The sequence below is a fragment of the Coregonus clupeaformis genome, chromosome 10 (assembly GCF_020615455.1).
Source record: "Coregonus clupeaformis isolate EN_2021a chromosome 10, ASM2061545v1, whole genome shotgun sequence".
Lineage (NCBI taxonomy): Eukaryota > Metazoa > Chordata > Actinopteri > Salmoniformes > Salmonidae > Coregonus > Coregonus clupeaformis.
In genome coordinates, this window is record NC_059201.1 from 41,450,566 (window position 1) to 41,520,654 (window position 70,089).

The window sequence follows — 70,089 nt, forward strand, 5'->3', positions numbered from 1 at the left end:
GGAAGATAGCTAAATTACTGAAATGTAGCTAGCTAGCTCACTGGCCAGGCAGTAGCCACTAATCGTGGATGACCTATTCTTTGATATATTTGGGTTAACTTACTCATATCAAGCAACAGACCGTTTGTGGAAAGGTACAAATAACAATTAGTGGACTCATTTTATGACTGATCGCACGGTGAAACTTTAAATAGATTGATAGCTAGCTGGTGAAGCTTTCATTTATTCCCAATGAATTAAGCTGAAGCTAGGTTTCCCAAATCGTGCTTACTGCTCATGCCAGCGAGTAAGCAGACGGCTCTGCAGGGCATCTGTGTGATGTCACACACCAAGAAGTCTCAACCTATCTACCAGACGCAACTCATGAATATTAATAAAATCTGTAGGGGATTGGTTGAGCCTTCTTAGTTGCATGACATCACTCTCATTGTCCAATATGAAAAACAGATTGGATTTCAGTCTAAAGTAGCAGTGACGATGCTGGGGGTGTAAACTCTGTGGATTTGGAAACTAGAGTTACTCCTGAGTACATTTACATTACATTTAAGTAATTTAGCAGACGCTCTTATCCAGAGGGACTTACAAATTGGTGCATTCAATTTAGGATAGCCAGTGGGACAACCACCACTGGGGGAGGGGGGGGTGTAGAAGGAGTAGAATGGAGCGCTTTTACTGTGACATATTGTACAGAAATGTGTGTATGGTGCAATATGTATGTCCAATATAAAAAAACGTACTGCATTTTAGCTGATTTCCCACTCTTTAAGGGCTGGAAAATTTGCAGAGCTGATGCTGGGGGTGTAAACTCTGTGGATTTGGAAACTAAAGGTGCTCCTGAGTGGAATGGTCCCCCTTTTACTACGACACAATGTACAGGAAATTGTGTACAGTGCAATATGAATGACATAATATTGTCTTCAGTGCAATATGAATGGGCTAAATTACAATGGGATTTAAATGTGTTTTCTAAAGTTGATTATTATAATTATTATAATATAATTATTGTTATTATTACTATTATTATTAATAGTAAGATTATAAATCATGTTATGTCATTTGTATTACTGTTGTTACCATAATAACTATTTAGTAAGCATTACTCTTAAAGGTAGACTCAGTGATATGAAGTATGCAGAAAGTAAACAGCAGGGTGTCAATTTCCGCAACAACTAAGAGCGTTATAGCGTGATGCTCAACTTCTCTGCTGTTTTGGTGCCCTGGTTACCACGCTGTAACACCGTGAAGCGAACCCGTACACATGCGCAGATACTGTGTGTGACTGTGTGAGAGCGAGGTCTTGCATCTCGCTGATCTCGATGGCCACGTGAAAGAGCATCAAAACCGTAATGTATCATGGGTAAATTGTGACCGACTGACTGATCTTCATTGGCGGACTTTTATTTTGAAGGGAAATGGCCGAGGTCACGGCACGGCCTTACTCTTGCTAGGTCTTGCTTATTCTTTCAGGCGTCTCAGTAGTGGTTTATGTGGGGTGTCTGCTGCCCTCGGAAGTGAAAAATAGTAAGACAAACAACAAGGACAGCGTTAGCCAAGAACAAGATAAGAAAAAATGTATAATATCTGCATAAGGAGAAAGAACACACTCTCCTAATACAGGATAAGAATAGTTTGCATACACAATTCAATAACTCAATTTTCTTTGTACGACAAGAATTTCTGTTTGCCATATTTGGTCAATTTGAGGAGCAAAGCTACAGGGCTCGAGTTAGCCACTTCGAAAGGAAGGCTACATTGTATCATCTTGCCTTCCTTTACGGAAGAGAAGTGAGTTTCGCTGGCTGTCATCTTTCCCAATGTTATTTCAGTCAGTGTAAGCATTAAAATAGCTCATAATATTTTCAATAATCTGCGTTAAGATTATTTAAATTACATTAGCTACTGTAGCTAGTTAGCTAAACACGAGCAACTAATGTTGTTAGCTAGCTAGCTATTCGTCTCGAGACAGTTGGTCATTTTTTTCGCGACGTTGGCGACATAGCTCATTTGATAGAACCGAAGATTGCCCACATTATTCTCTGATATTCCGTCCCAGTCATTTATGGCTGAAGAAATTAATAAAATGTCCAGCTAGTGCAACTACTGACAACCAGATAGCTGAAGAGTTTGGTTTATCTTTTGAAAATGTCGGCGCTGTACAGCAGCTTGTTGAGTGGATATTGTGTTCATGCAGCGTGCTATACATGGTGGAGAATATTGATCAAGGCACACTACACTAGAAAACATAATTGATAATAACATGCCATTACTTTGACAATAACAATGATACATGCAGATACTCCATATCCCATTTAATGCCATTTCTTTGTGAGCTTTGCCTTAAGATTAGGCCCCTTGTTCTAGTGCAATGAAAGGGAAAGTGTTACGGCTAATGTTTAAACTTGCTTTATTTTCACAGGCAATAACCAGATACAAGATGAGGCCAGTCGGGCCCAAGGATTGTAACGATTTATCCTTGATCCAATGCCTGCAAAGTATCTGCATTGGATAGGCTACCGTGCACAATGGCGCCTGCCATTCCAGTATTATTCAGCCGTCCTTATCTGACTCTTCAGCCCTGCTGAGGTGTAGTGTCGGAGAAGGTGCGGTCAGTGAGAATGGGTCAAGGTCCCTACCTGCCGTGAGATTGGATACTTTTTTGGCACTTTAATCAAGAGACAGGGTGGAAGATGGAGAAAGAGGTGGCTGAGATGGAGGAAGAGACATGGACTGTAGAGGCAACTGTGGAGTGCCATGAAGAGCTGCTCTCAGGTGTTCCTCCCCTCTCGTCTTCCACCTCCATGCCTGACCAGTGGGAAGTCAGAGCAGATGAGGAGGAAACTCAACAACCAGTTCTCAAAGAGGACATGACAGACTATCTCAAAGCTACCCCTCAGGATATCCTGACTCCAGTCAATCAGGAGGACTCAGGAGAAGAAAAGGATTGTGGGATTGCAGAGGCCAAAGAGGATGAGGGGGCGGAGCATGTGGAGAGAGAAGGAAATGAGGAGACTGAGGGTGGAGATGAAGACAAGAGTGGAGGCAGAGGAGGAGGCCGAAACGAAGTCGGAAGGGAGCCTGGCATGAAGGGGGAGTCGGGCTGGAGGAGCTCGGGGGCTGGAGGGAGGAAAGGCCGGTCCCGGAACAGAGGAGGAGGGGTGGCAGCCTCCGAGCAGAATACCCAGGCTACATCATCATCCTCCTCCTCTTACCTTCCTAAAGGGTCCCTTTCGTCAGGCGGTGGGAGGCACAAGCAGGCCCGGAGGCGCAACCACCACCACCACCAGGGCCGGGGCCGGCGGCAGACAAGCACCCAACTTACCTTGGCCTTCAGGGAGCTGCTGTCGGAGTCGCTCAGCCCTTGGTGCATCTCCTGCATCCACATGGTGGTGGAGCTCATTGTCTCCGTGACCCACCGCTGCGGGGTGGCCGTAGAGGCCGCAGGGGTGGCCCTCTATGACCTCTGCTCACAGCTGCTCAACAAGGTCACAGACGTGCCAGGGATGAAGGCGGATGCCCGGCGCGTGCTGGAGAGGGTGAGTTGCGCTGGGACGGTCCTGGTGGATAAGAGCATCTGGTCGGTGGAGTGTGTCCTGCAGGCCTCCCTGACCTGCTTCGGCCTCCTCTGTGCCGTGGTGCTGCAGGGGTCACAGTGGGCCCGGTTCAAGCTGGTCCGGCTGGGCGGGGAGAGGGGACAGCGTTGGTGGACGGCCGTGCAGGACTCCAAGGTCTGGAGGAGGGTGGCCTCGCTGGTGGAAAGGGTCAGCGGCTGGTTCAGGAGGAGGAGAGGCACCACCACCCAGGTGCCCCCGTTCACCCCAGATTCTCCCGGTGGAGTAGGCAGGTACCAGCCTGGGCAGGAGCTGGAGAGACTGCTGGCTCTGGCTCAGGTCCCTGAAGAGGAGCTGGACCCTTTTACAGTGCTGGGGGTGGAGGCCCACGCAACTGAAGCTGAGCTAAAGAGGGCCTACAGACAGCTGGCTGTCCAGGTGAGTGTAAATGAGATGGGCATGACATCTTATGAGTACAGGTGAATTATAAAAATGAGTGGAACTCATCAACTGGAGAGTGTAGCGATTATAGTCAAATAATTTCAGCTTCGCCTGTCAGAACACAAGCCAAATCATTTTTGCACTTAGTTGTGCATGGCTGCATGCATCTTTTATTGTTTTATATCCACAATATAAAATGTAATCAGAAAATGAGTAGAAGTAGCCAACCTGTTGTCTCTTCCTTAGTTGCTCTCTCTCTTGCATGTTATCTGCTCTGCCCCTTACATCTGGCCATATTTCTATTTTCTTTCCTCACTCAGGTCCATCCAGACAAGAACAAGCATCCACGTGCTGGGGAGGCCTTTAAGGTGCTGAGGGCTGCTTGGGACATCGTCAGTAACCCAGAGACACGGAGGGAATACGAGCTGTGAGTAAAAGAAACACAAACTACTGGACCAGTATTTAAATCAAATGCAAGAAGCTATGATAAAATGACTACACCTTCAACAAAATATATCTGTTAGAACTCAGGCCTCTCACAATAGGAATTTCAGATGAAGAAGCATTACCTAACTGTGGTGCTTAGCATGGTATAGTCAATCTAAAGGCCTGTGGGATGTTTGGTTTAGTTCCTCAGTAACAGGATACATGGAGAGAATACGTGCTGTGAGTAGAAGGCACACAAACTGGACGATTACTTAATTCAAATGCAAGAAACAGTGATCGAATGACTGCACTGAAGGCCGATGGGATGTTTGGTGTAGTTGATATAGCGTTGACATTTGTTTGCCTGCTCCTCTCTCAGGAGGCGCATGGCGCAGACAGAACTCTCCAAGTCGATGAATGAGTTCCTCACCAAACTGCAGGATGACCTGAAGGAAGCTATGAACACCATGATGTGTACCAAGTGTGAGGGCAAACACAGGTACGTCACTCAGACTGAATTAATATCTGTAATATATGAATATCTATCAAAAATATAATACATTTACAACCAACACCCTGCAGACTTTTGTGAAAGTGAGGGATTGGAATAGTAATATAATTTACCTACACTGCAGTCTTGTCACTCCTACAGTATTTAGCTAAATGAATATGGTGACTACTCCAAATCACTCAAATTGTATTAATACATTTTGCTTCCTATAAAATCTTTGTTACAGACAAAAAACACAAGCACAGGCCAGGTTTAGTTTACATTGCTGGCTCCTCCATGATTCATCCCTGTGTGTGCAGGAGGTTTGAGATGGACCGGGAGCCTGCTGAGGCGCGGTTCTGTGCAGAGTGTAACAGACGCCACAGCGCCGAGGAGGGAGAACTGTGGGCCGAGTCCAGCCTGCTGGGCCTACGCATCACCTACTTCGCCTGCATGGACGGCAAGGTCTACGACATCACAGGTACTGGCTTGACTATGGCAGTGTTTGAGAGCATCAAAACTGCAATGCATTGTGGGTCAATTTTGACTGACTGCTCTACAAATAATAATGAGTAGTTATTTATGATGCAAGGTGATTTGTAGATCAGTAAGTCTGCAATCGCCAACTGCAATGCAGTCAATGTCGAACAAGCCAATTTCTTTGACAAGCCGTGTAATGACACCCACATGGATAGTTCGGCCCTCATCTATGCTAATGCCATACCCTTTTATGCATTGACTTAAATATGCACTATGCAGAAATCCCTCCGGCATTTCCTGGTTGCATAAATTCTAATAATATAGTATATAGTATAGTGTAGAGAATCATTGTACCATCTAAACTGTGAATGCATTTATGTGCCAGACCATGCCCACGTGAATGTTCATTGGTCAGTAGTGGCCATATTGTTTGAGATGCTAGACTGGAGAAACATAATTTGTGAGAACTTGGTCCACAGATGCCATGTATCAAGTTTTGTGCAGATTGGTCATTCGGTGCAATAACAGTAGCGTCTTAAGTGTGTCACAAAAAATAAAAATGGCGGGAAATCCATCATTAAGAGTCCTTGAGGCACATTTTTTCCTTGTGAGGAGAGGGACCTAAGTACCAAATTTCAGGAGTCTAGGACATACGGTGAAGGGCGTGACCTTTAAAAGTTTGCATTTTCAATCGCTTGTTATAGCGCCACTGTGTGGCCGTTTGGAATGGCATTGCATGAATGGGTGTGGCGCTTGGCCCTTTACCATCTTGCAATGTTGCACCCTCCTGGGCCTTACATCTCACAAGAATTGAAATTTTTTCACCAAATCGCCGGAAGGAGAATAATAATGAACGCCAACAAATACTATAGGTGTTTCACCCAGCTTCGCTGCTTGAACCCTTAACAAGCCAACTGACAGGCTCAAAAGCTCTACAACTAAATTCAATTCTAAGCTGCCAAATAATGTTAAGTTTCAAGTTTTTATTGTCACGTGCACAAGTACAGAGAAATGCCTTCCTTGCAAGCGTGTTCCCAACAATGCAGTAATAAAGACACCTAAATTCAGACTGACTATTTCTCCTCCTAACTGCTTTCTTCCCTATTGTCACATTTATTAATTTGTCACCTTCTCCGCCCTCACCTTTCAGAGTGGGCCGGCTGCCAGAGGATAGGAATCTCTCCAGACACACACCGCGTGCCCTACCACATCTCCTTCGGCTCCAAGAACAACAGTAGCTCCACGCAACGCCACAGGTTGGTCCCAGGGCAATGAGGGTTGCGTTCCAATAATCTCATCTTCCTCCTGAAGTGTGCACTTGTTAACTACTCCACACAAATGTAAAAGCATTGGATTGGTGTAGGCATGGGCTAGAGCAGTGGTCACCAACCTTTTCTGAGTCAAGATCACTTTCACAGTCAAAAAGCAAGCCGAGATCTACCGCTCAGATTAGTTTAAACATTAAAAAAAAATGTTTTACATTAACCTGTAAGGTTCTGAATAGCAATGTAAAAACCGACGGACAACTATTAAAGCTCAAACCAAGTTTATTCACCCACTGGGTCACACAGCTGCATGAGACAAAGACATGTTTCCACCAACACAGATATATATACAGTGGGGAGAACAAGTATTTGATACACTGCCGATTTGGCAGGTTTTCCTACTTACAAAGCATGTAGAGGTCTAATTTTTATCATAGGTACACTTCAACTGTGAGAGACGGAATCTAAAATCCAGAAACTCACATTGTATGATTTTTAAGTAATTAATTTGCATTTTATTGCATGACATAAGTATTTGATACATCAGAAAAGCAGAACTTAATATTTGGTACAGAAACCTTTGTTTGCAATTACAGAGATCATACGTTTCCTGTAGGTCTTGACCAGGTTTGCACACACTGCAGCATGGATTTTGGCCCACTTCTCCATACAGACCTTCTCCAGATCCTTCAGGTTTCGGGGCTGTTGCTGGGCAATACGGACTTTAAGCTCCCTCCAAAGATTTTCTATTGGGTTCAGGTCTGGAGACTGGCTAGGCCACTCCAGGACCTTGAGATGCTTCTTACGGAGCCACTCCTTAGTTGCCCTGGCTGTGTGTTTCGGGTCGTTATCATGCTGGAAGACCCAGCCACGACATCTTCAATGCTCTTACTGAGGGAAGGAGGTTGTTGGCCAAGATCTCGCGATACATGGCCCCATCCATCCTCCCCTCAATACGGTGCAGTCGTCCTGTCCCCTTTGCAGAAAAGTATCCCCAAAGAATGATGTTTCCACCTCCATGCTTCACGGTTGGGATGGTGTTCTTGGGGTTGTACTCATCCTTCTTCTTCCTCCAAACACGGCGAGTGGAGTTTAGACAAAAGCTCTATTTTTGTCTCATCAGACCACATGACCTTCTCCCATTCCTCCTCTGGATCATCCAGATGGTCATTGGCAAACTTCAGATGGGCCTGGACATGCGCTGGCTTGAGCAGGGGGACCTTGCGTGCGCTGCAGGATTTTAATCCATGACGGCGTAGTGTGTTACTAATGGTTTTCTTTGAGACTGTAGTCCCAGCTCTCTTCAGGTCATTGACCAGGTCCTGCCGTGTAGTTCTGGGCTGATCCCTCACCTTCCTCATGATCATTGATGCCCCACGAGGTGAGATCTTGCATGGAGCCCCAGACCGAGGGTGATTGACCATCATCTTGAACTTCTTCCATTTTCTAATAATTGCGCCAACAGTTGTTGCCTTCTCACCAAGCTGCTTGCCTATTGTCCTGTAGCCCATCCCAGCCTTGTGCAGGTCTACAATTTTATCCCTGATGTCCTTACACAGCTCTCTGGTCTTGGCCATTGTGGAGAGGTTGGAGTCTGTTTGATTGAGTGTGTGGACAGGTGTCTTTTATACAGGTAACGAGTTCAAACAGGTGCAGTTAATACAGGTAATGAGTGGAGAACAGGAGGGCTTCTTATAGAAAAACTAACAGGTCTGTGAGAGCCGGAATTCTTACTGGTTGGTAGGTGATCAAATACTTATGTCATGCAATAAAATGCAAATTAATTACTTTAAAATCATACAATGTGATTTTCTGGATTTTTGTTTTTGTTACCGTCTCTCACAGTTGAAGTGTACCTATGATAAAAATTACAGACGTCTACATGCTTTGTAAGTAGGAAAACCTGCAAAATTGGCAGTGTATCAAATACTTGTTCTCCCCACTGTATGGATATATATATATATACTCCAATTTAGGTGAACTCCTTTTCTCTCTAAACCTTACATATTTTATTGCTAGGCAGGAAGTTAAGTGATGTGAGCAATAAACTGTTCCTTCTCCCTTAACGTGACCTGACCTAACCTCAACCCGTATCAGCGATGGCAATCATGTGATTGCCTCTCCTCTACTCAATACATTCCAAAGCCCCCTGGCTCCTATCCAACCTTCATTGACCCCACCATATACATTCCTCCTACAGATAACCATGAACTTCTGGTGTCTAAATCAGACTATGGCACTCCTCATGTCTTTAGTATAACTGATGATTAACAATATTTAAAGTTTAGAAATCTGAACCCCTCAAACCTAATAAAAACAGTTATGTAGAAATGAGGTTTGTGCAGTAGGCCTAATACATTATCACAGCATATTGGCTGTATGCCTGGCCTGCCAATATTGCTATTCTCAGACCATATTATATTTCAAAACTCAAGCTTTGATAACAAAATAGATCAGTTGGTGTAGCACTAGCAAGGCACAGCTGAGCATAAATTGAAATAATTTGCTAATAATTAGCCATTTTAATTTACTGGACTGATGGTACCTGCATCTGATGGTCGTGCTTTCAAGACAACTGGGAACTCTGAAAAAAGGTCAAAGATACCCGAGTTTCCGAGTTGGATGACCGTTCAAAATGATTTTCCCAGTCGGATCTCGTTTTTCCAGAGTTCGCCGTTGTCTTGAACGCACTGAAGTCAGAAGTCAGAGATTTCCAAGTTCCCCGCTGTTTTGAACACGGCATTAGTCTCAGCAGAGGGAGGGAGAGAGCAGCAGAGGGTCCGCCTCTCACGGTCACTGCTCTCTCCTTCTTTTCCTCTGGTGAGACTTACCAGAGAGAGGGGACACAGTCTTCCTCCTGATGGCGAAACTTGACTCGCACCGCATCTGCCTCAGGCACAAATTAATGTTGTTCCTATGACCAGAGAAAGTGAAATACTCCTCGATATTAAAATAGACACGAGGAGCTGCTAATAATAATAAATACGCAGACACTTGACTACTCATTCATTGCAGCTGCAGCGCCAGTGGAAGTAGAGAGATGTGCGTTTTATGTTTTGTAATAGTGTTGAATAAAAAGTGTTGCCAGTGCTGAATAAAACTTTGACATGAACTCACTCATAAGAACAGCAGCTCTCTGGTCATGGTTTTAAAAGTTATGAAATCTCATGTAGGCTAGAATCAAACTTTGCTGTGGCACGGTGATTTGAGCTATCCGATTGGCCAGCACAGTAGGCTGACTCGATTTAGCCACAGATCTCCCGGTCTGCCGGGTAGGCAGTGTTTGTCTTTTCAGACAAATGAAATGGTTCAAAATAAGAACACTTTACCTACGGACCGGTTGGTGACCACTGGGCTAAAGGGAGTTTCCATATACCAGTCATTTCCTTTCAAATCCATTAAGGGAAGTGAACAAGTGCATGCTTCAGGAGAAAGGAGAGATTATTGGGACACAACCGAGGTGTTATGTGATCGACCGCTCTAAATGAGCACAGAGGCCTAAATTAGTTTGTTCTCTGAAATGTCTACGTTGTGGTCAGTGCAGGTGCTTGTGCAACTATCCCATTGTGACTTGCATCAGGGTTATATATAGTCTAGATGAAAATATAATTAATGTAATAGAATGAAAGGCCACCCAAGGCTCTGATGAAGCATGTTTGTCCCGTGAATAAAACTCAGATCTACGTAGACAGTGAGTGCTCCTTTTTCTTTATTTTCCTGGAGTCACCTGTTGAAGTGTCCTGAGGTAAGGAATGTTTTTAGAATTAATGTAACTCTCTTCCCATGCTCTCCAGGACACCTCCAGGCCCAGAGCACCCTCCTCCAGGCCCGACCAACCCCGCTGACCTGCAGGACTTCTTCAACCGTATCTTCCAAGGGGGACCTCCCCCCGACATGGCTGCCAACGGAGGTTTCTTCCCCTCAGGACCGCCCCCCCACCAACCCTCTGGTGCTGGACCGGGACCTAGTGGACCTTTCTCCCCTCCTCCACCACAGACTGGCTTCTTCATGCCTCCTGGAGGGCCCCGGCCGGAGCCCAGTGAGACGTGGGCCGAGAGCGGAGGCAAGCCTCCTCCCCGCAGGAGGAAGAAGGTCCGCAAGCCCTTCCAGAGGTGAGAGCGGCCATTGTTGTGACACGTCATCGTAGCAACACGGGGACACTCAACACACGGCGATGTCTGTCTCTCTTGCTTGTCTGTCGACGAGCCTGGACCTCCCCCTACTGCACGTAAGTTGAAGGATCAGTCAAACTCAGGAAGATTCACACGGGTCAGGGGCTGCCACATGTATCAAAGACTGACAATACAAAGGCCATGAGCCAGAGGTTAGAGACTGGACCATGTAGAAGAAGAAGGAACTAACTCAGAGTTTAAGTATATTTGGGGTTAGGAGGTGGCAGTCTTTTTGCCTCTCCCCCTCTCATTTCATGTTTTCTTGTTTTCGTTTACTTTCGTGATACAGCTGTAGCCATGCCACTGAAATCACAAGCCTATTGCTAACAATGCAAACACATTTCCTTAGGTCTTACTTTCCTGCACAATCCTGCATCGCACAATTGCATCATTACATGCCATTGGACTCTTATGTTCTTGACACTTTTGTAATAAATAAAAAAAATGGTCATCTAATCTTGCTTCAGGTCTCGGCGCAGACTGTGAAAGTGTGTGTGTTAGTGTAAGAGGAGACAGGGCTGGAAGAAGCCAATCCGAATTTATGAATTGCTGGATCGAACGGCTCAAGCTAAATCCTGGGAGAAGACTGTCTCCAGAGAGAGGGCTGCTCTGCCCGTTACTGCTTTGACACACCCATCCTTCTGCCCGTTGCCTTCTTTGATCAATTGTTATCAGGTTAGATTATCATTTGAGCAACTGCCTTTCTGCCATTTGTATTACTTTTTATTGAAGTTAGAGTGAAAGTTTGCATAGTTGTGACATTTGTCACTAATGGAAAGTAAGTTGGTGAGTGAAAGTTGTCTCCCTGCCAAACGTAGATAGCAACTCTGTCTAGCTACAGTGAATACTTTAATCTTAATCTGTCTCTCAACAAATTGAATCCCACGTAGAAGCACTATGATGAGGCGTCAGACTTAAGCAGGTTCACATAAAAATCAAGATGGTTATATTGTGAGAGTCAAGGACCTAGGCTATTTACTGCTTTCAGCCCCTAATTATTGGTATTATTGTCTGGAAGGCATCCTATGGCTCAAGAAAAAGCAAGTTTCAGCTCCTAATTCCATTTTGGCACACTTTTAAGATTGGAGGTGTCTAAGCTTCCATTGAGAACACAATGACTGTGCAGTGTAAAATATTAGTTATCAGAGGCTACTCTTTGACAGTTACTTTCCAACAGTTTAAAGGTTGATTGAAAGACAGGGGAGCTGAATGTCAAAACTAACAGTCCTATTACCAACACATTTTATTTCAAAGAAAGCTACCACTGCCTTCGCTTTCACCCCTTGCTCAGACAGTATACTCCAGATTGAAGAGGGATAGAACGAACAGGATTCAGATCTCTAACAATCTGTCTCTACTCATTATGGCAAATCATTGTGTTTTTCCTGTGGAGATACAATATTGGAAATAAATGTGTTAAAAGTTGATTATCTAATTCCTCTTAAATGTGAAGAGGTCTAGGGCCACATGGATCAAGCGTCTCAGAGTAGGCGTGCTGATCAAGGATCAGGCCTGTCCATGAAAAGGCTCAACTGATCCTAGATCAGTGCTCCTACTCTGAGATGCTTAATGAATATGTGCCCTGGTATCGGTTCCATTAGCCTCTTGTTGGTTGTACCTTTGATTTGTGTCATTCTGTGGATGTTGGGAGATGGGTTGTAGCCTTGATTAAGTGGTACCCAGGGTCCCTTGTTGCACATGTTTATTTGCTCTCCTTGAAGTGAAAAAAGTTTTCAATGCAATTGTCCACTTAAATGGAGGTATTATAGAGGTTTAATTTAATCTCAGTTTTAGGCTGTATTGTTAGCGCTGTCAATTATGTTTTAGATACCCTAGTTGACTTGAGAATGTATGGCTTAAGTAGCAGCCTATAACAGCAAGTCAACTAACGGCACCCAGTGTGGAAGAAGACCCAACATCCCAGAATAATTTGTTTTTTTCCCCATGGTATTTTTAAACAGTATATGCAAAAACAAATATTGCAAAAAATCTGACAATCGGGGTTAAATGTGCGTGACACTTTCATTTTTTAAATGTTTTTGGGGTAGGAAAGTGTGAGTTTGCTGGCAAGAGTTTATTGAAATTGTGAAACATCACTGTTCAGTTGATTTAGCTTTTCTCTGGATTTCATAGTAAAGTTGATTTCCTACAGACTGATGAATGCACTTTCATTGTTTGTTTTGTGAGTTATGTGGAATGAATTCTGTCTTCAAGTTACAACTCACAAGACAGGAGAATGCTGTGTAATTCCAATGGTGCAGAAACCAGGGGTCCTGCTGATGGCACTTCTGGAGCACGCTCATGAAATGGCTCAACACATTCATTTTGAATTTACAGTAGAGCCCACCCATCACAACTTGCTGGTCCTTTAGGATGCTATCTGTTTTTCTGATGGAAGACCATAGAGACAGCCAGGGCAACATTTAGGGCTGGATTCAATCCATATTGCCGAAGTTCAGCGCTATAGCACGCTTCAAATGTAAAGGTTATTACTGATTGAGCCGACATATGCAGCGTTTACCGTGAATGCAGTCTCCGCTAATGCGGGAACATTCCCTTTAAAATGTCAATCGGCTACAACGTGGAACTTCAGCGCTATGGTTTGAATCCAGCTCTTAATAATGACTACACCTTTGGACAGCATTCCAATAGATTCCGGGGTGTGTCAATGAAGTGGTGCAGGTGATAGTGGAGAATAATCTAAATTAATCTCCTCCACACCCTTGGTACAGGTTGACTTCTATTGAACAAACACCTTGTGAACCTCATGACCTGGTTTACCTGTTTTCTACATTAGCTCCAGAAAGCCACTTGATGACCTGGCATGGCTACGTGACAGTTCTTCCCCATTCCTTCAAAGGGGTTTAATCCTTCATTTACAGTAAACCAAAAATTAAACGGGCGAGTGTTCATTGCCGCACCTCATGTCTTTTTCCTCCTCTGACCTTTACTTATCTTAAGTCATACAGCTAGAGCTATGGAAACAGTGTAGAACGCACCTCTCTTCCATAAAAGGCCTTTTCTGGGCCTCTGCAGATTCCCAGAGACCGGCTTATTTGACTCTTCTCCACTATCGCCTCTCACACCATGTGCTTCTGTCAAAAGGGAGACACTTGGGATATTTACTAAACGTCTCCCTGTCTCACTACTTCACAACTTCAACTGGGTCATCAAGAGATCCTTAACCAATTAAAAGCAGGGTTATTTCCATTAGCCACATTTTTGTATGACAAAAAGCATGTTGTTTCATCTGTGCAGTGTGTGCTACTGTTTCATGAACCATGCCTGTTCCCGTTCTTACCTGTATCTTTCAATTCTCATTATCTTGCTTTGGAATATAAGTGGGATACTTAAAAAACAGCACTCAGGTCTTTCCTGAAGTTAGTTTTGATTTGCCACCAACACACTTCTTGACAATGAGAGAACTAGTAACTGTAAAGAGACGTTCCATTTAGGTGCAGCTTAATCTTTTACAAAACACCTTTAAACATAACAACTATTGTAGTTATAGTTTAATAACATGTTTACATTCCTTCATATTTACATTTGCAAATACATAGCTGTTAAAACATTACTTGGTCAGCATAGTCGATAGAAAAACACCACACCCCTCCAAAAATAGAATATTAAGCAGCACGACCCTATAAGCAACGATACTTCTACTTGTGCCCTTCACTATCATCTCCTCTTCCTTTAAAACTTGCCCTTCAGTTCCCCAATAACCCTATGGAGCATTTGACAGTCGAGATAGGCCACCAGGCCCCCCTGGTTGGCCCAGTGGTCCACCCCAGAGCTCTCTGTGTGGGGTTGGTGGTAGGTCAGTTCCCCCTGGTCCTGGTGCCCCCCCTCACAGTGGCTGGAGCCAGAGGAGCGGAGGCACTCTTTAAGGTCCACCATCCCCCCACCCAGTGCACGGAGCAGGGCATGGGGGCCGCAGGAGTCCCACTTGAAGGTGCTACTCTCTGAGAGGACGTAGACGTCAGCCAGGCCCAGGATCACACACAGGATCTTGTATCCGGCCCCCGAGGCGTACATCAGCCTGTCAGGCCCACACAGAGGGGCCAAAGCCTCTTTCACTGCCTGCTTCTCACTGGAGCTCATCACCACTGAGAGCCCTGGTCCTCCCGCTGCTGTCGTCTCTACAGGTCTATCTTTAGGTCTGAGCACCGAGCAGGCTTTGACGGTCCCACACGACACACCCCAGAAATGCTTCCCCTTCCAGCTGCAACAAATACGCACATCACACAAACGTCATTGACTAAGGCAGCTTTGTTGGTGAGAACTGAGCATTATTGAGTATGTTATTTCTGTGTCAGACAGGTTTAATTCTAATTCAATTGAAAATAAAAACTTTACAATACTTAAATTGGTAACAATTAGTTATTTGAATCGACTGAACTGAAATGGCATTGACCATAACCCAGGGGCCTAATTTATAACCGTTGAGTAAATTTCACACTAAATATCTGCGTGTGCGTAAGTAAAAAAAGATTGAGATTTATAAACTTGCGGCATGCCATACTTGCACATATTTCCCATTATAAATCAAAAGCGTCTGCTAAATGGCATATTATTATTATTATATTATAAATCAGACCTGTCGTAAACTGTGCACATCGTGAACAAGCATAATTCCGCCTGGAAAACACCCATCATTTACCTTTTTATGGTGACAATAACACCCTTATTTGCTGTTTGATTTTGAACTTTTGGAATTAGGCCACAGCATTTTCTAAAAGATAGAGCCATGGCAAATTAGATCAAATGTTCTCAGAGGTGTTGTCACAAAAAAAATTCTGTGACTCTAGACCTCTTCCCCCCAACCTAAATATGATGCATTTCCCGCGAATTCTGAAACATTGTCTATGCCCACTTAAGACATTTGAAATGACATGGTGAACTGTGCCCACTTAAGACATTTGAAATGACATGGTGAACTGTGCCCACTTAAGACATTTGAAATGACATGGTGAACTGTGCCCACTTAAGACATTTGGAATGACATGGTGTACTGTGCCCACTTAAGACATTTGAAATGACATGGTGAACTGTGCCCACTTAAGACATTTGAAATGACATGGTGAACTGTGCCCACTTAAGACATTTGAAATGACATGGTGAACTGTGCCCACTTAAGACATTTGAAATGACATGGTGAACTGTGCCCACTTAAGACATTTGAAATGACATGGTGAACTGTGCCCACTTAAGACATTTGAAATGACATGGTGAACTGTGCCCACTTAAGACATTTGAAATGACATGGTGAACTGTGCCCACTTAAGACATTTGAAATGACATGGTGAACTGTGCCCACTTAAGACATTTGAAATGACATGGTGAACTGTCAATCCTACTGTTACGTTCTAATTTTAACCGCGCTCCGGATCGGATCATATAGAGCAAAACACTTGAAATAGCTTATTTATTTACTACTGTGAAGTAGGTCCAATTAAATGAAAGAACTAATTGTATGCTAATTTGTTGAATACGCTACTTTGGGAGTTTGAAACCATCAGTCAGAAAAGGTGAGGAATTTATGATGATCATGGAAATAAAATAATCAGGAAATAGATTCCTATTACTATATATTTTTTAGATTGCAAAGATAAAATAAATAGATTTTCGCTCCTCACTAACGGCAAATGATTGCATATTGTTGTTATATTTTCCTGTTTTGGTTTTTTTTATGAATAAGCGAGTCATCATATCCCCCATTTCCACAAAATACTACTTGCTTGCAATGCAATACTTCAACCACCAGAAATTGTGCACACTCATGGTCTAAAGTTTGCAGGAAATTAAGCACATTCTCACGTCAAGTAACATTTTTATAAATACCAACTTTTGCGTGAAAACTGGCGACTGCACGTTTTGGGGTATATTTTGTACGTACGCAGCATTTATAAATGAGGCCCCTGGTGTCAACACTGATTTGCTGTTCTGGTTCTATAGCAGGGGTCTCCAACCTTTTCTAGCATGAGACCTACCTTTTTTTTTTTTTTTTTTAGATGTGAGCTACAAAAATGTTTTATGCTTTCAAATAGGCACATAATTTTCTCTACCATGCAACTCATCCCCGGATCGTTGATGTTGATGTACAAGAGTTGTGTTTTCTGTCAATATACTGTACCTGGTAAAATAATGGTTGATAAACAGTATTTGGCATGACAGGCTCCATCAAATTAAATTCTGTTTTCTCTGTTTTATTTTTCCTGGTTTGGGACACTTAATATTACAATTATTCATAGAGCATCAACGAAAATGGATGTCCATGTCAATGCTTAAATCACATCAGAAGACAATTTCAAAAAAACTTTTTTTTTGTGTAATTCCCCATTAATTGCACATCTGGCAAGAGAGGAATGTGTCGATTTAGCAATGTTTCTGCTGTTAGGCCTACTGTCATGGCGGAGTTTATAAAACAATGGCCACCCAATTGATACAAACAAGTATGATTTATAGTTGTCAGATAAGCCTACTTTGCAGTTAACATTTCATTGAGAAGGTTTTTGGGGAAAGTCTTCTGTCTACCCACAAGACGGTCATTATTAGCATAGCTAACTGGCTATATACGGAGTGATTGACAAACATGCACACCAAACAGACAGACAGGGCCATATTGCTGGAAATTAATTGACAGATATTGTGTTACGTTTGGCTTTTTAAGCTAATAGTGGCTAACCAGGGGTGGGATAATGTCAATGTGGCTTTGATTGGATAGTAGCCGGGAGTTTTATGTTTATGACATTTTGCGATGGAAAAATGCATGTACTTTCAGAATTGATTGGCTGTGAGCTACTGGTAGCAAGTGATCTACCTGTTGGAGACCCCTGTTCTAGAGTCTCACCCTGTTGGGTCTTTGTGGTTGAAGGGCTGATTGATGACCCCCATGACGGGTTCCCCAGTTGCGCGGAGGTAAACCCCGATCAGAACCAGGGCACACTGCAGACCTGACGGACAGAGACGCCCCTCCTCCGCCGACTCCTCACGACCCTCAATGTATTGGCTGGTGGCATCTGAAGGACAACCAAACCGATAGGAACAACATACAGTGCCTTCGGAAAGTATTCAGACCCCTTGACTTTTTCCACATTTTGTTACGTTACAGCCTTATTCTAAAATGGTTAAATAAAAACATTTCCTCAGCAATCTACTCCCAATACTCCATAATGACAAAGCGAAAACAGGTTCTTAGAAATGTTTGCTAATAAAATTAAAATTGAAAACAGAAATACCTTATTTACATAAGTATTCAGGGCCTTTGCTATGAGACTCGAAATTGAGCTCTGGTGCATCCTGTTTCCATGGATCATCCTTGAGATGTTTCTACAACTTGATTGGAGTCCACCTGCGGTAAAATCAATTCATTCGACATGATTTGGAAAGGCACACACCTGTCTATATAAGGTCCCACAGTTGACAGTTCATGTCAGAGAAAAAACCAAGCCATGAGGTCGAAGGAATTGTCCGTAGAGCTCAGAGATAGGATTGTGTCGAGGCACAGATCTGGGGAAGGGTACCAAAAAATGTCTGCAGCATTGAAGGTCCCCAAGAACACAGTGGCCTCCATCATTCTTAAATGGAAGAAGTTTGGAACCACCAAGACTCTTCCTAGAGCTGGCCACCTGGCCAAATTGAGCAATCAGGGGAGAAGGCCCTTGGTCAGGGAGGTGACCAAGAACCCGATGGTCACTCTGACAGAGCTCTAGAGTTCCTCTGTGGAGATGGGAGAAACTTCCAGAAGGACAACCATCTTCTCTGCAGCACTCCAACAATCAGGCCTTTATGGTAGAGTGGCCAGACAGAAGCCACTCCTCAGTAAAAGGCACATGACAGCCCGCTTGGAGTTTGCCAAAAGGCACCTAAAGGACTCTCAGACCATGAGAAACAAGATTCTCTGGTCTGATGAAACCAAGATTGAACTCTTTAGCCTGAATGCCAAGTGTCACGTCTGGTGGAAACCTGGCACCATCCCTACGGTGAAGTATGGTGGTGGCAGCATCATGCTGTGGGGATGTTTTTCAGCGGCAGGGACTGGGAGACTAGTCAGGATCGAGGCAAAGATGAACTGAGCAAAGTACAGAGAGATCCTTGATGAAAACCTGCTCCAGAGTGCTCAGAACCTCAGACTGGGGCGAAGGTTCACCTTCCAACAGGACAATGACCCTAAGCACACAGCCAAGGCAATGCAGGAGTGGCTTCAGGACAAGTCTCTGAATGTCCTTGAGTGGCCTAGCCAGAGCCCGGACTTGAACCCGATCGAACATCTCTGGAGAGACCTGAAAATAGCTGTGCAGCAACGCTCCCCATCCAACCTGACAGAGCTTGAGAGGATCTGCAGAGAAGAATGGAAGAAACTCCCCAAATACAGGTGTGCCAAGCTTGTAGTGTCATTCCCAAGAAGACTCTAGGCTATAATCGCTGCCAAAGGTGCTTAAACAAAGTACTGAGTAAAGGGTCTAAATACTTATGTAAATGTGATATTTCAGTTTTTATTTTTAATAAATTAGCAAAAATGTATAAAACCTGTTTTTGCTTTGTCATTATGGGGTATTGTGTGTAGATTGATAAGGGGAAAAAAACAATTTAATCAATTTTAGAATAAGGCTGTAACCTAACAAAATATGGAAAAAGTCAAGGGGTCTGAATACTTTCCGAAGGCACTACGTATAATAATATGTGCCTTGCTTATAATTATAACAGTGTTAAAGGACAAGGAAAAATCTCTCCCTTGGCGTTGGTGTAGTAATTACACAATACACCATACATTACAATTGGATCTGCTCAGTGCTTACACATCCCTTCTAAACATTATCCATAATATCCATTCACGTATATATCTACGGAGATACAACAAATCTTGTTTTTAAATAGTGCCTCTAGGTCAGGTGTTACCGATGGGGTCGATCCAGATGCCCAGGTCAGAGGGGCTGAGGGGTATGTGGAGGTCGTCTGTCCCTGTGTCTGCGAGTGTGAGCTCAGCGTCCTGGTGGATGGCACTCGCCAGGAGTGTCGCCGCCGTCTGGTCCCCGTCCAGCACCGTGGCCAGCAGCGCTGCTGTCTCCTTCTCCATCCCACACACTGTGACTATCACACTCTCCCCTGGGACGCACGCATGAATACACACACAGTCAACAGGTCCAGTGTTATTAAAAAGTAGATGTCATTGTATATGTTGCTCTTATACCCATGTTATGACACTGTTATTAGTCATGTACCAGCATTGTATTAACATGTTGTTACATAGTAATAGTACTAAGTGTTACTGAACTGTGGGTGTTGTTATTACTAACCTAGTCCATTCTCAAACTTGTTAGACTCCTCTCCTTGTATATGGTCAATCATTTCAGGAAACTAAGGTTAAACAGGATAAAACAAGTAGGGGGTTAAGATTGTCAAAAATATTTTATCATACCAGAGAGCGATATGCCACAAATCCTCCAGAGGCTTGCCTAAAAATATTTCAAACATGAAACAATCCTCATCATGATAACATGAGAAGTGTTTTGGTTCTTGTACCTGAGCTCCAACATCATGGCGGATCATCTCTTGGATTACCACATCAGCCAGGGTCTTGAAGTCTTGGACAAACTTCTTGTTCTTGTCCACCCCAGTCTTCTCCTGGACCAGCAACTGGAAAAGAGGGGCTTCTTTCCTGCACACGCGGGCCACGTTGGCCGCCTTCTCTGCCACACGCAGCAGCAGCTTCAGCAGATCAGCCATACTTGACACCTGACCTGAGAGATAGAAAGAGACAGAGAGAGAGATGGTCAACACCTTTAATACCTGTGTAGGCTAGCGGGGCCTTAGATAGTACCTTAGATATGGAGTCAGAGAGTTTCTGGTGGTTTGTTTCTCCCAACAAATTGTGCTGTGCGTGGCTAACCTAAGGGGTTACAAAATGTTATTGTGACCATCCAGATAAAAGAGACATTGTTTAGCCACAGCCTAGTGGGCCATAGCTTCTCTCAATGGGGAAAGGATCTTGAAGACGTCAAAGACTAACTCTGTAGAGGTTGTAAAGAAGCAATTGACTGAATTACCTGGGGAGGTATGCTCTGATATTTATAGTTCATGAATGTGTGTGTGTGTGTGTGTATGTGTGTGTGGCCTGCCTCTGGGTGCATGCCTAATTATAGCCTCTGAAATAATGAAACTAGGACATCTCTACGTAAGTGAGAGCAAAGGAAAAGAATGACCCCCATTTAATAGCCTGCATGCACTCTCTATCCATATGCAAACTGCAAAGAAGTCCAGTAGCCTAAAACTGATCTTTCTGGTTCCTCCTTATTGTCAAAGTGAAATGTATGGCATCTGGGCAGGTTGAGCCAGCTGTGTGGTTGCCCCATTGGACACGTGATATTTTAAAAAAAACTGAATACAGCCAAAGTTTTACTCTGGTTATAGTCCTGCAAACACTTTTTTTTTAAGACAAAATATTAACATTTGAATATGATATTGTCATTCTATAAGAGTTAAATTGATTACAGTCTTCTTCAAATATGAGAGTTCACTGTCAAGAATAGGCTACTGACACAGGGAAAACAATATTTTAATGCCACTTGAATACCGAAGTGACTTTTTCGTAGCAGGTTAGGAGAACTTGCAGCAGGTTAGGAAATTAACATAGCAGGTTAGGAGACTGAGGTTAAGGTTAGGAAAAGAGTTAGGGGAAATGCTTTCCTAACCTGCTACGTAAATCACTTTTTATCGAAGTGGCGTGAAAGGAGTGTGTCTCATTGATACAGAGAACAGTCTCACAGAACAGGAAAGCAAGCACGACCAGGCATATAAATACTAATTCTTTTAAATTCAAATATTGCGGTCAATCCATCCAGAATATGGGCTACTCTACGTACGCATATTTCACGCACTGTAGTTAATTACGGTAGTGAAAAAAACCTTGCCCACTCGCCACTTGAGTAGGCCATTTGAGCAACATGGATCTAGAAATGAAGACAACGTGTTTATATAAACAAGCTATCAACAGTGAATGCTACCTTATATAAAAACATTGTAACTTATTTTACTCTTACCGGGAAAGGTTCCGGCTGATTCGTATTAGGGTGTTTTCTCGTCTAGCGCCCTTCAAAGCTGACCTGTCACGATCCAATCTGCTTAATGTTTCCTGTGTCAATGCAGGCTGAGGATGTTTCGGAATGGGCGTGATGCGTGTATGCTAGTCTACAGTCCGCTACAATAAAACAAATAGCCTACGGGCGACAATTCAATTTCGGCGATCTCAATTCCCTACTTCAGGGACGTAGTTTCCTGTTCTTGTTTGATTACGTCGCTGCAGATGTTTTCGCGTATCGGAAGGGCGGACGGAGGTGATTTTCCACTGAGCTCGCGAAGGCTTTTCCAGCGCAGCGGACGTGGGCGGAGGTTACAATAATGTAGTACTGTAGCCTGCCACCCTACCAGTGTGTAGAGTTGTATGCTGCCTGCTGCAATGTGTCGACACCTACTACATTAGGTTAGCTACAATGTAACAACTTCAACTGCACCAGTTCTAGACCTAGACCATACGCCCTATTAAGTAGGCCTATTAATTTCTAATTAAAAACGATTCTACATCCCTCAATACATGTATCTTTACATAGAAAGGTAAAGGGAGAAGACAGCTATGCAACACAGCATTGAAAGTGTTGAATAAAATCCTATTCTCCCCATCAGCACATCAACTCTATATACTCAATCCAAGGCAGAGGTGACCTAAACAAATATAATCCTATGTGCATTTGTCATTTGATATGAACACAACAGTAAGAGAATCCCAGTAAGTAACACAATTGAAGAGGAAATAGTTTTAGTGGTGCCCTACTGCCTCTCTATTACCACCAGAAGCATCCATTATCATGCTGCAAACATCAACCATTACTGTAGTAGGCCTGTGTGGAGACTGGAGTCCCAAATAGCAAGCTATTCCCTTTACAGTGCAATACTTTTGATCAGGGCCAATATGACCAAAGCCCATAAAAGTAGTGCACTATAAAGAGAATATGGTGCCGTTTGGGACATAGTCGCTGTCTGGCTGACTGATAGGAGCTTTCATGTGATTGATCAATACAGTTTAGCTGTTCAGACCACTGAGAGACAAGGCTGAAAACACACAACCACTGGACAATGGCTATGTTCCAAATTACTTATTCCCTACAGTGCCTTCAGAAAATATTCACACCCCTTGACTTCTTCCACATTTTGTTTTGTTACAAAGTGCGATTAAAAATGATTTAATTGTCATTTTTTGGTCAACGATCTACACAAAATACTGTGTAATGTCAAAGTGGAAGAAAAATTATAACATTTGTAAAACATTTATGAAAAATAAAACACTAATACATGTTAGAATCACCTTTGGCAGCGATTACAGCTTTGAGTCTTTCTGGGTAAGTCTCTAAGAGCTTTGCACACACGGATTGTGCAACATTTGCTCATTATTCTTTTCAAATTCTTCAAGCTCTGTCAAATTGGTTGTTGATCATCGCTAGACAACCATTTTCAGGTCTTGCCATAGATTTTCAAGTAGATTTAAGTCAAAACTGTAACTCGGCCACTCATGAACATTCACTGTCTTCTTGGTAAGCAACTCCAGTGTAGATCTGGCCTTGTGTTTTAGGTTATTGTCCTGCTGAAAGGTGAATTCATCTCCCAGTGTCTGGTGGAAAGCAGACTGAATCAGGTTTTCCTCTAGGATTATGCCTGTGCTTAGCTCCATTCCGTTTATTTGTATCCTGAAAAACTCCCCAGTCCTTAACGATTACAACCATACCCATCACATGATGCAGCCACCACAATGCTTGAAAATATGGAGAGTTGTACTTAGTAATCTGTTGTATTGGATTTGCCCCAAACATAACACTTTGTATTCAGGACAAACATTTTTTTGCATTATTTCTTTAGTGCCTTGTTGCAAACAGGATGCATATTTTGGAATATTTGTTATTCTGCACAGGCTTCCTTCTTTTCAATCTGTCAATTAGGTTAGTATTGTGGAGTAACTACAATGTTGTTGATCCATCTTCAGTTTTCTCTTATCACAGCCATTAAACTCTGTAACTGTTTTAAAGTCACCATTGGCCTCATGGTGAAGTCCCTGAGCGGTTTCCTTCCTCTCCGGCAACTGAGTTAGGAAGGAAGCCTGTATCTTTGTAGTGACTGATACACCATCCAAAGTGTAATTAATAACTTACCATGCTCAAAGGGATATTCAATGTCTTTTTTTTTTAACCATCTACCAATAGGTCCCATTCTTTGCGAGGCATTGGACGACTTCCCTGGTCTTTGTGGTTGAATCTGTGTTTGAAATTCACTGCTCAACTGAGGGACCTTACAGATAATTGTATGTGTGGGTTACAGAGATGAAGTAGTCATTCAAAAAGAAAGTTAAACATTATTATTGCACACAGAGTGAGTCCATACAATTTATTATATGACTTGTTAAGCAAATGTTTACTCCTGAACTTATTTAGGCTTGCCATAACAAACGGGTTGAATACTTATTGACTCAAGACATTTCAGCTTTTCATATTTAAATGAATAATTCCACTTTGACAGTATGGGGTATTGTGTATAGGCCAGTGACCAAAAATCTCAATGTAATCCATTAAAAAATTTAACACAACAAAATGTGGAAAAATTAAAGGGCTGTGAATACTTTCTGAAGGCACTGTATATAGTGCACTACTTTTGACCAGATCCCTATGGGCCTTGGTCAAAAGAAGTGCACTATAAAAGGAATATGATGCCGTTTGGGACAGTGCCAAGGAGTGTCTCAGCCTTAGAGCATCAGTTTGTCATTAGCCTGCCAAGCCTCACAATACAGCGAAAACCGGGTGGCTTCTGTCTTCAAATGCAGGTAATATAATAAAGCAAATAATTGAGCAATAATTATTGCATTTGCGTGGAATTGTTTGTGTAGATAATTGAGGAAAAAATTGTCTTTCTGTAGTTATTTATGTCACTCTATGGTTAGATGTTCTGAATGAGCTTTTTTCCCCATTTATAAGACGATAAGGCGAACACAATGTAGACCTATTTGAGCATTGAGTTTAGCTAAGGAGCGATGAGCAATATGAAAGCACGTACAATGAAATCATAGGCTATAATACTATACAGTTCTAAATATGCCTCATAAGATTGGCAATGTTCCTAATCTTATAGGGAGTGTCTAAGAAACATGTACAAAAAAAATAGAAATAAATAGAAAGGTATTTGAATTATCACTTTCTATTTAATTCCAATTTGCTTGAATAATATTGAAATGGAGATTGTTTTGTTGATATATGGGTAGCCTATAGTAATTGTATCAACCAAAACTCTGAACATACAAAGTCCTTTAAAGGTCCAAAACTCCATCCCACCAAAACAGGCTGAAATTTCAGGCAGTCTTTTCAAACAGCGCTTACACTAAAAGTGCATTATCATAATTTTCACAATTTCACAGTATTACTCCAACCTCATAGTGTGGAAATATACACTGAGTGTTTAAAACATTAGGAACACCTGCTCTTTCCATGACAGACTAATCAGGTGAAAGTTATGATCCCTTATTGATGTCACCTATTCAATTCAATTCAATCACTGTAGATTAATGGGAGGAGACAGGTTAAAGAAGGATTTTTAAGCCTTGAGACAATTGAGACATTGATTGTGTGTGTGCCATTCAGAGGGTGAATGGGCAAGACAAAATATTTAAGTGCCTTTGAACGGGGTATGAGTGTGTCAAAAACTGCAATGCTGCTGGGTTTTTCACGCTCAACAGTTTCCCGTGTGTATCAAGAATGGTCCACCACCGAAAGGACATGCAGGCAACTTGACACAACTGTGGGAAGCACTGTAGTCAACATGGGGAATCCTTTCTACACCTTGTAGAGTCAATTCCCCGATGAATTGAGGCTGTTCTGAGAGCAAAAGGGGGTGCAGCTCAGTATTAGGAAGGTGTTCCTAATGTTTTGTACTGTATAAAACACAGGAAAATCACATTTTTGACTGCACTGGGCCTTTTAAACATAGATTTGAAAGGTGATTTAGGCTTGCTGTGTCTGTGTTCTGTGCCTGGAATGTTCTATATGTAATTCTATGGTTCTGTGTCCCTGACAGAGAACTGATCAGAGCATGTCAGAGCTAGAGAGTTCCATGATCGCCATCATCCATGTGTTCCATAAATACTCGGGCCACAAGTGCAAGTTGAAGAAGGCAGAGCTCAAAGAGCTTATCAATAATGAGATGAGTCACTTCATCACTGTGAGTCACTCTCTGTCTGTATCTCAAATGGCACCCTACACTCTTAGAAAAAAAGGAGCTATCTAGAACCTAAAAGGATTCTTCAGCTGTCCCCATCTAGGAGAACCCTTTGAAGAACCCTTTTTGGTTCCAGGTAGAAAGAACCCTTTTGGGTTCCATGTAGAACCCTTTCCATAGAGGGTTCTACATGGAACCCAAAAGGGTTATTTCTACCTGGAACCAAAAAGGGTTCTCCTACGGGGACAGCCGAATAACCTTTTTTCTACGAGTGTATTCCCTATACAGTGCACTACTTTTGACCAGAGCCCTACAGGCCCTGGACAAGAGTAGTGCACTATAATAGGGAATAGGGTGCCATTTGGGACAGACCCTCTGTTTGTCCTCTGAGTATATTACTACGTACGACAACACTATCTATCATTTAAATTCATCTGAAGTGTGTCATCATGGTGTTATACCACTGGCCTACATCCAATTAGAAAAAGAGGAATCGTTTTTTAGCCTTCTGTATGAATAAAAAATGATACAATAAGGAATTATATTAAACAGCTGATTGCAATGATTTAGATTATTATTCTATGATTATTAGATTATTACGCTTTACTTAAAGCCTGCAGGTGAATGCTTTATTACTTGTTATAAGCATGTATGGGCCTATAGAAAATTTTTAACTCACATAACCTGACACAAATTCTAATCAGACACAGATTACCCTTCACAGTTGACTGTTCTTGTCTCTTTTAAGAATATCCAAGATAAGGAGACTCTGGATGAGCTGTTTGCAGATCTGGACCAGAACAGAGACCTGGAGATCGACTTCCAAGAGTTCATCGTGCTGATCGCCATGGTGACGTCAACGTGCCATGATCTCTTCAGCACGTTTCACCACCATTAGTGACACAATGTAAACATTTTACATTACATTTTAATCATTTAGCAGACGCTCTTATCCAGAGCGACTTACAGTTAGTCAGTACATACATTTTTTTATTTTTCATACTGGCCCCCCGTGGGAATCAAACCCACAACCCTGGCGTTGCAAACGCCATGCTCTACCAACTGAGCTACATCCCTGCCGGCCATTCCCTCCCCTACCCTGGATGACGCTGGGCCAATTGTGTGCCGCCCCATGGGTCTCCCGGTCGCGGCCGGCTACGACAGAGCCTGGATTCAAACCAGGATCTCTAGTAGCACACCTTAGACCACTGCGCCACTCGGGAGGATAAAGGGGAAGACTTGAGCGAGTGACCGTGTGTCTGTGTGTGACCAGCAAAACATGCATACATACTGTGTAACCCTCTCACATAAAGATCATGATGATAAAACTACTTTGTTTACATTATATTGATTTTATTATTGTATAATAGTTGTGTATATAAAATCTAACAAATCAATGACAACAATACATACATACTTACAAAAATCTGTATCCTGAAAATAGTGAAAGAAAACATTGAGTCCACTTGAATTTGGACAGTTGGGTGAGCTTTGAGTCTTGCATTGTGGAGTGACCCATGTGAGATGTACCGTTCTATCCCAAAGTGGTCATAAGGCTATTTGTATTCCTTTCCCCTTAGATGGCGTTCCATAAATTCCAGGGTCCTCTTCCAGGCGTCCTCTTGGGTGGCAGCATGCGGTACCAGGTGCCCTCCCCAGAGAGTGATCACTATATGGAAAAACAACAGGACAGCATGGGAAATAACCTGAAAATACTAATCGCAATGTAGTTCCCTCATTTCTGAGATACTGCATGTTAATTATAATGTCTGTTACCATTTTGTCAAATACCCTTTTTTGGAAACCCTTTAAATTTGAATGCATATGTTAGTGCTTGTAAGTGGATATATAAATGAAGAATAAAGGACTAATACATTTACTTCAAGACAAATCTTTCAAAGTATGATTATCATTTTAGGATACAATCATGACTATTTATAAAAAGGTACCACTGAAAACAAGGTCATAACTGCATGACAAACTAAATATGAAAGAGAGGTGAAGATGTGTATGGGAGGAAAGGAGGACCCACGTTTCTGTGGTTGTTTGGTCCACATGGAGGCATGTGCGTTGGGGGTGTAGGGTGGCTCAATCAGGTGACCAGCACCTGGATATGACAGGCGGGTGAACAGGTGGGATCTACCAACATCTTTAAGCTTCTTCTCAATCTGAAAACCAAGCAAATATCTGTTCATTCAACTGGTCACGACTTTTGACTTCGACATTGGAAAAGTTATTACTCTCATCAGCTATGACTAGGACACATTTGCGGCCAAATATATTGGCACCCTTGTAATTCCCAATTTCTTCTCAAATAAGTTTAAATTGAAAAAAAACGTTTGGTCTTCACACCTTGTTATTGGATTTTCAACATTGCAGAACCACATTTATTTTTGTAAAGAAAATAAAGACAAATGGCATGGAGAAAATTATTAGCACCCTGGAGCTAGTGCTTGGTTGCACAGCCTTTGGCCAAGATAACTGCAAAAGATGAGAGGAGGAGAGTGCATATAGGCTAGAATGAATACAACATGGCTGCTATGATCAGGGGTGTATTCATTCTACCGATTCTGTTGAAAAACGTTTCTTAAACGGAAGCAAATGAAACAGGGATACAAATACCTGAATTTGTCCAACAGAAACTCTCGTTTGCAACTGTTGGACTAAGGATTACACCCTAGATAAGCTAGATGCAGGCAAGAGTGTTCAAGGCGGTATTGAATGTCTCACTGTCTGTCCATGTGTCACTGTCTGTCATTGCATTCCAGGATGCTTTTTATGTGTGTTTGGGGTTGTTGTCCTGCTGGAAGACCCACAGCCTTCAACAGAGACACAGTTTTTGGACACTGGGTCAAACATTGCACTCCAAAACACCTTGATAATCTGCTGATTTTATGTCTTGCACACATTCAAGGCCCTCAGTACCAAAGGCAGCAAAGCAACCCCACAGCATTATCGAACCTCCCCCATAATTGATTGTAGGGAGGGTTATTTTCTTTGAATGCTTTATTTGGTCGTTGGTAAACATAAGAATACCCCAATGCTGAAAGAGACACTTCTCAAAAATCGACCTAAATAAACCTACATTCTGGGGGAAATGTTCTGTGGACCAATGAAACAAAATTAGAGCGCTTTGGCAATACAGATCAGCGCTGTGTTTACTGATGACCAAATGAAGCATTCAATGAGAAGAACACCCTCCCTACAATCAAATATGGGGAAGGTTTTATAATGCTGTGGGTTTGATTTGCTGCCTCTGGTACTGGAGGCCTTGAACGACCCCAAACACACATCAAAAACCACCCAGGAATGGTTAAGAAGAGATGCTGGATTGTTCTGCAGTGGCCAGCGAAGAGTCCAGAAAACAGCAGTTGGAGGAGGGCACCCCACAAATATTGAAGAATTAGAGCAGTTTGCTGCTAAAAAGTGGGCCAAATTGCCAGTAGAAAGGTGCAGCAAGCTCAATGATGGCTACAAGAAGCGTTTGTCTGCAGTTATCTTGGCCAAATGCTGTGCAACCAAGTACCAGCTCCGGGGTGTTTACAAAAATAAAAGTGGTTCTGCAATGTCCAAATCCAATAACAATGTGTGCTGACCAAAACTTTTTTAGAAGTTATTTTAGAAGAAATAGTGTCTTATTTAAGAAAAGTGCAAGGGTGCCAATATATTTGGCCACAACTATATATATTACCATAGTATGCCATATTGTCTGTTTAATGGTAAGGAAATCCCATGAAGTAGGCCTACCTCATCTGCCTTCTCAATAGCGGCACAGCTCAAGTCGTCTTAACCCACAATGTACAGTAGGGGGCAGCACAGGTTTTCAACCTGCACAGACAGAGAATATATTTGTAAATGTACAGCTAGTCTCCCGTAGCAATACCTCCTAATCAAGTTGTTGTCACGCCTCCTTTCCTGTTAGGGAAGCCTGGTTCTTGAGAGGCTAATGTACCAGTAACCCTCAGAATAAAATTATACATTAATTGCCACAACAAAAAAAACACTAAAGCTGCACAGGTACTCCTCACACCGATACTCTAAATAAAATATATTCTGCTCGAAAATTATTATTTTTTAAATTCCGTGCAGCCGGCTGGAGGGGGTTCTTGACCCTATCAATATTTGAGAGGGTCACTCAGGGTCGTACCTTTGCTTTGTTCTCAGGTGGGATGTTGTTGGGCGTGGACACTTCTCTGAAACTGGCGTAGCCCTGTTCATCGTAACTCCAGTGCTTCTGATCCCTATAACATAGTATAACAGTGGGTGGGATAAGAAAAAAAGCAGCATCCCTCTTTAACTAATAACACAATAGATCGAGAATTATCTAATTTAGTTCCTGTCAAGTCATCTTTTCAGGCAAGTCATCTTTTCAGGCATACTCTCATTCTCAAACCTTATTTCTGTTATATGTTTCCATGGTAACTAACCCTTCAAAGCTTTCTGTCATGCCTTCGCTGTCAGAGAGTTTGTTGAAACTTCCCATTGGATCATTGACTCAGATCACACACCTGAGAAAGAGAAAATGAGTGAATGGGAATACCAGGTATTTCAAACCAGATGCAGTCCTACAAGGACACTCATATTACTCATCATACTAATAGGCCTTTCATATTTGATTATAGCCTTTAGTCTCTACTTTCTTATATGCCCAAATTCTGTGGCTGGGAATGGACCTGGACCTATGGAGGCAACAACAGAGGACACCAAATACCCTGACTATTGGAATAAAGTCTCAGTCATAATAATTTGTGTAAAGACACTCTGTAATATATATTCTGCTATAATCTAAGATTCTAAATATGATTTGATATGTACAATTTAACAAAAACACCTGGGGGTAAGAACAAGGTCCCCACTACTCTGTTCTGCTGAATCTCTATTCTCTGGACGCCTGGTGCCATGTACCAATGTTCCACAGTCACTGCAGCCAGCTCCTGTTCCCCTCTCTGTCACTGCTCCTTGTTGGAGCCCTGACTGGATGGAACCGGAATGTGACCCTCTAATAAGGACAACTGTGCAGAGTATGGAGTCTCAACGTTTTTCTTCCACAGCCTGTGGGAAAATACACAGATGAAACTGTCACTATCATGGGCTTTGCATACAAACAAAGAGTGTATCCAACCACTCCTGGACCAATATATATGTAACTTTATTATTTTCTATTAACTATCCCTTTAAAAAATATATTTTATGTTGATTGACTTTGTTGATCAAAAGCATTTGTCTCTGAATCATATTCAATGTGACCATGGCTTTGCACGATTTGTTAGTTATTTTCCCTATTCCCACCTCAGACCCTCTCTCTCTCTCCAGGTGCAGGCTGCAGGGCCCAGAATAGTCCCATGGGCTCACAGCCCACATAGGAACCCCCTACAGACTCATCCCTGGTCACTGTGAGGAGAAGAGGGTTAGGGGAGGGAGGATGAAGAGAGGGTGAGATAGTCTGAGAGGAGAGGATAATACTTCAAATAAAAACACTTTGCTGTCAGATTCCCAGCCCCTGCATACTGTAGCTCAGTCATGTGACTCACAGTTGACGACACCCCTCCCATCTGTGTTGTAGTGAGAGAGCTTTTCCCACAGGTCACCGTCCTCGTTATGCATGCAGGCACACACCTGAGTGGCGCAGTGGTCTAAGGCACTGCATCGCAGTGCTAACTGTGCCACTAGAGATCCTGGTTCGAATCCAGGCTCTGTCGCAGCCGGCTGCGACCGGGAGACTCATGGGCGGCGCACAATTGGCCCAGCGTCGTCCAGGGTAGGGGAGAGAATGGCCGGCAGGGATGTAGCTCAGTTGATAGAGCATGGCGTTTGCAACGCCAGGGTTGTGGGTTCGATTCCCACGGGGGGCCAGTATAAAAAAAATCAAAAATCAAATCAAAAAAAATATGTATTCACTAACTGTAAGTCGCTCTGGATAAGAGCGTCTGCTAAATGACTAAAATGTAAATTAAATGTAATGTAATAGGTGAGTGAGGGGGAGGTGACGTCCCTCTAGGGTAATCGGCTCATCTATGAGGGCGCGGTTGGGCTTGGCTGTCGAAAAGGGAGCTGGTCTACAGGTCTTCCATCTCACTTGGCCTAAGAAGCACACTGAAACAACATGGGATCAAACAAGGGATTTTGCACTTCATGCAATTTAGTAACTCAGGTTTTTCAATGGGATCTATCCATAGGGGAGCCTGGGCAACTGAAATGTCTGACCTTTTTCAACTGTCTGACTGTGAACATCTGTATGAAAACCACATTAAGGGAGACATAGATTTGATTAAAATACAACTGTTGATGCAATATGAAAAAATGGGTGGAGGAGATTAATCATAAACCTAAATTGAGAACCTTTTGTTTGATTAAGGGTGAATTTGTGTGTGAGAGATATATTATGTATAACTTACCTAAAAGCAAGTGATCGCTATGTGCACAGGTAAGATCAGGGATATTGCCTCTGCGTATTGAAACAGGTCGGTATTGTGGTGAAATGGAAGAGGAAAGACTATGTAACTATTGTGACCTCGAAGAAATAGAGAATGAAACTGATGTTATCCTCTATTGCCCTTTCTACCACGATATACGCTTGCTCTTATTCCAGACCGCACACCAGATATACCCTGGCATTATGTGGCTGAGCCATGAGGAGAAACTAAAATGTTTTTTTGTCCATTGTGTATTTCCGTTTGCGGAATATTTATATAAAGCCTGGAATAAAAGAAAAAGGGCTACCTATAATTAAATTGTAAAAATATTTAGCTTCTATGTGGTAAATGGCACGTGTGTATATACATTGTGTATAGTCTCTCATATTATTCTTCTCTTTGTACCAGACTGGGTTCAAATGCCTTCTGTTTCTTTTTTTCTGTATTTATTTATCTATATATGTTATGTATGTATGTATGTATGTATGTATGTATGTATGTATGTATGTATGTGTGTGTGTATGTATGTATGTATGTATGTATGTATGTATGTATGTATGTATGTATGTGTGTATGTATGTATGTGTGTATGTATGTATGTATGTATGTGTGTGTGTATGTATGTATGTATGTATGTATGTATGTATGTATGTATGTATGTGTGTGTGTGTGTGTGTATGTATGTATGTATGTATGTATGTATGTATGTATGTATGTATGTATGTATGTATGTATGTATGTATGTGTGTGTGTATGTATGTATGTATGTGTGTATGTATGTATGTATGTATGTATGTATGTATGTATGTATGTATGTATGTATGTATGTATGTATGTATGTATGTATGTATGTATGTGTGTGTGTATGTATGTATGTATGTATGTATGTATGTATGTATGTATGTATGTATGTATGTATGTATGTGTGTATGTATGTATGTGTGTATGTATGTATGTATGTGTGTGTGTGTGTATGTATGTATGTATGTATGTATGTATGTGTGTGTGTGTGTGTGTGTGTATGTATGTATGTATGTATGTATGTATGTATGTATGTATGTATGTATGTATGTATGTATGTATGTATGTATGTATGTATGTGTGTATGTATGTATGTATGTATGTATGTATGTATGTATGTATGTATGTATGTATGTATGTATGTATGTATGTATGTATGTATAGTGAGGGAAAAAAAGTATTTGATCCCCTGCTGATTTTGTACGTTTGCCCACTGACAAAGAAATGATCAGTCTATAATTTTAATGGTAGGTTTATTTGAACAGTGAGAGACAGAATAACAACAAAAAAATCCAGAAAAACGCATGTCAAAAATGTTATAAATTGATTTGCATTTTAATGAGGGAAATAAGTATTTGACCCCCTCTCAATCAGAAAGATTTCTGGCTCCCAGATGTCTTTTATACAGGTAACGAGCTGAGATTAGGAGCACACTCTAGGCTGGAATGGGCTACAAGACCATCGCCAAGCAGCTTGGTGAGAAGGTGACAACAGTTGGTGCGATTATTCGCAAATGGAAGAAACACAAAAGAACTGTCAATCTCCCTCGGCCTGGGGCTCCATGCAAGATCTCACCTCATGGAGTTGCAATGATCATGAGAACAGTGAGGAATTAGCCCAGAACTACACAGGAGGATCTTGTCAATGATCTCAAGGCAGCTGGGACCATAGTCACCAAGAAAACAATTGGTAACACACCACGCCGTGAAGGACTGAATTCCTGCAGCGCCCGCAACGTCCCCCTGCTCAAGAAAGCATATATACAGGGCCGTCTGAAGTTTGCCAGTGAACATCTGAATGATTCAGAGGAAATCTGGGTGAAAGTGTTGTGGTCAGATGAGACCAAAATGGAGCTCTTTGGCATCAACTCAACACGCTGTGTTTGGAGGAGGAGGAATGCTGCCTATGACCCCAAGAACACCATCCCCACCGTCAAACATGGAGGTGGAAACATTATGCTTTGGGGGTGTTTTTCTGCTAAGGGGAGAGGACAACTTCACCGCATCAAAGGCATGATGGACGGGGCCATGTACCATCAAATCTTGGGTGAGAACCTCCTTCCCTCAGCCAGGGCATTGCAAATGGGTCGTGGATGGGTATTCCAGCATGACAATGACCCAAAACACACGGCCAAGGCAACAAAGGAGTGGCTCAAGAAGAAGCACTTTAAGGACCTGGAGTGGCCTTACCAGTCTCCAGACCTTAATCCCATAGACAATCTGTGGAGGGAGCTGAAGGTTTGAGTTGCCAAACGTCAGCAAAGAGGAGTGGGACAAAATCCCTCCTGAGATGTGTGCAAACCTGGTGGCCAACTACAAGAAACGTCTGACCTCTGTGATTGCCAACAAGGGTTTTGCCACCAAGTACTAAATCATGTTTTGCAGAGGGGTCAAATACTTATTTCCCTCATTAAAATGCAAATCAATTCATAACATTTTTGACATGCGTTTTTCTGGATTTTTTTGTTGTTATTCTGTCTCTCACTGTTCAAATAAACCTACCATTAAAATTATAGACTGATCATTTCTTTGTCAGTAGGCAAACGTACAAAATCAGCAGGGGATCAAATACTTTTTTCCCTCACTGTAGGTGTTCCTTTTGTCCAGATGGGAAAGGGCAGTGTGGAGTACGATTGAGATTGCATCATCTGTGGATCTGTTGGGACGGTATGCGAATTAGAATTGGTCTAGGGTTTCCGGGATGATGGTGTTGATGTGAGCCATGACCAGCCTTTCAAAGCACTTCATGGCTACCGACATGAGTGCTATGGGGCGGTAGTCTTTAGGCAGGTTACCTTCGCTTTCTTGGGCACAGGGACTATGGTGGTCTGCTTGAAACATGTAGGAATTACAGACTCGGTCAAGGAGAGGTTGAAAATGTCAGTGCACGTCCTGGTAATCCGTCTGGCCCCGCGGCCTTGTGAATGTTGACCTGTTTAAAGGTCTTGCTCACATCGGCTACAGAGAGCGTGATCACAGAGTTGTCCGGAACAGCTGGTGCTCTCATGCATGCTTCAGTGTTGCTTGCCTCGAAGCGAGCATAAAGGCATTTAGCCCATCTGGTAGGCTCGCATCACTAGGCAGCTCGCGGCTGGGTTTCCCTTTGTAGTCCATAATAGTTTGCAAGCCCTGCCACATCCGACGAACATCAGAGCCGGTGTAGTAGGATTCAATCTTAGTCCTGTATTGACGCTTTGCCTGTTTGATGGTTCGTCTGAGGGCATAGCGGGATTTCTTATGCGTCCGGATTAGTGTCCCACTCCTTGAAAGCAGCAGCTCTAGCCTTTAGCTTGGTGTGGATGTTGCCTGTAATCCATGGCTTCTGGTTGGGATATGTACATACGGTCACTGTGGTGATGACGTCGTCGATGCACTTATTGATGAAGCCGGTGACTGAGGTATACTCCTCAATACCTCCACCTGAAAAATGCCCATCATTCACCTTTTATGGTGACAATAAAGCCCCTATTTGTTGTATACTTTGGAAGTATTGGAATTAGGCTGAGGCAGTTTCTAAAGGAAATAGCAATGGCGAACTTGATCAAATGTCTTTGGCGGTTTGATGGCAGAATGTTAAACTTTTGCAGCGACATTTGCTGTAGGCCTCGGCTATCTGACAAACAAAAAGATTCAGAAAGACAAAAACAATTTCGAATTGCTGAGGACCTGTAAACAGATCGTTTGATTATTTGTTAGTGCCTAATGTTTTGCATTGATTTTTTCTTGAACCTATATGCTGCACTGCCTGCGAATTCTGAAACATTGTCTACTTACAGTGGTAGCCATACACACTTCAATGCAAAAGATGGAACTGTCAGTTTACCTGTTTAATTATACTGTATGTTATAAAACACGTTCTCTATCTTATTCATAGGCTATTATTTGAAGTATTTTGCTCTATCTAATAGGCCCAATTAAATGAGCGATGCACATGGTATTTGTTGTAGGATACTTCGGGAATATTACATTTTAGTCATTTAGCAGACGCTCTTATCCAGAGCGACTTACAGTTAGTGAGTGCATACATTTTTCATATGAACCCATAATGGCCAGAAAAGGTGAGGAATTTATTCTGCAATGGTTATACAAATATGTATTATGTTTACAGGGCGCATCCAGTAAAGTGGGAGAAAAGGAGGAAAGAAATGTGATATCTAGGAATTTGTGTCAAAAAAAAAGTCACAGAAGAATGAAATACACTACTGCAACTTGTAAAGGCCTTAAAACAAAATCTTAACACCAGAAGTAGTAACCTCGGCAGCCAAAAGCAGTGAAAAAAAACGGTTGTATTCAACATTTTTATTCAATCATTTTTCAAATAGCCGGATTTCCCTTCCCATTCCAGATACAACATACTTTTATTGTGAAATGAATAGTTTATAGAGGGAAATCACTTCCGGGTCGATTTTGTTGCCGTTTTCTCTTTTCTGGTATTCGTGATCAGCTCCACGTTATCTCGTAGCTTTATGGTGGGATTTAATGTCTGTTGTACTTTTGGATATCTCACTACCTAACACTCCGACCAGATATTGAATATCAGTAAAAGTAGGCGACGCTTTGTGAACTCAATAATACCTACTGCTAACAAGCCAGCTAGTTATGTTAGGTATGTTGCTAGCGACGTTAGCTAGCTAGGTTGACAGGCAGAAGATACCGACCCTACGGTTAAGCTTGTTTACACTGAGCTCGGAAAACCGCCATGGTTACATTAAGATACCATGAAGCCAGCGCAAGATATGGGGTCGGTAAAAACGTACCTCAATGCAAGGATATGATATGCCACTGTACTCCAAATTTGACCTTTATCCACACTGCTCCATGGAGAAGATGGAAATACTACTAACTAGTGCTCCTTTGTTCAATGCAACATGCCATTCCATAATGGCTACTGGTAGCTAGCATGAGGACGAAAAGGGCAGTTTTCTGAAAAAAACGAGCAGTATTTCAATCTTCTCGGTGGATAAAGGTAACACTTGGAGTACATGGCATATGCCATCCCTGCATTGAGGTACGTTTTCCGACTCGTATCTCTCGCCAGCTCCAAAGGTGTCTTAATGTAACCACGATTGCGTTCCGACCTCAGTGCAGCTCAGTCAGAGTAAACAAGCGAAATGGTAGGGTCGGTATCTTCCGGAAAGCTAGCTAGGAAGCTATCAACCAGTTGTTCACGTACTGCTAGCAAGCCAGTCAGCCAATGTAGGTCAGCTATCAAAGTTGTCAGGTAGCTATATTTTTTTAAATAAGAGGTCATGTAAAACACGAGTTTGTTATGTCACATAGTTAGTTAGTTCGTTGGCAAGTAGGCCTAGCAAGGTTGTTAGCCTAGCTAGCTAACTAGAATAACGCTTATAACAGCTTATAGCTAGGTCATCATGTACTAGCTAGCTCCACTAAAATGGATCTGTGAAATGTCTGCCATTTCATTTCAGGTCTTGAATCACTGACACCCCCTATACATCAGAGGAGTAGCCTTGCACTCATTTTCAGCTGCTCGGGGTTCCCTGTGTCCCCACCTTAAGCTTTGGAATGGGCAGTCATTTCCGCAGCTACATCTGGGACCCGGTCCTCATCTTGTCCCAGATTGTGTTGATGCAATGCATTTACTACAGCTTTCTGGGTCTGTGGCTGGCTGGAGTGGACAGTCTCGTACAAACCAACAGATCGCTGGACCAGATCTTCAGTTATGAGGTGAGTCCTCCTGGAATGTGTCCTAACTGGTTTCCTATTTATTGTCTGTTGAGTTGACAATGGACTGATTCACAACATGGCTCTATGCTTGCAGGTTCTTGGTTTTGCAACAATGCAGGGCAGACTCTCAATGATGGCATTCATCTTGAACTCGCTTACCAGGTAAGTGAATGGGCCTAAAAGCCGATTTATGCTTGATTTGGAAATGAAGTACGGAGTCTCCGTACGTGTGACGCAATTGGGAGCCTCCGTGGGACTGCGGAGGCCAAATCAAGCTCTGTATGGCGATGCCGTGCACCTCCCAAATGTTGTAACAATGCGAAGGGCTCCGTATAGCTCCACATTGACATGATTGGTTGATGGTAGGTGGGGGCGGTATGTCGTGTATAAACACAAACTTCCTTCCTTGACAACAGCTCTTCTCCTCGAAGTGCAAGAAGTATGAATGCCCTGACTTCTGCAGAGGCCGTGTTGTCCACCCACTCTGGGTGAAAGCGCGATTTGGTGATGACATTTCAATTCCTTAAGTTGTAAAATACATTATGATTATTCATGTTCTGAATTGTTCAGTGGAGTCCTTCTCTAACATATCATTAACATTGTACCCAGAAAGTCAGATTTCGTAACCTAATACATCCGATAATAAGCACCGAGCTCAGTTGACAGAGCGGTGCGCTTTCTCGCAGGGACTTTTGAGGATTTTACATGTTGTTGTGATCGTCTGCAAAGTTGTTTCCGCTGGTCGCAAAAAGCTAAATTAGTATGACCCGAACTGAATTAAATGTAAAAGGCTTTTAACATTTAAAAAAACTTGCGGTGCTTCGATTTTGTGAGAAATCTTCGAAAAAGAACAGGAATTTCGCATTAATATGAAAAGCGTCTACTAAAATATGAAAATACTAAATGTCATGTGTCAAAATAGATATCTCTTACCTCTGTATTGTTTTACCTCCTCCGGATTTGGGAATAAATATGAATTCAACTGTGAGCCTGTCAGTTTAGCCTTAATTCTCGCACAGCGTCCAGCCTAGCTGACGCAATGCTATTTTCCAGATTTTTGACCATTTATTTGTCTAGTCTCAATTGATTTAGTCACCTTAATCCTGGCCATCCTACAAGGGTAAAAATTCCAATAACTTTTTTAACAGATTATGATAGAGACATGAGGTTTGGACCATTTGGAGTATCTACACAATTAACATATTATTTTACCCATTTGTCAAAATATGCGTTTTTGATTGGACTCCCTAGCCTAAATCTGAGTGCTACATGTTCACTCAACACTTTGGTATGAATAAGTCCAGTCATATACCATTGATGAAAGGCTGGCTTGTTATGAGGTCAATAATCCATTATGCTCTATAATAGACTACAATCTTAAAGGGATACTTTATCTACTTCCCCAGAGTCAGATGAACTTGTGGATACCATTTTTATGTCTCTGCATGCAGTTTGAAGGAAGTTTGCTAACTAGCGCTAGAGCAATTGTTAACTAGTGTTAGCACAATGACTGGAAGCATGCTACTACATACCATAGACTTCCAGTCATTGCACTAACACTAGATAGCATTGGCTCGCAAAACTACCTCTAACTTCCTTCACACTGGACACAGAGACATACAAATGGTATCCACAAGTTAATCTGACTGGGGCCTCATTGTCAAAATCCTGAAGTATTGGTAATTTTGCCAAACTGAGCTATGAATTAAATACTTTTTTACATTTACACACATACTTTAATTGAAAGACCAACCTGTTTTGAGGCATGTTGTCCTTCATCGTGCATCTGTCTCCCTGTTTCGTTAGTGCCATGGGCCTGTGGTTCTTCATCCGTCGAGGGAAGCAGTGTCTGGACTTCACCATCACTGTGCACTTCTTCCACATGATAGGCTGTTGGATCTACAACGCCCACCTCCCGGCGGCCTTGTCCTGGTGGCTGGTCAACGTGGCCTGCATGGCTCTGATGGCCGTGATTGGAGAGTACCTGTGCATGCGGACTGAGCTCAGGGCCATCCCAGTCAACAGTGGACCTAAGTCTAACCTCTGACCTGACCCCACTCTGTGACACTGGCTTACTCCCTGTGAACTGTTCACCTACAGTTATCTGTCCAGTATGATGTGGGGTATGACATTTGTGCCCAAAGACTTGGTGGGACTGGGTAACACAGTAGTTGTATCTAGAGACAGAGATGCTTAGCGTTGGAAGATTGCACACCTCTCAATGGCTTCAAGGACTTGGAGATGGACTGAAGTGGTTCTGGTTGCTGTATTTATTTGTAAAGATGTACTACACATCTAACAGTGAATGCTAACTTCTTCCTTGACCCACTGACTAAGATACCACTTTCTTTGAGACAGTTTGAAGCAGAGTTTAGTTTAAAGTGTTACAAAGATATGAATGGTTTCATAATTGTATTAAATTGTGATATTATCACATGATGAATGTAGAGAAGTGGTTGTATGAAAATGTATGCACTCACTCTGGATAAGAGCGTCTGCTAAATGACTAAAATGTAAAAATGTAAAATGTTGTCATGCACATGCTTTTCGGTTATGTCCTATCCAGTTGAGAGAGAAAAAAGTGCAGTTTTAGTTGAGCCAGTTGAATGATAAACATTGAACATGGTACAATAACAAACTAGTCATACATGTAAAGAAGAGAACCAAATATGGTGTTCTATTTTATTCCTCATTAAAGTATGTGAGCTTGAGGGTTGAACGGAATCAGCAAAGCTCAACCATACCATCAACGTTAGGAAGTTAACATGACAAGAAAGCACATGGGAGTAGGCCTACTGAGCCATGCTACGGAGCAGCAAGTACAGTGGGGAAAAAAAGTATTTAGTCAGCCACCAATTGTGCAAGTTCTCCCACTTAAAAAGATGAGAGAGGCCTGTAATTTTCATCATAGGTTCACGTCAACTATGACAGACAAATTAAGAAAAAAAAATCCAGAAAATCACACTGTAGGATTTTTAATGAATTTATTTGCAAATTATGGTGGAAAATAAGTATTTGGTCACCTACAAACAAGCAAGATTTCTGGCTCTCACAGACCTGTAACTTCTTCTTTAAGAGGCTCCTCTGTCCTCCACTCGTTACCTGTATTAATAGCACCTGTTTGAACTTGTTATCAGTATAAAAGACACCTGTCCACAACCTCAAACAGTCACACTCCAAACTCCACTATGGCCAAGACCAAAGAGCTGTCAAAGGACACCAGAAACATAATTGTAGACCTGCACCAGGCTGGGAAGACTGAATCTGCAATAGGTGAGCAGCTTGGTTTGAAGAAATCAACTGTGGGAGCAATTATTAGGAAATGGAAGACATACAAGTCCACTGATAATCTCCCTCGATCTGGGGCTCCACGCAAGATCTCACCCCGTGGGGTCAAAATGATCACAAGAACGGTGAGCAAAAATCCCAGAACCACAAAGGGGGACCTAGTGAATGACCTGCAGAGAGCTGGGACCAAAGTAACAAAGCCTACCATCAGTAACACACTACGCCGCCAGGGACTCAAATCCTGCAGTTCCAGACGTGTCCCCCTGCTTAAGCCAGTACATGTCCAGACCCGTCTGAAGTTTGCTAGAGTGCATTTGGATGATCCAGAAGAGGATTGGGAGAATGTCATATGGTCAGATGAAACCAAAATAGAACTTTTTGGTAAAAACTCAACTCGTCGTGTTTGGAGGACAAAGAATGCTGAGTTGCATCCAAAGAACACCATACCTACTGTGAAGCATGGGGGGTTGAAACATCATGCTTTGGGGCTGTTTTTCTGCAAAGGGACCAGGACGACTGATCCGTGTAAAGGAAAAAAATGAATGGGGCCATGTATCGTGAGATTTTGAGTGAAAACCTCCTTCCATCAGCTAGGGCATTGAAGATGAAACGTGGCTGGGTCTTTCAGCATGACAATGATCCCAAACACACTGCCCAGGCAACGAAGGAGTGGCTTCGTAAGAAGCATTTCAAGGTCCTGGAGTGGCCTAGCCAGTCTCCAGATCTCAACCCCATAGAAAATCTTTGAGGGAGTTGAAAGTCCGTGTTGCCCAGCGACAGCCCCAAATCATCACTGCTCTAGAGGAGATCTGCATGGAGGAATGGGCCAAAATAGTGTGTGAAAACCTTGTGAAGACTTACAGAAAACGTTTGACCTGTGTCATTGCCAACAAAGGGTATATAACAAAGTATTGAGAAACTTTTGTTATTGACCAAATACTTATTTTCCACCATAATTTGCAAATAAATTCATTAAAAATCCTACAATGTGATTTTCTGGATTTTTTTTTCTCATTTTGTCTGTCATAGTTGACGTGTACCTATGATAAAAATTAAAGGCCTCTCTCATCTTTTTAAGTGGGAGAACTTGCACAATTGGTGGCTGACTAAATACTTTTTTTCCCCACTGTATCTGATAATCATTCCTCGCTTAGCATGATCATATTGGTTTTAAAGTGTTGCGTGTATATGATGTGATGCTGTGGAGAGCAGATGGCCCCTCTCAGCCACCAGCTGTGTTATGCCAGGATGCTGTCACTGTGTGTGTGCCTGACTGTGCTCGTTGGTGCCGTGACTGTAGTCTATGGTCAAATTAAACGTAAACCTACTTTAGTAAGCAGCATGCTGAGTGTTAATGGTTGTCTGCTGATTTTCAACACACTTTCTCTTTCCTTTTCATAGTCTGAAAACCAATTTTACAAAACATAACTTATCTCTGGACCTTTCACATTTTTGGATCTTAATTCTGAACTTGTGTGAGATAAGAGGTTTAATTTGAATTGCGTTGGAAATCAGGACAATGCAGTGTAATGTTTCTACACCATCTTTTTCCTCTAGCATTGGTGCTAAGGGGTTTTATATCACCAAGTTGTTGAACTCTTAACAATAAGTTGGCCCGTCTGGAGTCTTAAAGGGCAACTCTGCCACTTTTCAACATCATATTCATTATCTCCGGCACCAAACCATTGTCTACATACAGTACCAGTCAGAAGTTTGGACGCACCTACTCATTCAAGGGTTTTTCTTTATTTTTACTATTTTACACATTGTAGAAAAATAGTGAAGATGTCAAAACTATGAAATAACACATATGGAATCATGTAGTAACCAAAAAAGTGTTAAACAAATCAAAATATATTTTATATTTGAAATTCTTCAAAGTAGCCACCCTTTGCCTTGATGACAGCTTTGCACACTTGGCATTCTCTCAACCAGCTTCACCTGGAATGCTTTTCCAAAAGTCTTGAAGGAGTTCCCACATATGCTGAGCACTTGTTGGCTGCTTTTCTTTCACTATGTGGCCCAACTCATTCCAAACCATCTCAATTGGGTTGAGGTCGGGTGATTGTGGAGGCCAGGTCATCTGATGCAGCACTCCATCACTCTCCTTGGTCAAATAGCCCTTACACAGCCTGGAGGTGTGTTGGGTCATTGTCCTGTTGAAAAAGAAATTATAGTCCCACTAAGCCCAAACCAGATGGGATGGCGTATCGCTGTAGAATGCTGTGGTAGCCATGCTGGTTAAGTGTGCCTTGAATTCTAAATGAATCACAGACAGTGTCACCAGCAAAGCACCCCCACACCATAACACCTCCTCCATGCTTTACGGTGGGAACTACACATGCAGAGATCATCCGTTCACCCACACCGCGTCTCACAAGGACACAGCGGTTGGAACCAAAAATCTCACATTTGGACTCCAGACCAAAGGACAAATTTCCACCAGTCTAATGTCCATTGCGCGTGTTTCTTGGCCCAAGCAGGTCTCTTCTTCTTATTGGTGTCCTTTAGTAGAGGTTTCTTTGCAACAATTCGACCATGAAGGCCTGATTCACACAGACCCCTCTGAACAGTTGATGTTGAGATGTGTCTGTGACTTGAACTCTGTGAAGCATTTATTTGGGCTGCAATTTCTGATGCTGGTAACTCTAATGAACTTATCCTCTGCAGCAGAGGTAACTCTGGGTCTTCCATTCCTGTGGCAGTCCTCATGAGAGCCAGTTTCATCATAGCATTTGATGGTTTTTGCGACTGCACTTGAAGAAACTTTAAAAGTTCTTAACATTTTCCATATTGACTGACCTTCATGTCTTAAAGTAATGATAGACTGTCATTTCTCTTTGCTTATTTGAGCTGTTCTTGCCATAATATGGACTTGGTCTTTTACCAAATAGGGCTATCTTCTATATACTCCCCTACCTTGTCACAACACAACTGATTGGCTCAAACGCATTAAGAAGGAAAGAAGTTCCACAAATTAACGTTTAACAAGGCACACCTGTTAATTGAAATGCATTCTAGGTGACTACCTCATGAAGCTGATTGAGAGAATGCCAAGAGTGTGCAAAGCTGTCATCAAGACAAAGGGTACCTATTTGAAGAATCTCAAATATAAAATATATTCTGATTTGTTTTTTAACACTTTTTTGGTTACTACATGATTCCATATGTGTTATTTCATAGTTTGGATGTCTTCACTATTATTCTACAATGTAAAAAAATTGTAAAAATAAAGAAAAACCCTTGAATGAGTAGGTGTGTCCAAACTTTTGACTGGTAGTGCATGTTTCTATGATCTGTGGTTAAAATGAAAGGTAAAAAAAAATGCTTCTCTCTGACATCACAGGGTACAGTTAGGATTTTTTTTTTTTATCCCCTGCTGATATTGTACGTTTGCCCACTGACAAAGAAATGATCAGTCTATAATTTTAATGGTAGGTTTATTTGAACAGTGAGAGACAGAATAACAACAAAAGAATCCAGAAAAACGCATGTCAAAAATGTAATAAATTGATTTGCATTTTAATGAGGGAAATAAGTATTTGACCCCCTCTCAATCAGAAAGATTTCTGGCTCCCAGGTGTCTTTTATACAGGTAACGAGCTGAGATTAGGAGCACACTCTTAAAGGGAGTGCTCCTAATCTCATCTTGTTACCTGTATAAAAGACACCTGTCCACAGAAGCAATTAATCAATCAGATTCCAAACTCTCCACCATGGCCAAGACCAAAGAGCTCTCCAAGGATGTCAGGGACAAGATTGTAGACCTACACAAGGCTGGAATGGGCTACAAGACCATCGCCAAGCAGCTTGGTGAGAAGGTGACAACAGTTGGTGCGATTATTCGCAAATGGAAGAAACACAAAAGCACTGTCAATCTCCCTCGGCCTGGGGCTCCATGCAAGATCTCACCTCGTGGAGTTGCAATGATCATGAGAACAGTGAGGAATCAGCCCAGAACTACACGGCAGGATCTTGTCAATGATCTCAAGGCAGCTGGGACCATAGTCACCAAGAAAACAATTGGTAACACACTACGCCGTGAAGGACTGAAATCCTGCAGCGCCCACAAGGTCTGCCTGCTCAAGAAAGCACATATACAGGTCCGTCTGAAGTTTGCCAATGAACATCTGAATGATTCAGAGGAGAATTGGGTGAAAGTGTTGTGGTCAGATGAGACCAAAATGGAGCTCTTTGGCATCAACTCAACTCGCCGTGTTTGGAGGAGGAGGAATGCTGCCTATGACCCCAAGAACACCATTCCCACCGTCAAACATGGAGGTGGAAACATTATGCTTTGGGGGTGTTTTTCTGCTAAGGGGACAGGACAACTTCACCGCATCAAAGGGACGATGGACGGGGCCATGGTCATTGAAAATGGGTCGTGGATGGGTATTCCAGCATGACAATTACCCAAAACACACGGCCAAGACAACAAAGGAGTGGCTCAAGAAGAAGCACATTAAGGTCCTGGAGTGGCCTAGCCAGTCTCCAGACCTTAATTCCATAGAAAATCTGTGGAGGGAGCTGAAGGTTCGAGTTGCCAAACGTCAGCCTCGAAACCTTAATGACTTGGAGAAGATCTGCAAAGAGGAGTGGGACAAAATCCCTCCTGAGATGTGTGCAAACCTGGTGGCCAACAACTAAAAAAGGTCTGACCTCTGTGATTGCCAACAAGGGTTTTGCCACCAAGTACTAAATCATGTTTTGCAGAGGGGTCAAATACTTATTTACCTCATTAAAATGCAAATCAATTTATAACATTTTTGACATGCGTTTTTCAGGATTTTTTTGTTGTTATTCTGTCTCTCACTGTTCAAATAAACCTACCATTAAAATTATAGACTGATCATGTCTTTGTCAGTGGGCAAACGTACAAAATCAGCAGGGGATCAAATACTTTTTTCCCTCACTGTAGGATTAAAAGTAAGAAAACCTTGCTCCCCACTTCACCTCGAAAAATCACTGTTTACATATTTTTTTGTTTTACTTTGACGATGTCATCAAAAATACAGTTTTCACATATGTAGATACTGGATTGGTGCTGGAGATAATTAATTAATATGAGGTTGAAAAGTGGCGGAGTTGCCATTTAAGACCAAATCCTTTGTTTTTGTTTTCAACACACAGAGTGCTTCTCTTCACATCACAGATTTTCCTTATGTGTGACAGTGAAATATACTCAGAGATTGTCTGGGATGGTTTTTCTCAGATTGTAAACCACAACTTGTTTTTTTAACATATATTTTAAGCCCTTTATGTAATAAAGCTAATGCAATTATAATTTCCTGCAGTATTGTAAATGCATTTGTTGAAAGTTAGCTCTTGTTGTGTCAGAATGACCTTCTTGATCCAAACCAGTCAGGTTTCAAGACTGGTCATTCAACTGAGACTGCTCTTCTCTGTGTCACGGAGGCTCTCCGCACTGCTAAAGCTAACTCTCGCTCCTCTGCTCTTAACCTTCTAGACCTATCTGCTGCCTTTGATACTGTGAACCATCAGATCCTCCTCTCCACCCTCTCCGAGTTGGGCATCTCCGGCGCTTCTCACACTTGGATTGCGTCCTACCTGACAGGTCGCTCCTACCAGGTGGCGTGGTGAGAATCTGTCTCCGCACCACGTGCTCTCACCACTGGTGTCCCCCAGGGCTCAGTTCTAGGCCCTCTCCTATTCTCTCTATACACCAAGTCACTTGGCTCTGTCATATCCTCACATGGTCTCTCCTATCATTGCTACGCAGACGACACACAATTAATTTTCTCCTTTCCCCCTTCTGATAACCAGGTGGCGAATCGCATCTCTACATGTCTGGCAGACATATCAGTGTGGATGTCGGATCACCACCTCAAGCTGAACCTCGGCAAGACGGAGCTGCTCTTCCTCCCGGGGAAGGACTGCCCGCTCCATGATCTTGCCATCACGGTTGACAACTCCATTGTGTCCTCCTCCCAGAGTGCAAAGAACCTTGGCGTAACCCTGGACAACACCCTGTCGTTCTCCGCTAACATCAAAGCGGTGACCCGATCCTGCAGGTTCATGCTCTACAACATTCGCAGAGTATGACCCTACCTTACACAGAAAGCGGCACAGGTCCTAATCCAGGCACTTGTCATCTCCCGTCTGTATTACTGCAACTCGCTGTTGGCTGGGCTCCCTGCCTGTGCCATTAAACCCCTACAACTTATCTAGAACGCTGCAGCCTGTCTGGTGTTCAACCTTCCCAAGTTCTCTCATGTCACCCCGCTCCTCCGCACACTCCACTAGCTTCCAGTTGAAGCTCGCATCTACTACAAAACCATGGTGCTTGCCTACGGAGCTGTGAGGGGAACGGCACCTCCTTACCTTCAGGCTCTGATCAGACCCTACACCCAAACGAGGGCGCTACGTTTATCCACCTCTGGCCTGCTAGCCCTCCTACCTCTACGGAAGCACAGTTCCCGCTCAGCCCAGTCAAAGTTATTCGCTGCTCTGGCACCCCAATGGTGGAACAAGCTTCCCCACGACGCCAGGACAGTGGAGTCACTGACCACCTTCCGGAGACACTTGAAACCCTACCTCTTTAAGGAATACCTGGAATAGTCTAACAGTAATCCTTCTACACCCCCCTCCCTCAGTGGTGATTGTCCCACTGGCTATCCTAAGTTGAATGCACCAATTTGTAAGTCGCTCTGGATAAGAGCGTCTGCTAAATGACGTAAATGTAAATGTTGTGGGTTTAATCTATTCAAATCAAATCATTTTATTTGTCACATGCGCCGAATACAACAGGTGTAGACCTTACTGTGAAATGCTTACTTACAGTGGGGAAAAAAAGTATTTAGTCAGCCACCAATTGTGCAAGTTCTCCCACTTAAAAAGATGAGAGAGGCCTGTAATTTTCATCATAGGTACACGTCAACTATGACAGACAAATTGAGGAAAAAAATTCCAGAAAATCACATTGTAAGATTTTTTATGAATTTATTTGCAAATTATGGTGGAAAATAAGTATTTGGTCAATAACAAAAGTTTCTCAATACTTTGTTATATACCCTTTGTTGGCAATGACACAGGTCAAACGTTTTCTGTAAGTCTTCACAAGGTTTTCACACACTGTTGCTGGTATTTTGGCCCATTCCTCCATGCAGATCTCCTCTAGAGCAGTAATGTTTTGGGGCTGTCGCTGGGCAACACGGACTTTCAACTCCCTCCAAAGATTTTCTATGGGGTTGAGATCTGGAGACTGGCTAGGCCACTCCAGGACCTTGAAATGCTTCTTACGAAGCCACTCCTTCGTTGCCCGGGCGGTGTGTTTGGGATCATTGTCATGCTGAAAGACCCAGCCACGTTTCATCTTCAATGCCCTTGCTGATGGAAGGAGGTTTTCACTCAAAATCTCATGATACATGGCCCCATTCATTCTTTTCTTTACATGGATCAGTCGTCCTGGTCCCTTTGCAGAAAAACAGCCCCAAAGCATGATGTTTCCACCCCCATGCTTCACAGTAGGTATGGTGTTCTTTGGATGCAACTCAGCATTCTTTGTCCTCCAAACACGACGAGTTGAGTTTTTACCAAAAAGTTCTATTTTGGTTTCATCTGACCATATGACATTCTCCCCAATCCTCTTCTGGATCATCCAAATGCACTCTAGCAAACTTCAGACGGGCCTGGACATGTACTGGCTTAAGCAGGGGGACACTGCAGGATTTGAGTCCCTCGCGGCGTAGTGTGTTACTGATGGTAGGCTTTGTTACTTTGGTCCCAGCTCTCTGCAGGTCATTCACTAGGTCCCCCCGTGTGGTTCTGGGATTTTTGCTCACCGTTCTTGTGATCATTTTGACCCCACGGGGTGAGATCTTGCGTGGAGCCCCAGATCGAGGGAGATTATCAGTGGTCTTGTATGTCTTCCATTTCCTAATAATTGCTCCCACAGTTGATTTCTTCAAACCAAGCTGCTTACCTATTGCAGATTCAGTCTTCCCAGCCTGGTGCAGGTCTACCATTTTGTTTCTGGTGTCCTTTGACAGCTCTTTGGTCTTGGCCATAGTGGAGTTTGGAGTGTGACTGTTTGAGGTTGTGGACAGGTGTCTTTTATACTGATAACAAGTTCAAACAGGTGCCATTAATACAGGTAACGAGTGGAGGACAGAGGAGCCTCTTAAAGAAGAAGTTACAGGTCTGTGAGAGCCAGAAATCTTGCTTGTTTGTAGGTGACCAAATACTTATTTTCCACCATAATTTGCAAATAAATTCATAAAAAATCCTACAATGTGATTTTCTGGAATTTTTTTCCTCAATTTGTCTGTCATAGTTGACGTGTACCTATGATGAAAATTACAGGCCTCTCTCATCTTTTTAAGTGGGAGAACTTGCACAATTGGTGGCTGACTAAATACTTTTTTTCCCCACTGTACAAGCCCTTAACCAACAATGCAGTTTTAAGAAAAATAAGAGTTAAGAAAATATTTACTAAATAAACTAAAGTAAAAAAATGAAAGAGTAACAATAAAAGACAATAAGGAGGCCATATACAGCAGGCAGGGGTACCGAGTCAATGAGGGGGGGTACAGGTTAGTGGAGGTCTTTGAGGTAATATATACATGTAGGTAGGTGTAAAGTGACTATGCATAGATAATGAACAGCGAGTAGCAGCAGGGGTCAATGCAAACAATCCAGGTAGCCATTTGATTAGCTATTCAGCAGTTTTATGGCTTGAGGGTAGAAGCTGTTAAGAAGCCTTTTGGACCTAGACTTGGCGCTCCGGTACCGCTTGCCGTGCGGTAGCAGAGAAAACAGTCTATGACTAGGGTGGTTGGAGTCTTTGGCAATTTTTAGGGCCTTCCTCTGACACCGCCTGGTATAGAGGTCCTGGATGGCACGAAGCTTGGCCCCAGTGATGTACTGGGCCGTACGTACTACCCTCTGTAGCGCCTTGGGGTCGGAGGCCGAGCAGTTGCCATACCAGGCGGTGATGCAACCACTCAGGATGTTCTCTGGTGCAGCTGTATAACTTTTTGAGGATCCGAGGACCCATTAGACTACTAGACGATAAGCACCAAGGAAAGTCATGGAGCATCTCATTTTCTTGGACTTTGAAAAATGTCTCTGTAAGTAAGTGCAATGCTGTAGTTTCCACTTCTTCCATCACTGGAAACAATGTTAAGATCATTTATACTTTTCATCAATAACTTAGATTTGAATATTCAGTCGTTACTCGTCATCCGATTTCTATCCACCAGCACATTACTTGACAGTGCAGGAAGAAGATACATACTGCAACATGCAATACAAGCCTACTTTCTTATGATATGCATTAACGTTGACACACAGAAAAAGTGATTGTGTGCATGGTAATGTGGGATATTGTGGGTGATGTAAACTGGATTGAAGAAATGTCAGCGACAGAGGAGGCAACATAATGAGGGGCTTACACTACCACCACACATGGATGTTAGCCTCCCATGGGGGAGTCCCAGGGGCCCTGAGCCCTGCTGGACCCTCTGCCTCTCCCCCTACTCCCCCTACTCTCTCTGCGGCCAGGTGGGGGAGAACAGATGGGAGCCCACTAACGAGCGGCTGATTGGCGGCTAGGCTGTTATGTACTGGATCCAGTCCTCATTATTAGCACCTATCCACGGGACGACTAAAAAAAGAAACCGTGGTGCAAATGTGTGGGGAAGCAGGGGAGTGACATCGTATCTACAAAAACACTCTGTGCCTAGAATCTATCTGTTCTCTATGACTGTGATGGAAAATATACTGAGTATCTGAGAAGCAGCGAGTGATCTTGAAGTAGTAGATCCTCTCTGTGTGATCATGCATGTATAAAATGTCATATTTCAAACTTCATACTTTATTTCAAACACATTACTTTGCAATACAATACTTAATACAGGCTTTTTGTAAATAATGTACTCTGTAATTGGTATCTCTGAAAGACCACATACATATTGAATTCTTACATTCTGTAGTGTTTCCTGATGTATTTTTATCTGTGGTAATTCAATAATCAGTCAGTCATATATGTATAGGAATATACTTGGTGGTTATGATATCTCCCTTAAATAATGTGGTATTTTTCATGCTTTCTTTAGCTGCCGATCTCATGGAAAAGGAAAGTAGTCACTCCATAAAGTGTTTACAACACATATTGCTCATGCTTTGAGAATAGCAAAACTCATTGCTGTTTAAAAATAATAATGGACACAGATTGGGTGACAGAATGCTACCACATTCAGGAGCACAGACTAGGTGTGGAGGACAACCAGTACAAACATGCTGACGGAGGAGTATATGTCTCTTGGGAATGGATTCTAAACTGAATATCTAGCCTAATATCTAGACACAACCATGCAGAGAGATATCCATACTATAGATAATGTTGGAAAGGTACAAAAGAAAACAAGAAGAATGATCCTGTGTGGGCTGAAGTAGTGTGTGGAGATTTTGACATGCTCTCTCTGGGTCAAATCCTAACTTGAGATACATGGCTGTAGCTTGAGAGATTTGCGCAAAAGTCTGAGCACTAAGTCAGGATTCACCCCTGATTTCCTATTTGGTCAGAGCACAGTAACAGAGAACCTACAGTCGTGATCAAAAGTTTTGAGAATGTATTGGTCTTCACAAAGTTCTCTGCTTCAGTGTTATGAGATATTTTTGTCAGATGTTACTATGGTATACTGAAGTATAATTACAAGCATTCCATAAGTGTCAAAGGCTTTTATTGACAATTACATTAAGTTTATGCAAAGAGTCAATATTTGCAGTGTTGACCCTTCTTTTTCAAGACCTCTGCAATCCGCCCTGGCATGCTGTCAATTAACTTCTGGGCCACATCCTGACTGATGGCAGCCCATTCTTGCATAATCAATGCTTGGAGTTTGTCAGAATTTGTGGGTTTTTGTTTGTCCACCCGCCTCTTGAGGATCGGCCACAAGTTCTCAATGGGATTAAGGTCTGGGGAGTTTCCTGGCCATGGACCCAAAATGTCGATGTTTTGTTCCCAGAGCCACTTAGTTATCACTTTTGCCTTATGGCAAGGTGCTCCATCATGCTAGAAAAGGCATTTGTCGTAACCAAACTGTTCTTGGATGGTTGGGAGAAGTTGCTCTCGGAGGATGTGTTGGTACCATTCTTTATTCATGGCTGTGTTCTTAGGCAAAATTGTGAGTGAGCCCACTCCCTTGGCTGAGAAGCAACCCCACACATGAATGGTCTCAGGATGCTTTACTGTTGGCATAACACAGGACTGATGGTAGTGCTCACCTTGTCTTCTCCGGACAAGGTGTTTTCCGGATGCCCCAAACAATCGGAAAGGGGATTCATCAGAGAAAATGACTTTACCCCAGTCCTCAGCAGTCCAATCCCTGTACCTTTTGCAGAATTTCAGTCTGTCCCTAATGTTTTTCCTGGAGAGAAGTGGCTTCTTTGCTGCCCTTCTTGACACCAGGCCATCCTCCATAAGTCTTCGCCTCACTGTGCGTGCAGATGCACTCACACCTGCCTGCTGCCATTCCTGAGCAAGCTTTGCACTGGTGGTTCCCCGATCCCGCAGCTGAATCAACTTTAGCAGACGGTCCTGGCGCTTGCTGGACTTTCTTGGGCGCCCTGACGCCTTCTTCACAACAATTGAACCTCTCTCCTTGAAGTTCTTGATGGTCCGATAAATGGTTGATTTAGGTACAATCTTACTAGCAGCAATATCCTTGCCTGTGAAGCCCTTTTTGTGCAAAGCAATGATGACGGCACGCGTCTCCTTGCAGGTAACCATGGTTAACAGAGGAAGAACAATGATTTCAAGCACCACCCTCCTTTTAAAGCTTCCAGTCTGTTATTCTAACTCAATCAGCATGACAGAGTGATCTCCAGCCTTGTCCTTGTCAACACTCTCACCTGTGTTAACGAGAGAATCACTGACATGATGGCAGCTGGTCCTTTTGTGGCAGGGCTGAAATGCAGTGGAAATGTTTTTTGGGGATTAAGTTCATTTTCATGGCAAAGAGGGACTTTGCAATTAATTGCAATTCATCTGATCACTCTTCATTACATTCTGGAGTATATGCAAATTGCCATCATCAAAACTGAGGCAGCAGACTTTGTGAAAATTAGTATTTGTGTCATTCTCAAAACTTGTGACCATGACTGTATACAGTAACACTACAGTATGTTGCTATAAAACTCAATTGTTCAATTGCATATTTATATTGACTCAGTTTGATGATATATTGCAGCTGTTGACAAAATCAAATACTGTATTGCACTGAGGCATTAGGGCTAACAATGCAGGGTGGTGCCCTAGGAGAATCCTAAATTTAAAAGACGTCCTCCAGTGATTTTTTAAAATGTTTACTGTTGAAAAGATATATCCCAAGTATAAATACAGTAAAGTACACACGCTAAAGGGTAAAAAAATATGTTTTGAGCAAAATTGTGTTTTTTAGACACAACTGCAAACTTCGAGGAGTAGGGCATTTAAGGAGTTGGTCTGATGGGAATCCGTGATGTCATCGGCCTCCCCCCTTGCTTGAGCAATAGAGAACAATAGAGAACAAAAGAGGAAATGCCCACCCCCCCACTTGTGCTATGTCATGACATATCTTGACCACCTATTGAGTTGTGCCTTTAAAAAAAATGTAAATCAGGTGTTAACTGAGGTGAAAAGGAGACTGGAGTGCCACTTTAAGTCCTATATATTTTAGCTTTCATAATAAAGTATTGTCTTTATTTCTACTCAGTATGCTGTGTGTTATTGTAAGGTTCAATGTGCTTTGACGTGAACTGTGTACAGTTGTGTATAGTTGTTATGGACTAAATGATATCAAATGAATTGACAGCCAAACACTTGGACTTCCATACAGGACAGATTCATAAAACAACACTGAACATTCTCACATAACCAGAGACCATTTTTAGGTAGAATAACTATCCACAATGACTAACGGTAAATGAGTAATTTTACTGTAAAGTGCATAATAAAGCAAATAACAATATTTTCAATTAACAGCATTGCCTGACTTTAACAGCACCTACTGTCTAACAGGATGACCAAAGAAATGGTTTAACAGAGCAAAAATATGGAAAATGCCTTTTTGGTGTCATTATAGCAGCCATGCAACTCCAAACGTGGGTAGGGGTCAAAAGGTCAAAGTTGAAAGAGGTCACTTGATTGTCAACAAAATTGACCAATTGCTTTAAAATTGCTTTTTTCATAGGCGTATACTGTAATAGGTAATTTCATTACAATTGCTTGGGTCTTGGGTGTGTATTTTTATCCAGACTCATCGATATGGATGACATTAACATCTAAGGCCCTGATAACATAACCTTCTAAATTACCTAGTGCCATAGACATCTATGGTGGGTAACCCAGAGCCATAGGTTTCCATCCGTCTCTCCGTAGACATCAATGGCTCTGTGATATCATAGCATTGTAATTACCCAGTACCATAGATATCTATGACGTCGCCATAGAGACATGGCTCTGTGTGCTAACCTTAATCCATATTCCTTCTCTACTCACTGATCATCCCTCTCTCTCTCTCTCTCTCTCTCTCTCTCTCTCTCTCTCTCTCTCTCTCTCTCTCTCTCTCTCTCTCTCTCTCTCTCTCTCTCTCGCTCTCTCTTCTATCCTTGGCTTCAGGTTTCAGATGTGCTCAGGATGCGGCCGGCCACCCTGGGGAATGTGAGAGTGCATGGGGTTGGGAGCGAGGAGGAGGAGGGAGGCATCCCCCACCTATGTGGCTGGCCAGATGGGCCCTCCCAGGATCAGCAAGCCCAGGAGCAGCAGGGGTAGAGGGGATAGAAGCAAGCGCAGGCTGGGGGCCGAGCTGGGGCTGCACAGGTCGAAGAGGCTGCCCTGGAAGCGGATCTTCCTGGAGTCTTCTTTCAGGGTCTCCCAGATGGAGCCCACCTCCTCCTGACACCCGGACAGTGCCGTCAGGGCACACGTGTGGAATGCCTCCCAGTGGCTAGGGGTGAAAGAGCCATCAGTCAAATGTATTTTATGTATATCCATCGACACATACACTACCTCATTTATATTTGACATGAAAACATGCCATTGGTTACAATCTATTGGATTAAGAATGTTATTGGTTTGATTTATCTGACACTTTAATCGCCGCACATGCAAGGCTTCAAAGCTCTCCTGTAAACACACACGGCTGAAGGTGTATTTTTTGTTGTATTATTGTTTTGAATTGTTGTTTTTATACTACTGCCCAGCGATACTATAAATTATTGCGTTTTGCAAGATCAACCCTCCTTTATTTTGTAGCCACAGAAATTAGATTAGAAAAAATAGCTGATGCTGCAAGGGGACATTTTTCAGCTTTAGGCAGTAATATACTGTACTATAGTATTGGAATGCACACATTAACAATTACAAAAAAACAAGATGGCCTCAGAATTTCATTACTGCTGCAGCAAAGTCATAAATTATTCAGTACAGTGGCTGTGTTTCAGCACCATTCATTTCTGCTATCTCCCTCGGCTACAGCATATTTTTCTTCTCTCCACTGTTCTTCCGCAAGGTACACACCTCGATGGATTTCAATACAAGATCTGATATAAGCAAGCAGAAGGAGACTGATTGGTAAAATACAGACGCTGTTCTATACGTTCTATCTGCCATGAGATCCTGGTGCGCTGCAAACGCAGATGTACAGTAAGTGCAGATGGATAGAGGATGCTGTACATTGCACACACACATACGCACGCACAGGGGCAGATTGGCCATCTGGCAATTCTGGCAAATGCCAGATGGGCTGGACCATTTTTTAATTCGAAATTGACACACACTTTTTTATATAAAAATAAAACCATTAAAAGGTTACATGGCCGGTAGCCCATGGGCCTGTTCTCTGTTATAGTAATCTATAGTGAGCCTTTGGCAGATCAGTGGGAAACAGCCAGCCTCCCTACCAAGATGGGCCAGCCCGGTTTTCTGATAGGCTGAACTGAGGTCAAACAAACTCACATTCAAAGTCAAACACGGCATCAGCAAAGAGACCTACTCCGACTCTGTCATCAGTTCGACAGACAAGATCATGTATCGTAAAAAATGGAAAGGGTGCCTACAAACATAGAAAGGGCACATTCTACATTGTCACCTCACTCAAACGTCCTATTTTTTGCACAGCTAAAATCATGATTTGGTAAAACAGTAAAGTGCATTATCCTCATGATTCCTGTAATGAAAGTGTCTGCCCTGCCCCTGTGTCTGTGTCCTCGCTGGGGCCTGCTGCTGTGATGAGCGAGCCACTCTCCTCGCCCGCCATGTGCTCGGGAGGAAAATGCGTTCTGATTATATAAAACATGTTATGCAATTGCGGGGAAAATACAGCTTTGGAAGCTTCGTCCCCTTGTCCCTGTCGATGAGATGAGGGTCTCAGCTTTCTGTCCCTATACTTTTTATTTCTCAACTCTCAATATTCAGCTCAATAGCAACTATTTTACAACCAATATATTTGATATGGCTTTATGATATGGAGCGGCGTGCGTGCAAAATGCGACCTGGCCATTGCGAGGGCATAGGCCTATAAAAAAATTATAATAATAAGTTCTCATAGCCTACAACTAGTAGCTATGAGACATGTAGCCTACATGTTTTTTTAGGACTTTACATTTATTGTTAGATAAATACACTCAGTGGCCAGTTTATTAGGTACACCCATCTAGTACCGGGTTGGAGCCCACTTTGCCTCCAGAACAGCCTGAATTCTTTGAGGCATGGATTCTACAAGGTGTGGCGTTCAAATGTTGCTCAATTGGTATCAAGGGACCTAACGTGTGCCAGGAAAACATTCCCCACACCATTACACCACCGCCACCAGCCTGTACCGTTGACACCAGGCAGGTGTCAAGCCACGGCCACGTGACTCACTGTCTGTAGGAGCGAACCATTTTCGTGTACAGGGTTGTGTACCTTATAAACTGGCCACTGAGTGTACATGGCTACTAGCAGTGGGTATTATATTAAGTTAGCGATCTAGTTAATGTGTTTTGAGTTTCTACTTCCCTCGGCGTTGAACCCCAAATTAATTAGCCTATGATAGTGCACATATAGATGTATCTAATTCATCTCTTTTGAAAAAAAAGAGGAAATTCTGGAGTGCTATTCTGACAGTAGAATATAGCAACTAGCATATAGTCTAATTTTCTACCCAAAATTCATGACAATCACTGGATTAGGTTGCACATAAAAATATATTGAATCATGCATTCCTGCTTGGACGTGTTAGATACAAAAATGTATTTCTTGAATTCTTGAGTTGGCAGGGTGATGTGGGCTGATGGTTTGGATAAAATGCCAGGGCCGAATTGTCCCAGTCCCTGTCCCAGTCCGCCCCTGCACACACACACACCCCTCTCACCTACACACAGCTTCCACTCCCATCTCGCTGGTCACATTCTCCTGGTAGTTATCCATGCTCTCCCCCAGCTCCAGAACACAGTCAGAGAAGTCCCTGTAAATATTCTCACACTTCACATCTGCCGCTGAGACTCTTGCCACAGCCAGGGACACTGCAAAACACAGAAAAATACATTCAAATGCATTAAGGAAAGAAAGCCCATTACATTCCCCTTTGTTGTCATAGATTTTATGGTACATTTCAGGCATTGCACTTACAGAGACCAAATATAATTGTTTTATGTCATGATATAATAACAATAGGGTCTTGTATCACCTTTATCTAGATCTATATCTGCCTCCCTATTTGAAGCAAAGAGTCTCTTCTGAAACAAATGGGAGGATGCCAAAAGTAGGTCACCCTCCTTCTATGTTGTTCTTGGAGTTAAAATGGAGGAAACAGAGGTATATCAGCCCTCAGCATCCCTCCCAGGACTTTAGGATATCTGGCAGGATACATTTTTCTTCCAGTTATTCCAAATTGCCTCTCAATGTAGTTTTAATGATGAGGGTTGCATGAGAGATATTTGGCCTGTTTGGTCAGTGGGATTTAGATACAATCAGCATAGGCTACCTGTGAGAATGATTGTCATAATTCTCTCCCATCTCCCTCCTCTCTCCCACTCACTTATTGATTGCTTAGGGTCAGGGATAAGGTGTCCAAGGCCACTGTAATAGCCACTGTCAGGGATATCAGCTTGAATGATCGCTTTAAAAGCATAGAAAACATTGAAATTAAGCAGGGAATGGGTAATATTGGGATTCTGAAGAAAGAGCAACTGCTCCTAGATTTTGTTGGTTTGCCTGGATCATTTTCAAGAAATCTATTCAATTCCCAAGTCCCACTGCACTGTAGGCTGTCTCACATTCAATCCATTGCCCTCTGCCAAAAAGCAACGCCTTGCTAGATGTAAAGTAGGCAGTGGTTATATTACCATTTGTTCAATATGAATATTGTTATAGTACACCAATATGATTTAGCTTGCACAGGATCATAAAGTTTAAAACCAGGAATTATTGTTTAATTGATCAGGATGGAAAATGTATGTACATAGAAATATGTGCAGACATAGCATAAATCCTTATGTTCTGAGTGAATGCATGGGATTCATTTATTAAACTAACAAGAATGCCAGATGTAGGGTAAGTGACACTACAATACTTTAAATTCATTTTTGCTATTTGCTTTCAATTATTTGTGCATTAATGCATGCTTTATACACCAACACAACTCTGCAAGTCTATTTCTGGCCAAAGATCTTTCAAGCACTCCAAAATCTATCCTACTGCACAGACCTGAGGGACAATGAGTTATTGATAAGCTCTTCAAATATGAAAAAAGCTCGTCACTGTCAAATAATACAACTCTAGTCTCACCCTGCATGCAACATCTAAATTTAGCCTACACCCTTAATTAATGAAATATTAAATATTTCATCCAAGATATTATAAAAACGTGCAATATGAAAAAGTATTGTTCTACCAATAAATCTAAAACGATACCTTATCCAGCCTTACCTAATACAATAAATGCACAACATCTTGGAATCTTCACCGACGTAAATCCCATATCCCATATCAAACCCAGCAGAGGGTGCCTTGCGCCATCTGTGGGATCCACCAAAATCGCTCATAAACTGAGATAAAATCAAAGCGAGGTAAAATGAATCAATCAAAATAAATGACTTGTTGCGGCATATATGCGTTAACAGGAGGCGATTAACATTTGCAGAATCAATTGCAGTTTATTCTCGATCAAACCCAATGTAACAACCGTGATATTACCTGCCCCTTTCGTGCGTGCTGCCTCTCGGAGCGCTTCTCTCACCTCATCGACGCTCCGCACCAGAGATACGTTTAGTGCCATCCCATGTTTCTCATTTGCTGACAGTAAACAGACAAATAGCCCATTGGTACATATGGACAGTTTCCTCAGTCGGTTCCCTGTTTATGACACTAGTCATCTTTTTCTGCTGAGAATAATATTGAGCAAAATCAAAATACCAAATAAAGTGCTTATTTCAGAGCATCATAAATTGAGGCATGAAGGAACATCACTTCAACTTTAAGAGAAGAAAAAGGCAAATATTTATAGAAAGTGAACACATTTTTTATCTAGATTTTGAACCTTTTATTTTTGTAGAAAAAAATTACAGCATTTCACCAATGTACTGCAGGTAAATGTATGGTAGCATATGGTCTGGGACACTGACAGCGAGTCATGTTTAAAATACATTTGCATCATTCACATTTAACAATGTAACTTGGTAGCGGATGGCCTTTTCTTTCTAAATTCTCTTCAATGAGCCTTTCACAGCAGCTTTATGATATTTCAAAGTATGACATGAACAAGGACAACCTTCCCTTGGAGGAACTTGGAGGTCACCATCTCAATTCCTGACTGTGCAGACAAACTGAGGGAGTCGTAAGGCACAGAATGAAATAGAACAAAAACCTTAATATCGTAATACTTCAGGAATTAAAGCATTTAAATTCATTACAAAAAGTACGAAAATAAAAAACAAGATGTTGATTTAAATACGTGTAGCATTACCGCTTTCTTTGGCAGGTCTAAAACGCCACGTCTTCCCCATTTCATGGAGCTGGCATGGTGATTCAATTACTCAGTCTTTAGTCTCATATCAGTCACAAAATGTCCAGCTGGAGTGGTGTCTAAATGGGACACATTCATGACACCAGTGTCTTCAATCCAATAACATTTGGTGTAGGCCTATGTATTGGGGGCATATCGCACTAACTAGGTCCACCCAGAGGTAGAGGTTGATGTTGGTTGGTATGTTGGAGCTTGTGATGACATGGGCCTTGAACATGGGCCTGGTGGACATTGATATGAAGATGGCCGCATCATAGAATGGTTTATTGATCTACTCCAGCCGCTCTCTTGGTGCGTTTCCTTGGGGAGGCTTTAGGAGATGCCGATGCCTTGCCTGTAAAAGAGAGAGAGACAAAGAGAGAAACAGAGAGCGAGAGAGGGGATGGTCAATGTTGCAATTTGAGTTGATATTCATCTTTGCACAGACAAGATGAAAAAATAGGATGCCTTTTCAACCCAACTACGGTTCCAAAAAAGTGGTTGTATAAGCAGAGTATGAATTTGTCTTCCTGCACTCAGGAGGAAATGCTATGGCAGAGTATCAAAGCTCATGACAAAACTTACTCATGATGTTGAGGGTCTCCTGGGGAATCCAGCTGATGTCCACATTGTTCATCCCACCGGTGCCCGTCTCCACCTTCACTGGGAGCCTCTTCCTCTGCACAACATACAGTTGAAGTCGGAAGTTTACATACACTTAGGTAGGAGTCTTCAAACTCGTTTTTCAACCACTCCACAATTGTCTTGTTAACAAACTATAGTTTTGGCAAGTTGGTTAGGACATCTACTTTGTGCATGACACAAGTAATTTTTCCAACAATTGTTTACATACAGATTATTTCACTTATAATTCACTGTATCACAATTCCAGTGGGTCAGAAGTTTACATACACTAAATTGACTGTGCCTTTAAATAGCTTGGAAAATTCCAGAAAATGATGTCATGGCTTTAGAAGCTTCTGATAGGCTAATTGAGTCAATTGGAGGTGTACCTGTGGATGTATTTCAAGGCCTACCTTCAAACTCAGTTCCTCTTTGCTTGACATCAAGGGAAAATCAAAAGAAATCAGCAAAGACCTCAGAAAAAAAATTGTAGACCTCCACAAGTCTGGTTCATCCTTGGGAGCAATTTCCAAACGCCTGAAGGTACCACATTCATCTGTACAAACAATAGTACGCAAGTATAAACACCACGGGACCACGCAGCCATCATACCGCTCAGGAAGGAGACGCGTTCTGTCTCCTAGAAATGAGCATACTTTGGTGCGAAAAGTGCAAATCAATCCCAGAACAACAGCAAAGGACCTTGTGAAGATGCTGGAGGAAACAGATACAAAAGTATCTATATCCACAGTAAAATGAGTCCTATATCGACATAACCTGAAAGGTCGCTCAGCAAGGAAGAAGCCACTGCTCCAAAACCACCATAAAAAAAGCCAGACTACGGTTTGCAACTGCACATGGGGACAAAGAGCGTACTTTCTGGAGAAATGTCCTCTGGTCTGATGAAACAAAAATATAACTGTTTGGCCATAATGACCATCTTTATGTTTGGAGGAAAAAGGGGGTAGCTTGCAAGCCCAAGAACACCATCCCAACCGTGAAGCACAGGGGTGGCAGCATCATGCTATGGGTGTGCTTTGCTGCAGGAGGGACTGGTGCACTTCACAAAATAGATGGCATCATGAGGAAGGAAAATTATGTGGATATATTGAAGCAACATCTCAAGACATCAGTCAGGAAGTTAAAGCTTGGTCGCAAATGAGTCTTCCAAATGGACAATGACCCCAAGCATACTTCCAAAGTTGTGGCAAAATGGCTTAAGGACAACAAAGTCAAGGTATTGGAGTGGCCATCACAAAGCCCTGACCTCAAGCCTATAGAAAATTTGTGGGCAGAACTGAAAAAGCGTGTGCGAGCAAGGAGGCCTACAAACCTGACTCAGTTACACCAGCTCTGTCAGGAGGAATGGGCCAAAATTCACCCAACTTATTGTGGGAAGCTTGCGGAAGGCTACCCGAAACGTTTGACCCAAGTTAAACAATTTAAAGGCAATGCTACCAAATACTAATTGAGTGTATGTAAACTTCTGACCCACTGGGAATGTGACGAAAGAAATAAAAGCTGAATTAAATCCTTCTCTCTGCTATTATTCTGACATTTCACATTCCTAAAATAAAGTGGTGATCCTAACTGACCTAAGACATGGCATTTTTACTAGGATTAAATGTCAGGAATTGTGAAAAACTGAGTTTAAATGTATATGGCTAAGGTGTATGTAAACTTCCGACTTCAACTGTAGATCAAAGGTCAACACTTAATTTACCCTGGTGCTCATTTTGAATGTAACATTCACCACCACATGTAAAGAGCTGGAGATATTTTAGACTATCACAATTTAGATGAAAAGGTTGAGAAGACTCGTACCGTCCTAGACTCCAGCACCTGGTACATGCCAAAAAATGCCAAGACAACTAATCCAGTCAGAAAGATGTACATGAACATTCTGGAGGAGAAACAAAGCAAAATGTGTCATACTAACAGTTAATGGATAATGTAATATAATAATAGTATAGACAAACAATATAAAAATGAGTTACCATATTTAAACAAATGCACCTGAAACATAAATTAATTTAACCAAATACTAGTATAACATGTAGAATTGATTGATGTGTGCAAAGAAATGGTTACGTCTCTCCATCCAGTCCCTCCTCCAGCTCAACGATCGTGACGGTCTGGTTGTAAATGGCCGTCTGGAAACCGTTGCCCTGCGTAACAGTCAAAACACAAGATCAGCGCCTCAGCCACAGGCCATACATTGCAAGGCATTTCTGAACCTGTTCAGGGGGATTTCTGAACATCTAGTCAAGAACCCTGGGCTGGGCATCTTGAAGATGCAAGACACTCTAATAATAATAATGTATCAGTCAATCAACCAATCAATCTAGTCTCACCTCACTGTCCTGGTAGTTGAGTAGGATGACCAGGCCGAAAGGACGACCAGCCATGGGCTGAGCAGGGATGAAGGAGTACTCAAAGGAGGCCTGCTTCTGGGGCTGGACCACAGTGCTCAGGGGCAAGGCTGTGAACTAGGTACCAAAAACAGCTTGTCTACTTTTCTGATCAACAATGGCAGAAAGTCCCCAAAACTACATTTTACAGGGTATTCCATGTACACTGAGTATACAAAACATTAAGAAGACCTGCTCTTTCCATGACATAGACCAGGGTTCTTCAATTCCGGTCCTGGAGGGCCGAAACACCTCTGTTTTTCATCCTCTCCTTCTAATCAGGGGCTAATTCAGACCTGGGACACCAGGTGAGTGCAATTAACTACCAGGTAGAAATAAAAAACAGAAGTGTTTCGGCCCTCCAGGACCGGAATTGAAGAACCCTGACATAGACTGACCAGGTGAATCTAGGTGATGTCACTTGTTAAATCCACTTCAATCAATGTAGATTAAGGGGAGGAGACAGGTTAAAGAATGATTTTTAAGTCTTGAGACAATTGAGACATGGATTGTGTATGTGTGCCATTCAGAGGGTGAATGGGCAAGACAAAATATTTAAGCGCTTTTGAATGGGGTATGGTAGTATGTGCGAGGCGCACCGGTTTGTGTCAAGAACTGCAACGCTGCTGTGTTTTTCACGCTCAACAGTTTCTCGTGTGTATCAATAATGGTCCACCACCCAAAGGACATCCAGGCAACTTGACACAACTGTGGGAAGCATTGGAGTCAACATGGGCCAGCATCCCTGTGGACACTTTCGACACATTGTAATAATAATAATAATAATATGCCATTTAGCAGACGCTTTTATCCAAAGCGACTTACAGTCATGCGTGCATACATTTTTTTTTTGTGTAGAGTCTAGGGGGGGGGGTTCAACTCAATATTAGGAAGGTGTTTCTAATGTTTGGTATACTCAGTATATATTTGGTATATTTGTATATTTTGTAACTAATTGTCATCTATACTCCCGAGTGGCGCAGTGGTCTAAGGCACTGCATCGCAGTGCTAGCTGTGCCACTAGAGATCCTGGTTCGAATCCAGGCTCTGTTGTAGCCGGCCGTGACCGGGAGACCCATGGGGAAGCGCACAATTCGTCCAGGGTAGGGGAGGGAATGGCCGGCAGGAATGTAGCTCAGTTGGTAGAGCTTGGTGTTTGCAACGCCAGGGTTGTGGGTTCGATTCCCACGGGGGGCCAGTATGAAAAATAAAATAATGTATGCACTCACTAACTGTAAGTCGCTCTGGATAAGAGCGTCTGCTAAATGACGTAAATGTATACAGCTCGCCAGCTTGTAGTCCTAAAAAAAGAAAATGAATGGGGAAAGAATATGGTTTTGGGGTAAACGCCGAAAATAATGTCTGAGGTTAACTCAGGCTTAGGAGATCTTATACATTTTGTTCTATGAGGTAATATCAGTCAGTTAACCCTCTGGAGTCTAAGCCCTGTCTAAGTCGGGAGGGAGGGGGGGGGTCTAAGCTAACATATGGAATTGTTTTAAGATGGTCATTCCAAGGATCATTTAGCTATTTGATTTTGAATTTTAAGACCACATTTTTGCTATTAGCCGATAGAAACACATTGAATAACAGATTCACTACATGGAACAACAGATAGTAAAAAACTAACATCTAAAGGAAGTTTGTTCTGAAGTGTCTGTCCTATATCTGAGAGATATAAGAAAGATCAGGAAACAATTTATGTACAGTATTTATCCCCTTATATTAGGCACTAAACTATCTCAATATATACTGTACTTCCATTAATTTTTTTAACTGGTACCAGGGACCTTCTTGTGAGGCTTGTGGGCGTCCTAGAGCAAAACGGAGAACGCCATCGTGTTCGCGAGAGTCTCATCACCATAAAAGGGTCATAATACGTTCTAGGCCAAACAGTTTGGACCCTACAGGTGTTTTTGTGAGAAGACCGATTTTCGGGATGTCTCATGGTCTGACAAACATCGCTCTAGCTCTGCCACACTTCACCGCAGATTCGGAAGGGCGATATCGGCAGATGCGGAGGATTGAGATGCAGCCCATGCAAAAAAAGATATCTCCAGCTTAAACAGATGTATTTTGATGGGGATTTTTCTATGTTAATTAGATATCCGCTGGGGCATGGAAATTGTAGGCTAAGGGTTAACATGACCTTTATGAATTATGAAGCCCTTTATGTGCTTTGTGATTTTTTTGATTACATAAATGCTTAAAAATTCACAAAAAGCAATGTTAGCTGATGAAGATGATTTCATAGAACAAAACATATACGATCTCCTAAGCCTGTGTTTACAACAGACCTTATTTTCGGCGTTTAGCCAAAAACCCAACAAAAACTCTATTCATTTTCCCATAGGCTTTGTCCAACGAACCACGGCGGAGTTAGTACCAACAAAAAGACGACATTACTATTGCTCTCTCTTATGGGTAACACATACGTTATTGGGTTTGTAAAGGCTTTATAAGAAGTTTCTATTCTAGTAATTGTTAGTTAATAAATTGGAAGTAAACAGACTACAAACCCCATTATAACGTTTTACATAATGATGTGTGTTTTCAAGGGGACTTTCTATTTCTCAGATGAGGCATGCAGGCATCATGTGTCCCAGAACCCAGACTCACGTTCTGGATGTAGAACTGAAAGTCCTGAGGGTAACGGAAGGAGGCCTCCAGGGAATGGACAGTGAAATCCTGGCTTCCCTTGTTGGTGAAACCCACCAGGAACTTCGCAATCTCATTGGCTGGGAACTCTGGATGGAGGGTACAATGATATACAAATTAAACCATTGATGTGAATGAATAATTACATTCCATGCTGTCTTGCATATTTCCCTTTAACTTACACTGAATGACTGAGTGTAAAACGATATGAAAGTCTTCATAAAGGAAGAGAAGACCAACCTTCCCCGGTCACAAAGACGATGGTGGTGTCAGCATCAGGGTGAGAGGTTACATCTCTAACTGCAGCATCTTCATCTAAGTCATCTTCTGTTTCCTGAGAGATTTAAAAATACAATGGAAAGAAACTAGATTAAAATGCACTGAATTGAGCAAATAGTACTATGGTTCATTTGGCAGGGACAATAGAAGCCACTTTCATCCCAGTTCAAACAATGTCACATACCGAGCCTGGGACCTGATCTTCCTCCACCAGCACCTCATCCTCCTCGTCCTCTTCCTCATCCTCATCGACTGTTGAATGTGGGGCGATGTCTTCCGCAGACTCTTCTGCAGATACCTGGCCTGTCCCAACGCAGAGAAGAAGCCATTAGCAATGAATCCATTTTAACACATATAAATTGTTATAATAGTAGCCTCTGTCTGAGAACAAAGCCGCTTAACCTGTGCGTCTGAGGCTACTATAATAGTTGATGATAGTTGTGATGAGAAACTCTGGTTGCACTTGTACCAAAAACAAACATAGGATACATTGGATCAAATAAATGTAAAATATTGACAGCAATAAATTGATACAAATGGTCATGAGAAGAGCTTTATTCGTTCATTGTGTAATACTATGATGGTTTATTATAATACTCTGCTCACAATGAACGTGTAGGCTAAAGGATAAAACTGGGTCATGTTATGATTAATGATTGGTAATTATTCGAAAATGCTGTATAAAACTTTAAATAGCAAATTGTAAAGTCGGTCATCAGTTAGCTGTAGGCCTATTGTATGAATTGGAACACTATGTAACAGGCAAAGATACAATGTAACAGTCAGAGGCCTCAGCACGGGTGTTAGAATGTATCAACACAGTACTAACGGAAAGGCGATCCTGGGACACGTCACCATAGAAGAGAGGGAAACCAAGTGTAGAGCAACAATATTGCCGATCAGACACATTTCGTCTTGGACATTTATGTATCTTCCAGATAAGGTTTTCTTATTGTCTTAAACCACAAAACTACAACTATGGAAATTATGCATTTGCACAAGCATGAGAGGTATCAACAAGCCTATATCGAGAGAGCTTCCCAAAGTTTTATGTTCCTCCTATAATTAGTGTTACATGCATTTGTTCACTTAATTTATCAGACAAAGATATTGAGCATGAAGCTTTCTGACAAAGCAGTCTTTATTTTGTTTTAGATCACTGAATGAAAAACTGCATTATGCCACGTCAATGTTAACTTCGCTAACGTTTCATTATTGCAAAGAACTCTGGACTGCTGGAGTGAAGAATGCAAATTAAAAAGGGTAAATGACTTACCGAAGGATATCTGGCCACATCTGAAAGCCACGAGGAAAAGTAAAAGTATTTTTGATCCGAAATGGAACATTTTGCTGCGGTCAAGTTCGTAGCTTGCTACACCTCAGCAGTCAGAAAAAGGAGAAAGGTTAGCGAAGGGGTGGGATAAGAGAGTTTTTAAGACGCCCCATACTATGCACGTTTGGTGATGTCACAATTGGGGAAATTGATTGAATCAACCTTCATATTGTCCTAGGCCAGCCGCAAGGCCACACATTTTTGAGAAACCCTTACACTTCCCATTTATGAAATGGATGTTTGTGTAAACATATTTTACTGCAAAAGTGGTTAGATTGAAAGATATTGTGACACACCCCCTAAACCAGGGTTCCGCCAGTTGGTTTGAGTTGGCCCCCCAATTCTTCTGAGCAAAAAATAAATATATTTTCATTGTTGGATATAAAATACTGTAAAAACACCAGGAAATCAGCTGCAAGTCATTTTAAATTAAGAAATCTGTTCCCAAGTATTCCCACGCACAATAGAGAGACACGCGATCGTATACAAATGTAAGCAAGGTTTGAAATTGTATTTATTTTATTTATTTTATTTATTTTATTTAACCTTTATTTAACCAGGTAAGCCAGTTGAGAACAAATTCTCATTTACAACTGCGACCTGGCCAAGATAAAGCAAAGCAGTGCGGAAAAAACAACAACAACACAGAGTTACATATGGAATAAACAAAACGTACAGTCAATAACACAATAGAAAATCTATATACAGTGTGCAAATGTAGTAAGTTATGGAGGTAAGGCAATAAATAGGCCATAGTGCAAAATAATTACAATTATAATTTAGTATTAACACTGGAGTGATAGATGTGCAGAAGATGATGTGCAAATAGAGATACTGGGGTGCAAATGAGCAAAATAAATAACAATGTAAATAACAACATGGGGATGTGGTAGTTGGGTGGGCTAATTACAGATGGGCTGTGTACAGGTGCAGTGATCGGTAAGCTGCTCTGACAACTGATGCTTAAACATAGTGAGGGAGATAAGTGTCTCCAGCTTCAGAGATTTTTGCAGTTCGTTCCAGTCATTTGTAGCAGAGAACTGGAAGGAATGGCGACCAAAGGAGGTGTTTGCTTTGGGGATGACCAGTGAGATATACCTGCTGGAACGCATACTACGGGTGGGTGTTGCTATGGTGACCAATGAGCTAAGATAAGGCAGGGATTTGCTTGGAAGGGATTTATAGCTGACCTGGAGCCAGTGGGTTTGGCGACGAATATGTAGTGAGGGCCAGCCAACGAGAGCGTACAGGTCACAATGGTGGGTAGTATATGGGGCTTTGGTGACAAAACGGATGGCACTGTGATAGACTACATCCAATTTGTTGAGTAGAGTGTTGGAAGCTATTTTGGAAATGACATCGCCGAAGTCAAGGATCGGTAGGATAGTCAGTTTTACGAGGGCATGTTTAGCAGAATGAGTGAAGGAGGCTTTGTTGCGAAATAGGAAGCCGTTTCTAGATTTAACTTTGGATTGGAGATGCTTAATGTGAGTCTGGAAGGAGAGTTTACAGTCTAACCAGACACCTAGGTATTTGTAGTTGTCCACAAATTCTAAGTCAGAGCCGCCGAGAGTAGTGATTCTAATCGGGCAGGCGGGTGCAAGCAGCCACACCCGTCGCTATGGGCGGGCCATAGGGGGCCGGGCCCGCCCCAAAAATGCTTGTGCCCCCCCACTTGAGGGAATTTATTATTAAATATACATACTGTAGGCTAATAATAATTGTGCCCTGCCCTCCCATGCATTTCATATGCCCCCCTTAAGACTGAGGTCTGGCGACGGGTCTGCAAGCAGCGTTTGATTGAAGAGCATGCATTTAGTTTTACTAGCGTTTAAGAGCAGTTGGAGGCCACGGAAGGAGTGTTGTATGGCATTGAAGCTCGTTTGGAGGTTTGTTAACACTGTGTCCAATGAAGGGCCAGATGTATACAAAATGGTGTCGTCTGCGTAGAGGTGGATCTGAGAGTCACCAGCAGCAAGAGCGACATCATTGATATACACAGAGAATAGAGTCGGCCCGAGAATTGAACCCTGTGGCACCCCCATAGAGATTGCCAGAGGTCCAGACAACAGGCCCTCCAATTTGACACATTGAACACTATCTGAGAAGTAGTTGGTGAACCAGGCGAGGCAGTCATTTGAGAAACCAAGGCTATTTAGTCTGCTAATAAGAATGTGGTGATTGACAGAGTTAAAAGCCTTGGCCAGGTCAATGAAGACGGCTGCACAGTACTGTCTTTTATCGATTGCGGTTATTATATCGTTTAGGACCTTGAGCGTGGCTGAGGTACACCCATGACCAGCTCGGAAACCAGATTGCAT

At 42.3% G+C, this 70,089-nt stretch overlaps 6 protein-coding genes and 1 long non-coding RNA gene across 14 annotated transcripts; 3 read left to right on the forward strand and 4 right to left on the reverse strand.

Annotated features, from left to right (window-relative positions):
- Positions 1-1,458: 1,458 nt before the first annotated feature.
- LOC121575118 (dnaJ homolog subfamily C member 14) lies at positions 1,459-13,747 on the forward strand. Of its 3 annotated transcripts, none has more exons than XM_041887991.1 (7): positions 1,459-1,521; positions 2,417-3,986; positions 4,310-4,416; positions 4,795-4,914; positions 5,226-5,386; positions 6,536-6,641; positions 10,445-13,747. In XM_041887991.1, the coding sequence occupies exons 2-7, from the start codon at positions 2,688-2,690 to the stop codon at positions 10,764-10,766; spliced, it is 2,115 nt and encodes a 704-aa protein (XP_041743925.1). In that variant the 5' UTR covers positions 1,459-1,521; positions 2,417-2,687; the 3' UTR covers positions 10,767-13,747. The 3 variants fall into 3 exon arrangements, with proteins under 3 accessions (XP_041743925.1, XP_041743924.1, XP_041743923.1); XM_041887990.1 differs by having other exon boundaries at positions 1,489-1,572; XM_041887989.2 differs by having other exon boundaries at positions 1,498-1,785.
- A 572-nt stretch (positions 13,748-14,319) lies between these two features.
- On the reverse strand, positions 14,320-22,213 carry LOC121575119 (inositol polyphosphate 1-phosphatase). The gene is made up of 6 exons (XM_041887992.1): positions 21,862-22,213; positions 20,345-20,562; positions 20,119-20,179; positions 19,721-19,927; positions 17,673-17,841; positions 14,320-15,044 (listed from the first exon to the last, which is right to left on the reverse strand). Exons 2-6 carry the CDS (start codon positions 20,546-20,548, stop codon positions 14,516-14,518), a joined length of 1,170 nt encoding a protein of 389 aa, XP_041743926.1. The 5' UTR covers positions 20,549-20,562; positions 21,862-22,213; the 3' UTR covers positions 14,320-14,515.
- Positions 22,214-24,599: 2,386 nt separating this feature from the next.
- On the forward strand, positions 24,600-27,930 carry LOC121575895 (protein S100-B). Its single transcript, XM_041889188.1, has 4 exons — positions 24,600-24,683; positions 25,928-26,071; positions 26,817-26,975; positions 27,649-27,930. Exons 1-3 carry the CDS (start codon positions 24,678-24,680, stop codon positions 26,964-26,966), a joined length of 300 nt encoding a protein of 99 aa, XP_041745122.1. The 5' UTR covers positions 24,600-24,677; the 3' UTR covers positions 26,967-26,975; positions 27,649-27,930.
- LOC121575898 lies at positions 27,658-30,612 on the reverse strand. Its single transcript, XR_006002393.1, has 5 exons — positions 30,496-30,612; positions 30,216-30,309; positions 29,816-29,896; positions 28,101-28,236; positions 27,658-27,737 (listed from the first exon to the last, which is right to left on the reverse strand). It is a non-coding gene; the product is annotated as an uncharacterized LOC121575898 (long non-coding RNA).
- A 6,284-nt stretch (positions 30,613-36,896) lies between these two features.
- Positions 36,897-40,939, forward strand: LOC121575117 (protein SYS1 homolog). 4 transcript variants are annotated; one of them, XM_041887986.1, is made up of 4 exons: positions 36,897-36,970; positions 37,931-38,189; positions 38,284-38,351; positions 39,996-40,939. In XM_041887986.1, the coding sequence occupies exons 2-4, from the start codon at positions 38,028-38,030 to the stop codon at positions 40,234-40,236; spliced, it is 471 nt and encodes a 156-aa protein (XP_041743920.1). In that variant the 5' UTR covers positions 36,897-36,970; positions 37,931-38,027; the 3' UTR covers positions 40,237-40,939. The 4 variants fall into 4 exon arrangements, with proteins under 4 accessions (XP_041743920.1, XP_041743919.1, XP_041743918.1 ...); XM_041887985.2 differs by having other exon boundaries at positions 36,901-37,107; XM_041887984.2 differs by having other exon boundaries at positions 36,901-37,046.
- A 13,153-nt stretch (positions 40,940-54,092) lies between these two features.
- Positions 54,093-59,743, reverse strand: LOC121575894 (neuritin). Of its 3 annotated transcripts, none has more exons than XM_041889187.2 (4): positions 59,656-59,743; positions 59,389-59,478; positions 57,833-57,983; positions 54,093-55,426 (listed from the first exon to the last, which is right to left on the reverse strand). In XM_041889187.2, the coding sequence occupies exons 1-4, from the start codon at positions 59,735-59,737 to the stop codon at positions 55,192-55,194; spliced, it is 558 nt and encodes a 185-aa protein (XP_041745121.2). In that variant the 5' UTR covers positions 59,738-59,743; the 3' UTR covers positions 54,093-55,191. The 3 variants fall into 3 exon arrangements, with proteins under 3 accessions (XP_041745121.2, XP_041745119.1, XP_045079208.1); XM_041889185.2 differs by having other exon boundaries at positions 59,389-59,507; positions 59,656-59,726; XM_045223273.1 differs by lacking the exon at positions 59,389-59,478.
- A 240-nt stretch (positions 59,744-59,983) lies between these two features.
- LOC121575893 (translocon-associated protein subunit alpha-like) lies at positions 59,984-67,854 on the reverse strand. The gene is made up of 9 exons (XM_041889184.2): positions 67,712-67,854; positions 66,620-66,738; positions 66,397-66,490; positions 66,118-66,245; positions 63,442-63,576; positions 63,179-63,255; positions 62,912-62,990; positions 61,049-61,142; positions 59,984-60,818 (listed from the first exon to the last, which is right to left on the reverse strand). Exons 1-9 carry the CDS (start codon positions 67,779-67,781, stop codon positions 60,748-60,750), a joined length of 867 nt encoding a protein of 288 aa, XP_041745118.1. The 5' UTR covers positions 67,782-67,854; the 3' UTR covers positions 59,984-60,747.
- Positions 67,855-70,089: the final 2,235 nt, after the last annotated feature.

Bases quoted from the DNA above. Each gene is read 5' to 3' on its own strand.
- LOC121575118 (XM_041887991.1), top strand. From the start codon at position 2,688: ATGGAGAAAGAGGTGGCTGAGATGGAGGAAGAGACATGGACTGTAGAG. The intron at 4,915-5,225 runs GTACGTCACTCA...CTGTGTGTGCAG, and splicing joins AAGTGTGAGGGCAAACACAG to GAGGTTTGAGATGGACCGGG. The intron at 5,387-6,535 runs GTACTGGCTTGA...CTCACCTTTCAG, and splicing joins CAAGGTCTACGACATCACAG to AGTGGGCCGGCTGCCAGAGG.
- LOC121575119 (XM_041887992.1), bottom strand. From the start codon at position 20,548: ATGGCTGATCTGCTGAAGCTGCTGCTGCGTGTGGCAGAGAAGGCGGCC. The intron at 19,928-20,118 runs GTTAGTAATAAC...CGTGCGTCCCAG, and splicing joins CAAGTTTGAGAATGGACTAG to GGGAGAGTGTGATAGTCACA. The intron at 15,045-17,672 runs GTGAGACTCTAG...TATTTGTTGCAG, and splicing joins AACCACAAAGACCCAACAGG to CTGGAAGGGGAAGCATTTCT.
- LOC121575895 (XM_041889188.1), top strand. The intron at 26,072-26,816 runs GTGAGTCACTCT...GTCTCTTTTAAG, and splicing joins AGATGAGTCACTTCATCACT to AATATCCAAGATAAGGAGAC.
- LOC121575117 (XM_041887986.1), top strand. From the start codon at position 38,028: ATGGGCAGTCATTTCCGCAGCTACATCTGGGACCCGGTCCTCATCTTG. The intron at 38,190-38,283 runs GTGAGTCCTCCT...CTATGCTTGCAG, and splicing joins ACCAGATCTTCAGTTATGAG to GTTCTTGGTTTTGCAACAAT. The intron at 38,352-39,995 runs GTAAGTGAATGG...CTGTTTCGTTAG, and splicing joins ATCTTGAACTCGCTTACCAG to TGCCATGGGCCTGTGGTTCT.
- LOC121575894 (XM_041889187.2), bottom strand. From the start codon at position 59,737: ATGGCACTAAACGTATCTCTGGTGCGGAGCGTCGATGAGGTGAGAGAA. The intron at 57,984-59,388 runs GTAAGGCTGGAT...TGTGTTTTGCAG, and splicing joins TTGTGCATTTATTGTATTAG to TGTCCCTGGCTGTGGCAAGA. The intron at 55,427-57,832 runs GTGAGAGGGGTG...TTTCACCCCTAG, and splicing joins GGAGTGGAAGCTGTGTGTAG to CCACTGGGAGGCATTCCACA.
- LOC121575893 (XM_041889184.2), bottom strand. From the start codon at position 67,781: ATGTTCCATTTCGGATCAAAAATACTTTTACTTTTCCTCGTGGCTTTC. The intron at 63,577-66,117 runs GTGAGTCTGGGT...TTTGGTACCTAG, and splicing joins TTCAGTTCTACATCCAGAAC to TTCACAGCCTTGCCCCTGAG. The intron at 60,819-61,048 runs GTAAGTTTTGTC...TCTCTTTTACAG, and splicing joins GGAGACCCTCAACATCATGA to GCAAGGCATCGGCATCTCCT.